The sequence below is a fragment of the Microplitis demolitor genome, chromosome 6 (assembly GCF_026212275.2).
Source record: "Microplitis demolitor isolate Queensland-Clemson2020A chromosome 6, iyMicDemo2.1a, whole genome shotgun sequence".
NCBI lineage: Eukaryota > Metazoa > Arthropoda > Insecta > Hymenoptera > Braconidae > Microplitis > Microplitis demolitor.
In genome coordinates this window covers 8,385,108-8,446,055 of record NC_068550.1, presented here as the reverse complement: position 1 = coordinate 8,446,055, position 60,948 = coordinate 8,385,108, and the positions used below count along the sequence as shown (strand labels likewise).

General features: G+C 26.1%; 7 protein-coding genes across 10 annotated transcripts in view; 4 read left to right on the top strand and 3 right to left on the bottom strand.

The window, feature by feature from the left end:
• Positions 1 to 10,763: 10,763 nt before the first annotated feature.
• Positions 10,764 to 11,962, bottom strand: LOC103570605 (ribosome biogenesis regulatory protein homolog). The gene has a single exon (XM_008548395.3). It carries the CDS (start codon positions 11,859 to 11,861, stop codon positions 10,884 to 10,886), a length of 978 nt encoding a protein of 325 aa, XP_008546617.1. The 5' UTR covers positions 11,862 to 11,962; the 3' UTR covers positions 10,764 to 10,883.
• Positions 11,963 to 13,335: 1,373 nt separating this feature from the next.
• Positions 13,336 to 16,671, top strand: LOC103570606 (uncharacterized). 2 transcript variants are annotated; one of them, XM_008548396.2, is made up of 3 exons: positions 13,336 to 13,638; positions 14,434 to 14,608; positions 16,105 to 16,671. In XM_008548396.2, exons 2-3 carry the CDS (start codon positions 14,524 to 14,526, stop codon positions 16,323 to 16,325), a joined length of 306 nt encoding a protein of 101 aa, XP_008546618.1. In that variant the 5' UTR covers positions 13,336 to 13,638; positions 14,434 to 14,523; the 3' UTR covers positions 16,326 to 16,671. The 2 variants fall into 2 exon arrangements, with proteins under 2 accessions (XP_008546618.1, XP_053595899.1); XM_053739924.1 differs by lacking the exon at positions 13,336 to 13,638 and adding an exon at positions 14,302 to 14,374.
• Positions 16,672 to 19,856: 3,185 nt separating this feature from the next.
• LOC103570602 (uncharacterized) lies at positions 19,857 to 30,921 on the top strand. Of its 2 annotated transcripts, XM_008548393.3 has the most exons (9): positions 19,857 to 20,137; positions 20,367 to 20,511; positions 20,763 to 20,879; positions 24,799 to 25,001; positions 27,170 to 27,405; positions 28,356 to 28,515; positions 29,827 to 29,964; positions 30,047 to 30,160; positions 30,238 to 30,921. In XM_008548393.3, exons 1-9 carry the CDS (start codon positions 20,064 to 20,066, stop codon positions 30,461 to 30,463), a joined length of 1,413 nt encoding a protein of 470 aa, XP_008546615.1. In that variant the 5' UTR covers positions 19,857 to 20,063; the 3' UTR covers positions 30,464 to 30,921. The 2 variants fall into 2 exon arrangements, with proteins under 2 accessions (XP_008546615.1, XP_008546616.1); XM_008548394.3 differs by lacking the exon at positions 20,763 to 20,879 and having other exon boundaries at positions 19,864 to 20,137; positions 30,238 to 30,917.
• Positions 22,357 to 22,899, bottom strand: LOC103570600 (uncharacterized). The gene is made up of 2 exons (XM_008548391.3): positions 22,746 to 22,899; positions 22,357 to 22,688 (listed from the first exon to the last, which is right to left on the bottom strand). Exons 1-2 carry the CDS (start codon positions 22,815 to 22,817, stop codon positions 22,419 to 22,421), a joined length of 342 nt encoding a protein of 113 aa, XP_008546613.1. The 5' UTR covers positions 22,818 to 22,899; the 3' UTR covers positions 22,357 to 22,418.
• Positions 30,922 to 37,151: 6,230 nt separating the features above from the next.
• LOC103570599 (multifunctional methyltransferase subunit TRM112-like protein) lies at positions 37,152 to 39,924 on the bottom strand. The gene is made up of 3 exons (XM_008548390.3): positions 39,745 to 39,924; positions 39,414 to 39,515; positions 37,152 to 37,714 (listed from the first exon to the last, which is right to left on the bottom strand). Exons 1-3 carry the CDS (start codon positions 39,820 to 39,822, stop codon positions 37,520 to 37,522), a joined length of 375 nt encoding a protein of 124 aa, XP_008546612.1. The 5' UTR covers positions 39,823 to 39,924; the 3' UTR covers positions 37,152 to 37,519.
• Positions 39,925 to 41,556: 1,632 nt separating this feature from the next.
• LOC103570652 (ER degradation-enhancing alpha-mannosidase-like protein 3) lies at positions 41,557 to 50,307 on the top strand. Its single transcript, XM_053739980.1, has 9 exons — positions 41,557 to 42,858; positions 43,536 to 43,693; positions 44,181 to 44,630; positions 44,716 to 44,877; positions 45,017 to 45,115; positions 48,000 to 48,311; positions 48,395 to 48,608; positions 48,684 to 48,793; positions 48,870 to 50,307. Exons 1-9 carry the CDS (start codon positions 41,985 to 41,987, stop codon positions 49,986 to 49,988), a joined length of 3,498 nt encoding a protein of 1,165 aa, XP_053595955.1. The 5' UTR covers positions 41,557 to 41,984; the 3' UTR covers positions 49,989 to 50,307.
• Positions 50,308 to 54,874: 4,567 nt separating this feature from the next.
• LOC103570598 (aminopeptidase N) overlaps positions 54,875 to 60,948 on the top strand; it is an 8,181-nt gene continuing 2,107 nt past the window's right edge. The window contains exons 1-8 of one of the 2 annotated variants that reach the window (XM_053739979.1): positions 55,331 to 55,411; positions 55,538 to 56,093; positions 56,219 to 56,671; positions 56,743 to 56,935; positions 57,155 to 57,396; positions 57,468 to 57,826; positions 60,213 to 60,687; positions 60,753 to 60,948. The exon at positions 60,753 to 60,948 is cut by the window's right edge and continues 122 nt beyond it. In XM_053739979.1, the coding sequence (XP_053595954.1) occupies positions 56,352 to 56,671; positions 56,743 to 56,935; positions 57,155 to 57,396; positions 57,468 to 57,826; positions 60,213 to 60,687; positions 60,753 to 60,948 (1,785 nt within the window). In that variant the 5' untranslated portion in view covers positions 55,331 to 55,411; positions 55,538 to 56,093; positions 56,219 to 56,351. Of the gene's footprint in view, positions 55,412 to 55,537; positions 56,094 to 56,218; positions 56,672 to 56,742; positions 56,936 to 57,154; positions 57,397 to 57,467; positions 57,827 to 60,212; positions 60,688 to 60,752 lie in introns of both variants that reach the window. The other variant, XM_008548388.2, reaches the window with a different exon arrangement.

Sequence of the window (60,948 nt, the reverse complement as noted above, 5' to 3'; positions counted from 1 at the left end):
ATAACTTGAAATAATTTTTCTTCTATTTTTTTCCGGAAATTATATTCCAAAACGACAATTTAAAAAAAAAAAACAAAATGTCCTGATTTATTAATAATAAATGCGACTAGTCTCGAAGCATTCAAGAATAGATTGTTTGATTACTTATTTAAACTAGATATCTTAATTATTGTACACTAATAATAAGTAAGAGTCACTATAGGATATTGATAATTAAATTTATTTAGAAATTGTTTGATGTTACTGGAAAACACTTACCGTTAACTGCAAGATAGGACATTTATTATTTAAAATTTTGTAAACAAGTTAATACGTTATTTCCAAGTTATTTTCTTAGTTAAAACAAAACCTGAATTATTGAAATAATGAATTGAAATCGAATCAATTAATATTAATAAATAGTTTAAATTAATAATGTCTATCATTATTTTGTACTGTATATTATTAAGAAAAAATGTAATTTTGTATTTGCCATTCGGCTATTATCGCCTTAGCATAAATAAATAAATATCTATCTATCTGATAAGTCGATTTTTGAAAAAATTATAGCTTATTGAAAAAAAGCCTTTTTATTTCATTTATAACTTTGTTTTGGATGGGTAAGAAAATTTGAAAAAATTCTGAAAAACGTTTTTGGTAGAATAAAAAATGAGAAAAAATTTTCAGCCAAATCGAAGGGGGTTCGGTCCCAAAGTGGTTGATTTGACATGTAACGGCCCATATATATGTATACATAAAATTTTCAACGAATGGTATTTTCGGATCCTACACGACTAATTATGATAGGTCATTACTAAATTCCTTGAAATATCGACCATGAAAACAAATACAATAGCTAGATTTGTAAAACATTTGCCTAAAACAAAGAATTAAGTAATATTTTAAAATAAAAATAAAATAGAAGTATAATGATAAGAAATAAAATAAACGATTGAGGTGTAAATTTTTGGATTTTCGAACTTTTTATATATACATTAGATGGCTTTTGCGCGCGACCATTATTTTTTACCTCTTGAAATGTTTTGATAACTACCTTTCACACTCCCCTTAGAAAAAAGTCGTTATTAACCCTTCATAGGTCACGCTTTTTTGCCCGCCTTCGTTGGTCGCATCGCAGGAAATCACTGTAATTTTAATTTTTTTACAGCATTGACAATATATGACATCCATATTAGTTTTATTTATATCGGTTTTGTATATTTGGCCACGTTGAGAATAAAATTTCACTATTTAGTTCGGTCGCGCTTATGGGGAATCGCCACGATTTCACGTTCATTCCGCATTTATTATTTAATGTATAATTAATATAAATAATTATAACTTTATAAACTCAGTCAATATTTGCTGAAGAAATCGAAGAAGGAATAGCTAAACTGTTGAAAGCTAAAACAAATCAATTTTTTTTATATTACAAAATCGCTCATAGCCCAACCAACGAAGGGTTAAAAATATTAATTATGGATTCCTATTGTCACTGCTCGCCGCTAACATAACCAAACATCTCCATGGCAACGTTCGATACATGGTGAAAGTTTTTTGGTATTTATACTAAAATTTTAAAAGTAAGTTTTATAAATAATTGAAATAATTAACACATATAGAAAATAAAAGATAAAGGGCTGGAATTAGGGACATGAGACTGACTACTGGATGTTGACGGCTGGCTACTGGTCCAAAATAACACTTGTTAAAAAAAGTTTTTTTTTTAATAGAAAAATACTTTTTATCTCTTTTTCCACAATTAATATTAAAATTAGAAGTATAAAACTGTAAATATATGCATAAATTTAATTATCAGAGCCAAAAAAAAAACTTTAAATATGAATTTTACTTAGGGAGCTTGGTATTGGTTATTTACTTTAATATATATAATACCCTTTATAAAAAAAAACAATATAAAATAATTATCTAACGATGAAATATATGTCACACCAGGAAAAACATAAATATACAGAGACACATCCAAACATATATTATGGGGTAGGAGATAGCGTATATATACAAATACATGAGTGATCGGGTATTGGGTCTATTACCTTAACAGGGGTTATCAGATATTTTCAGCTGAGTTTTTAAATATATATATATATATATATATATATTTAATTTATTAATAAATAAAAAATTACTTGCTGTTGATATCAATTGGAAGCTGAACGAAATTTGTAAAATAAATTTCAGTAACATCGTCATGACAAGAAATAAAATATTATTGACAAATAAAATCAAATTTTATTATTACTATTTCTGAACGAAATGAATGTTTTAAATTAAATTTTTCCCGCGAGTCTAATTAAGCGCCCTGCACGCGGCCAAAAAATAGTGCAGACCTGTTGTTTACATTTGTCAAAATAAGAAGTTACTAAATGGCAAATATAATCTTGAAATTTGCTAAAGAAACTACCCTCAACTGGGTATTTGTAATTGCTTTAAGTAATTTTTTTAATATTCTACGTGTCTTTAAAATTACTTGTACGTTGTTCTTTTTTTGATAAATATTCAAACTATTTTTTAATTACTCATATAAACTAAATATGATATTGACAGTTCAAGATCAATGAAAATATTATTTTCCAATCTCAGATTTTAGATTTTGCTTACAATAACTAATGATTTTAAAAAATATTACTAATTTTTTAATTCATTTAAAAGTTCATATTTTTTGCATCTGATTATTGTAAATAATAGTAATTTAATTTTAAAGTTTTTCAGCTCTAGTACTTTTTTGATACGGCTGCCGGTCGCCAGATAATGCCACATTTTTTTAGAAAAAAAGTGGGGGGCACCCTCGGAGAATAACCTTAAATATTAATAATAAAGCTTCTCGATTTTTTCACCATCAATTGGTGTCACTGTGAACGAAAATATAATCCGAGAAATAGAATTAATAAGTTGTTTACATACTTTTTTATTTTTTAATTCAATTTGTAGGTTTTTTCGCTTATTCAAAACTTACCAAATTTTATTTTTTAAGACTGTCCTGTATATTTTTGGTTATGAAAAAGTTATATTTTAGTTAAATGAAAATAATACAATCATAAAAAAATACAACAACTAATTCAAACTATTAGTTATGAATTATCAGTTAATATTCAAAATTCTTGAGCCCCGTTTAAATATTTAAATTTTGGCCTGAAATTTTTAGCATAGTCATCAATTTACAAGTATAAACTATTGCTGCCACGAGAAAGAAAAAATTTAGAAATTAAAAATTCAAATTTCAATCAAATGGATATTTTCAAAATTCGTGAGCGACCTCTTGAAAAATGTTTATCGAGCTGATTTTTAGAGAGACTTCTTAAAATATCGTAAACCAACGAATTTTCATGCGAGATCGAAGAAAAAAAATAGTCGGTTTTTTTGCGCCACCCTTATATATATATACATATATACGATATGCCGCTGTACTCTGATAATACGATAGCATTCACGATTTCACATCGATCTTGATGAAACTCAGTATACTTACTCTATGGGCGATTAACTTGGGTGAGTTTGAAGGTGAGCCAATTCGACCAATGCGTTTAGAAGTTATGGTTATTTAAAATTGTGAAAATTTTTCAAAAAAAATTTGTTGACTGATTTAAATGGATGTAACTTTTCAACAGAAGGAGATAGCTTATTTTAGGTTGTTCTATCTAAAAACTCGCTCAATTGCCTTCAATTTTTACTATACAACTCATTGATTTCAATATTTTTCCTAATAGATAAATGATTTTGAAAATTAATAAAATATTCTAAAAACTAATTTTATGCAGGTTGTCACTTTGAATATAGTCACAATTTTCAACTGATCGCCTTGAAACTTGGTATACGTATTTCATAGCATTTTAAAATTTTCCAAATATAAAAAATTCGAATTTTTACTGATTATTTAATAACTTTTGAATGTGACAACTTATTCAATTTCTACAAAATGCAACTGAAAGCTCTTTAAATATGCTTCAATTTTCATGTTTATATATATACCTAGTCCAAAGATACTACTTTTCTGACCATTCATTAAATAAAATTTTACTATTCCATTCGTTTTAATTGATGTTCAAAAAAATGTTCTTGTGGTTTTCCCAATTTCTCCGATTGTGACTATAAATTTTTCTCATACACACACCCGAGAAAAAATGTTTATATATAATCATACATAATTATATATAACTATATATGATCATATATAATTATATATAATCTTGTATATATATCCATATAGAATTATATATAATTATATATGATGATATGTGATCATATATAATACAATATTTAACCGGAGAGTGTCATATGTAGCTCCATATATAATTATATATGATTATATATAATACTATTCCGAGAAAATTTTCTTATATATAATCATATATAATTATATATAATCTTATACATATACCCATATTAAATTGTATACAATCATTAGGGTGTTTAAAAAAAAAAAAGAATTTTTTATTTCATGGTATTCAAAAATTGAAAGTACCCAGTTTTTCAATCGGTTGAATTTCATATAATTTTGTGAAATTATTTAATGTTTCCCAAAATTTTATATAAGTTTTTTTAAATTTCACATCACAACAGAAAATTAAAAAATTAGTAGAAACTTAATAAAATTTTATATAATTATCATCGAGGTCGACAAATATTGTTTTTATAAAATTTCAAATAAGTTCATAGAGTTTTTTTAAATTTTGTATTTAGCATTTCACTCTAAATACATCAATTAAGCACAAGACTTAAACTCTCGTGATGTGGACCATTGATGAACGTTCAGAACTACCATCATATAAATGTATACATGCATCATGAAATCTACTTCCATTTCGGCTGCCGAATGGTCTTTTTTTTTTTTTAATAATATTCGTTTGTTTAAGAGAAAAACTTTGCCAAAGTTTCCATTTACTGCGCAAGTGCAATAAAGCTAGTACCGTTCGTGAGCTTGAGTGTAATAGAGGAAAAATTGCAACCCCCTCAACCATATTTATTTTAGAAAATATAACTAAAAACATTTTCTTGGAAGATATTCAGTGACAGAAAATTCCATTTTTAAAAATAATGTCACAGACTTTGTAAAGCATTGTAATGCAGGTAAAAATAAAAATCTGGAATGAAAAATTGGCCTTAAATATATAAAATTTTAAATATATATATCTCATGATTTTAAAGTCGATTTTTAGGTTCCCCTGATGGTTTTAAATCAGCCTGGAATCAGCCTGGAAACACCTTGGGAGTGGAAACACGGTGGATTCACGGTGGATCCAGGGTGGTTACAGGGTGGGTTTGTGCCATTTTATCACCGTGTGTACACGGTGGTTACGTGGTGTTTCCACGATGGTAACACGGTGTACCCACCCTGATTCCACAGTGTATCCACGGTGATTACGCGGTGTACGTGGAATCACGGTGGGTACACCGTGTAATCATCGTGGAATCACGGTGAATACACCGTATAATCACCGTGGAATCACGGTGATAAAATGTCAAAAAACCCACCGTGTAACCGCCGTGGATCCACCGTGATTCCATCGTGTTTCCGGGGTGTTTCCAGGGTGAATCAAAACCGCGAGGGTCTGATAATACGAGGTACATTAATTTAAGTTTTAAGAAATTTCCATTCCATGGCTATAAAGATAATGATGCTTACTATATAAAATTTATTTATATTTTTTTTTTTTTAAATGTGTTCATTGTATATTAAGCAAATAATAATCAACAAAATTAAAATTACCAATTAAAAAATATTTACTACCAGTCCATTAAATTGACTTCAGTTAACAATCTAATACTCAACTTACTTATTTGCAGAAATTCAAAATAAACCAGAAGATCAACTTTTTAATTAATTTTCTTCTTTGTATTAGAAACAATTGTCACAATATCCCCAATGAAATGAAACGATTAAAAACAATTTAATTTTATTTCTATATAGATATACATTCAACATTGAGTGAATCGTTTTGTTTAATCAAGGATCAGTTTTCATCATTTGTTTCAGTAATTATGACGAATTAACATCGTTAATATTTCTTTTATTTTATAAAATATTAAATTAATAAGTGATAGAACAAAAAATAGTTGTGATTTACAATTAGTAGAAAACTTTATTGGTAACAAGCGTTATATTTTAAATTAATTAATCAGCTACTGTCTGATTTATCAGCACAATATTTATTACCTTCATTTGCAACATTAGTTGAACTACTAGAAGATTGATCGCTGGATTTTGATGAATTTTGATGATGAAATGCACCGATGGGAATGAACCCAGGTGTTGATGGTCGAGATTCAGCTCCCAAAATTTCAGTATATCCTGATCTGATTTCATTTTCTTGAAGAGAATTTCGGTTAATTACGGTATTCAAAGCCTCATCGTTCACTGAAGATCTGTTAGTAGTAACTGGACTCCATGATTCTCGAACATGATCTTCATGGAATGGTTGATAATCATGATCATTAGTTTGTTGCTCATGATCTTTTGGCTCTTTTTCAATATTTTCTGATTCTTGAGGTGAATTAGATCTGTTGGTAGTAACTGAACTCCATGATTCTCGAACATGATCTTCATGGAATGGTTGATAATCGTGATCATTAGCTTGTTGCTCATGATCTTTTGGCTTTTCTTCAATATTTTCTGACTCTTGAGGTGAATTATTGCCAGCTCTCGATGCCAAAGCGATGGCAATTTGAATAATACCACTCATTATTCAAAAAGTAAATGAAATTTATGTAAAATAATAACTGGTTTTGTAAAACAATATGATAACTGTAGTAAATAAAAACAAAACAATAATTATTAAAAATGCAAATTGCAACTAAAAATGACACGTGTACTTTAGTTGGACTGGAGTTTTTAAATGTTTGTTCCATTAAGGAGTAACTCCTCAATAGCCACTTGCTCCTTAACTCCCCACTTCTTGAGAATTAAACTCATTGTAGGACTCAGGTGCACAAAAGTATACATGCATAAACTCTCCCTACTCGTCGCTCTAATGACAAGTACTTCTAGTCAGGAGCAAGAAAGTTTAGCTCATTACGAGTAATACTCCTACTACGAAATACTTGCTAAGGAGAATTTGTGCTACGACTCCTTTGAGTTTGGCTCATAAAAGTAGAAAACTATCTACTACCTGAATTGGTAAAACTCATCCCACCACTTGTCGAAAAATGTCTATTTGACATAGAGATAGAAATATAGTGATGCCTCTATTCTCCGTGTCCATGATATTCAAAAATCATTTTCAAGCCTATTCTAGCTCATCAATAATTACTAGAAACTAATTTTTTTATTTACTAAACATCCCTGATTAAACAAAACGATTTGTGACGATTAAAAACGATTAAAAATTAAATCATCATTAATCGTCATAATCATCATGGATTTGCAGATTTAATCGTCCCAAATCATCAAAAGACGATTTATTATTTTACGATTAAAAACGATTAATGACGATTAAAATTTAAAATCGTCGTGAATCGTCTTTAATCTTCATTCGAAAAATTTAACCGTTTTTAATCATCAATTGACAATTTATGACGATTCAAAACGATTAAAACAGTTTTAATCGTCACAAATCGTTTCGTTTAATCAGAAATATTCCATAATATCAAAAATACTTAATAAGTTTCGAAAATGTTTTAGTTTTTATCTGAAGGGCATACTTTTGGAGATATAAGGGCTAAAACTTTCGCCCTTAGAAATTTCTAGAACACTCCAGAACATTTGAGAATATTCGAGAGCAATTCACATTCCAGAACAACCCGGAACATTTTGAAATGTATAGGAATAGTCTGGATCGTGCGGGATATCTTAGATCATTGTGGACATTTCAGGACACTCTTCAATGTTACGGAATTTTTTGGAACATTTTGGACTATTCGAAGCCGTTAATGTATGGGTTGGCTACCCATTAGTAGGGCTATATAAAGCAAGATCCGTCGTGGGTTTGAACGTGAGTTTCGTGAGTGAATAAAAACAATCAATGAACAATCTTGAATATATGTAATCTCCCTGCTTAAAAAAATCCGATAGATTCTTATAGCCAAGGTATAAGGCCCTATACTTAACTATAGCACTTCTCATAAAACCTATTCATTCTTATAAAATGTCTATGGGAATTTATAAGAAACTATTGGATTCTATAAGATTTTCTAAACAGGGCTGAATTTTGAATCGAATCTACATAATTATGCTATTTTTTTAAACCAACGTAAAGAAAGCAAAGAAATTTTAAAATAAATATTCTTGGGAGAAAATTAAAAAAAAAATTCTTTATGGAAAAAATTTTGGAACACTGATAATTGAGAAAAAATTATGATGTTGACACAAGTCATAAATGACGGTTAATAATTTATTTTTCTAAATTCATACCCTCATGAATGTATATATTATAATATTTAGGAACATACCAAATCACTGATAGAACTTGAAACTTTAATGTGAATAATTGAGAATTTTTAATTGTTTGGAAAAAAGTTACAGCAAGTCAAAAATACTAATAATGTCATCTCCGCGTGCTCTCCATAGTGTGCTCAATCTATCCGTGTGACTCCACCGTTACTCTTATGATAAAATGTGAAGTTCAAGAGTGACGACTAGATGGAATCATATGAACAGGATGAGTACACTGGACGAGTCCCCACCACGTTACTATCTCCAGAGGAGTTTTTGCTTTTGCTCCTTTAGGAGTCGAGCGGTACAAAGGAGTCGATGAATTGCTCCTGAGTATTTTTAAAAAGAGTAACATGACAAAAAACTTTTACGAATTTACTCTGAGCGCTAGTAGACCCGTCAGAGGTAGTGGAAAGTGGAAACTCACGAGTGAGTATAGTTTCTTCATTTCTCCCATTGCTTGCTCAAAGAGTATATCATGACACGAATAAAACTCAATTCGTTCAAAAATTCACAAAGAAACAAATTCGTACCATTTTTAGATCCATGGAAATTTGAAATGTTCTTTCCTGGACATTTATGATTTTCTATGTTTTTGGAAGACATTTTTTTAATTGAAACTGAATTGACAATTTTTAGTTTTCAGAAAATTTTAAGACATTAAAACAGAATAGTATGATAAAAAGATAATAAAAATTGATCACTTATAACGATAATTCAATAATTACTAATGCTGCTATTTATTAACAGATTTATATAATTTTCAAGAAAAGTTGAATTTTAATTTTATAACTAAACCCTTGAAAAAAATAAATTAATTTTCAATCTTATGAGAATAAAAATGAATAAAATATCGAAAAATTTGTATTTTAATTGTACAACCGTTCGGTTTTTTTTACAACACATCCACACAATTTATGTGCATATCCCAAATACAGAGGATTCATCATTTCTTTGCTTACTTTTTTAAACGAAACAAGTGTCATTGTGGACTAATAATCTCTATGATTACAGTGTTCTAAAATCAAACAAATTAGGGTGGTGATTATAACCAGTCGAGTCATGATAATTATCAATTTATACTCTCTCGTGGTCCGATTTGGAGGTCACAAGTACCGTCTAGTAAAATAATTATTAAACCATTGTGGACTAATAACCTCTATGATTACAGTGTTCTAAAATCAAACAAGTTAGGGTGGTAATTATAACCAGTCGATTGGTGATAATGATTTATTTATACTCTCTCGTGGTCCGAATTGGAGGTCACAAGTACCGTCTAGTAAAATAATTATTAAACCATTGTGGACTAATAACCTCTATGATTACAGTGTTCTAAAATTAAACAAGTTAGGGTGGTGATTACAACCAGTCGATTGGTAATAATGATTTATTTATACTTCCTCGTGGTCCGATTTGAAGGTCACGTGTACCGTCTAGTAAAATAATTATTATACCATTGTGGACTAATAACCTCTATGATTACAGTGTTCAAAATCAAACAAGTTAGGGTGGTGATTATAACCAGTCGAGTCATGATAATGATCTATTTATACTTCCTCGTGGTCCGATTTGAAGGTCACGAGTACCGTCTAGTAAAATAATTATTATACCATTGTGGACGAATAACCTCTATGATTACAGTGTTCAAAATCAAACAAGTTAGGGTGGTAATTATAACCAGTCGATTGGTGATAATGATTTATTTATACTCTCTCGTGGTCCGATTTGGAGGTCACAAGTACCGTCTAGTAAAATAATTATTAAACCATTGTGGACTAATAACCTCTATGATTACAGTGTTCTAAAATTAAACAAGTTAGGGTGGTGATTACAACCAGTCGATTGGTGATAATGATTTATTTATACTTCCTCGTGGTCCGATTTGAAGGTCACGTGTACCGTCTAGTAAAATAATTATTAAACCATTGTGAACTAATAACCTCTATGATTACAGTGTTCAAAATCAAACAAGTTAGGGTGGTAATTATAACCAGTCGATTGGTGATAATGATTTATTTATACTTCCTCGTGGTCCGATTTGAAGGTCAAGTGTACCGTCTAGTAAAATAATTATTATACCATTGTGGACTAATAACCTCTATGATTACAGTGTTCTAAATCAAACAAGTTAGGATGATGATTATAACCAGTTGAGTGGTGATAATTAACAATTTATACTCCCTTGTGGTCCGATTTGGAGGTGACGAGTGCCGTCTGATGAAATAATTATATATTTAATAAAAATAATACTACTTACTTGTTAAATGTTATTTTAAATGCATAATTACCTGTAAAAACTTACCTAAATAATGACTATTATTCTTGCTATTATACTTATAAATTATTACAGTTATTATTTAAAAATGTTTAAATAAAAAATTTTAACCATTAAAAATAAATTTAAATTCAAATATTTTGTTTAAATTTATTCATTAAATTACAAACAATTTGTTGAAAAAAAAAAGAAATCAATATTCAGTCTAATAAAAAAAAAAAATGGCAAGTAAAAAAAAATTTATCTACGTTTTCTACCCCCAGTTTTTTTCTTCATATTGCGTTCTCCTTTTCCAGCTTTTGGTTTTTTGCCACTTTTACTGTTCAAATTTTTATTTTTACCGCGTTTTTTACTCGCTGATTCAGAATTTATTTCTTGCGGTGCAGTTTGTACAGTTAAAATATCCTTGTAAGTTTTTTTATTAATAATATCATTAACCAATGAAGTATTTATTTTTTTCTCATCAACAGCATTATTAGGCAAAGCTTTACGTTTTTTAATTAATCCTGGTACTTGTTTAAGAATTTTATCCTTGGCTTCTTTTTCTTTAGGTAATTTACTCTGGAATTTACCAACTGATGCTGTTGAAACTCGTGCAACTGTATTAGCAACTGCAAGTTGCTGTGCACTGGTGAATTTCTCCTCACTAGGTATCCCAACTTTTGGCAATTTAATATTATTAGCACGTGCAATATTACGTAGTCGCTGTAATTCATTTTTATTAACACGATCTTCTTTCTTTTTCATTGATGCTTGGATTGGATTATCATTGGGTCCATTTATTTCAACCAACCATTCTTTTTGTTCCTGCGCTTTAACTCTTTTGTAACCAAACAGTGGAATCCACTTGCCAAGTTCTTCATCCCACTGTAATTTAGATTTATTATTTTTCTTTTTACGAATACCTTTTTCTTTAGCAAATTTCTCCCATTTTGTAAGTGGTTTTGGTTTTGGAACAACACGAGCACGTGGTAATTTTAATTTTGGTTTAGGTAATTCAGCAACAATTGATTCATCAACACGTTTTACTGGTAATTCCCATACTTTATTGATCAGCAATTGAACATTATTATTTGTCAATGATTTTAAATAATCACTAGTACTTGATTTAAGAAGATCTGAATTTATTTTAGTGTCATCTGATACACAAAGACTTCCTTCATCGATATTTACTTCTTTTTCAGTATTTACTACCGTTTCACTTTCAGCAATAACCATTTTTTATTTTATTATATTTATTAAACTTTTTATTTATTAAATAAAAATATACAGGTTAGATTTTTTTACTAACACGTGGTTACGTTTCACAGACTATGGGATATTGGTCACAGATTGTATAATTAGAAGGTGTCTTGCAATTTTAATATATACAAAATTTATGATGTGCGTACTTATTTTTAGTTTTTGGAATTCCCGCATAGTGGCGGGAAAGTCAAATATTTGAATTAAAATTTAAGTAAATATATTTAAATTTAATAATAATAAAAGGTCACTATTATTGAAATATAAATAATAAAAATAATAGTTATACATTTAACAAAATACTAGCTTACTCAATATAATTTAAATTTAATTTTTTATTAAATTTTTATGATCCTGAAGTTGGCAGACATTTATGAATTCTCGGATTCTTTTTCAACAAATTGACTACAAAAAAAAAAGAAAAACTAAAAATATAGACATGTAGAAAATTTAAAAAGCTATTAGTGCAATTTTTTGAAAAATTTCTTTTTTCATAATTTATTACTTCTAAAAAAATCCAAAAATTATTAGACGTCGGCTAACTTCAGTATCATATATTTTAACCGATTAACTGTCAGATATTTTGGTTATTTTTATCATCATATTGAAGTTTAATATGACAAATCTCGTCATTAATTTTCAAACTTAATGATTTCGGTAATTGTGTAATTATGAGATTCTTAAAAAAAACCTGCACGTGGTCAAACTTTTTTTTTCGAACTTTTAACGTATAGCAAATTTAATTTATTTTTATTATTGTAAACTCTATGTCATGGACTAAATTTTTCTTATTCTATCTTAATAATAATAATATAATAATGGTTATATACTTTCAGAGATATTTAGCAATATTCAGTGTCGAAATAATTGAAAAATTAATTTATTCAAAGAAATTAAATACGATCGTCGTTTTTTCGCGCGTGATTTAAATGTATTACGAATGTTATAGATAAATTAACTTATCTCGATACTTTATAATGAAATAGAGTTGAAACTTTGAAGAAGCAAATTAAAATCACGACCTTTACAACGGTACCAAATTTAATAAGATTAACTAATTCTATCATAGAGATGTGGCTGAAACAAAATTGTCTTTATTATTTAAATAATATAAATAAATAAATAACTACAAATTACAAGTATGTTGCTAATAAATCTATTATTATTTTTTATATTTATAAAATTAGCGAATTAGATATAACTATTTTTATTATCTTACAGATAGCATACATTAATAAACTCTTTTTTTTTAATAATAATTAAATACTGATGTGAAAAAATGATAAAAAATGCATAAAAAAAAATTTATCTAATGACAAACGACTCGGTAATAAAAATATTAAAATGTTATACTTTCAGCATCATATTTTTATTTACTCTTGATAAAAACTACTATTATTATTTACTCATATAACGTAATCACACGAAACAACGTAATAATTATACGTTTATTTTTCGCACGTACTTTCAAAATTCAGCTTTTGCCAAAAGCAAAATTTTAATTTATTAAATTCTTCATCAAATTAATTATATTTATCATCACAAATTTTATGAAATTATAATTTCAACTAACAACGCATTTTGAATAAATCATAAAAATATATATACGTGATCATCTGGTCGTATTCGAACTTTCGTGAGCATTCGCTTTCATATTTCATTTTCATACCAGCAGAGTAGAGCCAGTCGAGTATGCAATATAAGAGGTACAAGAGTAAGAGTACATTAATTACTTGACACTGTGTAACAATTGGTATGTATTAAATATTATATTCACTCACAAATATTTTAATAATTAAATAAATAAAATAAGTGTATTATAATTTTTAAATACATTAGTGTTTTTTTTTTTTTTTTAGTACAGAATAAAAATAAATATAAACTAAATAAATCTACTGACATTGTCCTAGTTCCTACGAAGGTTAAGGTCAAAATATTTTTAACCGAATAATTTTTCTACATAATCACATGATTGTTAAATTAACAATTTATAATTATCATTCATTAACACAATTAATGTATAGAAAAATTAATGTTAAATAAAATATTAGTAATTTATAATTAAATGATTCTTAATATTTTGTTACATAAAGAAATATATATATGCTGTTTCATAATTAGTTATTGTTAATTATTATTTATCACAAGTGTAAATATAATAAACAATTGGCAATTGTTTAATTTAAAAATAAATAAATTTAATGTACGTCAAACAAAAATTAAAAAATGCGTATTTAGATAATTCAAAAATCAGCCCGCGCATTTGTTTAAATTTCATTATTTCAATCAATTAATTTATGTATTTATTTGAAATTTATAAATTGTCTAATATCTGCTACATTCATAATTTACCAATTTTAACTTTTCTAACCTAAGTTTTTTTTTTTTTAAATTTAATATTCCATGACGTAACATATCGTAATATTGAACAATATTTTTTTTTTACTAAACTATCTTAATTATTGATGCTAATTGTTGATAATTATTAGGTATTTAAGTAAATCATGAAAATTTTGATAATTAATAATAAATGAATGATTTTTTGCAGTGTTAGTGTCAGACTAAAAGAAAGAAAACGACGATATTGTTGAAGTCAACAAGAAAACAATTATCTAATCGATAATTAAAATTATTCATAATGCAAGACAACAGAAATTATGATGAGGAGTCGTCGAGTAAGCGAATGTTGAACAGTCTATCTAAAAATCCATTTCTTATGATTGGTAAGTTATTAGTTAATAATAGGGGAAAGTAGGGTAACTACGAACATTTTTAAAGTTATTTAATTTTAAACTGGAAAACAAAATTTATACTTGTCATTATTATTATTATATTTTTTCACATCTGTGGGGTTGTTGCAAACAGTGCATATTTAGATCATTATTAAGAGAATAGGCTAGAGGTACCATTTGTGATCACTTTAGGGCCAGTTTTGGCCGCTTAAAAAATTTTAATAAAATAATACGTAATATAAGCAATGGCATAATTATTTTTTTTAATCTGCTCAAAGACACTTTTGGCTGTATAAGAATAATAACTTTCTTTTATACGTTTTCATTAATTAAAATAAAATTTTAAAGGTCCAAAAATAGAGCACTGGACACAAATGGTACTTCTACCCTATTTAAGAATAAAAAACAAAAAAAAATTAATTTCTACTCAGATTACATAAAAATCAAACAATTAAATATTAAACTTAAATTTGTGAAAATAAGATTATAGAAATAAGGTAACTATAAACGTAAGAGAAAATAGAATAACAGTTGTAATTTTTTTTTGATATTCTATTTTTCAAATTATTAATACTACTATAACTCGGAAACTATCAACTTTAGCGAATTGACTCATAGAACCTTTTTTGAAGGGAATAAAATTTCCTATAAAATTCTCTTTGACATTGTTAGTGTACTTTCATTGATTTACGTTCTGCAAGCCAATGAAGGTCAATTCCATAGGAAAAATGACTTTTGCAACGGACACAAGTGAAACAGCTTGAATAATAAATAATTTACTATGGGAATTTTTGAGGAACATGAAGTTCCCTACAATTTGCGATAAACAGCGCTTTGATATTATAAAATGCAGCTGAGTATTAGAAACTTCAAAAAAAAAAAAGTAATTTAATTTACGTGTATTTTAAATGGGAAATCTTTGGAATCAAATAGAAAGTATTTTGAATTGGAATTAAGAGCTCAAACTTGGCAGGAATTTTTGTTTTAGCATAAAGAATATTTTGCTTGATGAGTAACAAAAAACAAACTTACGCCGAAAACGAAGCACCCTGATATACATATTCAAATCTATGAGTGATCGGGTACTGGGATCTCTTATCTTGAGTTATAAATAAAATATGAACTATACTTATTTTGTCAGAAATAAATCATAGTTATATAATTCATGTGTAATGACAATTATATTAAATTTCTCATGAAAAAAAATTAACTTTCAAAACAGTTAAAATAATAAATAATTCGTTTATTGCCTAATAAATATAACATCTGTTTTATTATATTTTAATTATTTGTCTGATACTAGATACGCACTAATGTATCGATCAGTGTATGAAAAAACAATTTTTATTTTTCAAAGTAATCTAATTACTATGTTCGTAATTGTCCCACTTTTCACTTTTGTATATTTTTTATAATAGATACGATTTGTAGATGATAGATATTATTATTAATGATTCTTTTTCAAATAATTAATTTTTGTTTATCAGGAGTCGCTGGTTTCTTAGTGACAGCAGGAATTGGTGGTTACAGATTTTTTAACAGACCAAAAGGTTCACCGGCATCATTATTCTTAATCCAACTTCGTGTCACAGCACAGTCTGTTGTAATTGGTAGTTTAACTATTGGAATGGTCTATGGGATGATAGACCATTGGATTTTGAACCCAAGAGTAAAGAAAAATGCTATCACCGATGGTGAAAATAAATAATTAACATGCAATAATTAATAAACAGATGAGAGTTGATAGGTTTTTTTTTCTTTTTTTCAATTATACAAAAGTGATGTCATTTAATATTATGCTACCTCATTTAGATATTTTCGTTTCATCAGCCATCAGATACTCATTGTATTATTTTAAAATGTTAATATATTTATTTGTTAATGATGTGAAGAAAGTAAAAAGACAAACTTCTCTGGTCTTTTAAAGAGCTTACGACTAAATCATAAAATGGTATTAGAGTGATATAATGTAGCAATATTTGTTTATTCTATGTCCAGTTGTATAATTAAATTAAACAATACATGTAATAAAATGTATAATTTCGAAATTTGAAGTAATCGTTAATTTTAATTATTTTTCTTTTTTTTTTTTAGCTTCTTCATTTATAAGTAATGTGAATTTATTAAAATAATATTAATGTTTTTTTGATATAATTTTTCTATATTTTGGATTAATATAAATGCAAATATAGTTGATAATTTTTGTTTTAAAATTTTATAGATTGAAATAGTTATCTAAAATTTTTAAAATAGATGTTATTGAATAAGCGATTAGATATTGAAGTTGATAAATTTATATTTGATATTTTAATAAATTAATTTGTTTTCCACAGCTTTATTATTCTAAAGTGAGAACCAGGGCCATTTCCCTAAAGAAATTTGTTTGAAATGTAATATTCATAAAACCACAATTACCAAATTGAATATTTTGTTGGAAAAAAAAATAATTAATAAACTAAAAGTATAGAAGTTGCAATTTGTAGCAGTATAAATTTAAAAAACAAGATACTGAAAAGGAAAAATTTTTAAAACGTAAAGATCTAAATAAAATTCACTGATCAACCCTTTCACACATAAGAGACCCATTTGTCCTCACATAATTTTTCTGATTTACAATAATATACAGGCTAAGTAAAATCTTGTTTAGACTTATAATTTTTAATTTTATAGAACTTTTTAGTTTTCGTGGAACCTTCACATGTAATGGTAAAAGTTAGCAATAGATAAAATACTGTGTGCTAAGCGTCCCCTGGAAAATCGTATAAATAATATATGCTCTCCATGTAATGTTCATTTATGTTATACTTCAGATCGTAATTGTTTTGTAGAATTTCATAATATTTAGTATTATAAATAAGTATAAACATTTAATAAATTGTATTATCTACCGTAGTTTGTCTTTATTTTGCAGTAAAAGCATCAAGTATTTTATCGTAATCTATTGAAAAATATATACCTGAAGGCATATAGGGATATATGTGTCCCCATTCCAAAAACACTAAAATAAATACAATTTCTGTCTTATATGTGTTACTTTTATGTTGAATTAGATCAAAATAGATAGATATAAATGAATATAAACTTTTTTATTATTTTAGAATAGTTATGAACGTGTAAGGGTTAAAATTTTCCTTGTAATTTGAAGAAAATCACTTAAAGTTATCACTAGATTATGCTTTAATTTTTTTTTAATTGTCAACAGCCTATATTCATGTAATATTAATAAATTTTAATTATGACAATTATATATGAAAATCTAAAACTTTTTAAGATTGCTTACGGAAAATATTTAATTACAAAATACATCAGACAATTTTACTATTTTTATACATAAATTACTTGTGAATATAATAAAATATTGAATATACACAAAAATATTTTTGAGTTTTTGACATCAAATTTTTATTATTTTTTTACATGAATATTTGATTTGTTTATTGAAAATAAAAATAATTATTTTAAATGTCTGTTACTTTCAAAATTTTAAAGTATTTCAGAAAATTTTAAATTAATAAAATTTCGCGCCAAATTTTCAGTGTCAGTACACTACCGCCATCTTCATAAAATGTGAAATTTTAGTAATTATAAAATAATACCTCTACATCTAACCTCATCCATTCTATTCGCCAGTAAAAGTTAAAAAGCTCCCTTAAGTTGGCGGGGGGAATTCGATTTTTGGCAAATTTTTTTTAGCAATTCGTTTGTTCGTCGATTGTTCGTCAATGTTCGCTATAAATAATTATTTGTTCGTTCTTTATTTTTTTTTAAATAAATTTTTAAAAATTTATTTGAAGTTAGCGGTGACTATACTCATTTTCTATCTTTTTTAATTTTTTTTCCATTTATCTTGATTTGTTTGTTAATACCCCACCAAAAATAGCGTTTGTTTGTTTGTTTTTATATTTATAATTAATTATTAAAATTTTAATTATGCCCGTTGATCTAATAGTAGTTGTGCGCATGCGCAAGTGTCTGCTCTAGGTTTAAAATTTTTTATTGTTTTCATTATTATTTATGTTTTAATTAAATTAGTAATCTTATCAAGTAATTATCAAATCCTGTTGATCATCTAGCACATCGTAAGAGTATCCAGGTATTTATCGGAGAGAAATGTCAATAAGCCACAATAAAATATGAAACGAAAGAGTCCTCAAAGAATCTTAGAAAACCACTTTTAATATTATTATTATTATCTTTATTTATTTAATATTTAATACACTCGACTAATTATTTTGTTTTATCAATATTAATTATGTATTAAAAATACTGAAAACATTTTAATGTTATTTTCATTTACTCTTTTATAATTTACCGCTCTGTTTTGTAACTTACGTGGTGTGTCACCTATTATCAAGTATTTTAACTTGCCGTTCAACTAGTATTTTTGTGTTACACAGTTGGTCTCATAAATAGTTGGTAAACCAATTACTAAATTACAAGTATCATCGAAGTCAATAATAAATAAATATAATATTGGAGCAGGTTTGTAAAATTAAACTAATAATTAATTATTGTATAAGTCTACTCTAATATTAAATAAATAATTAATTATTAGTTTAATTTTACAAACCTGCTCCAATATTATATTTATTTATTATTGACTTCGATGATACTTGTAATTTAGTAATTGGTTTACCAACTATTTATGAGACCAACTGTGTAACACAAAAATACTAGTTGAACGGCAAGTTAAAATACTTGATAATAGGTGACACACCACGTAAGTTACAAAACAGAGCGGTAAATTATAAAAGAGTAAATGAAAATAACATTAAAATGTTTTCAGTATTTTTAATACATAATTAATATTGATAAAACAAAATAATTAGTCGAGTGTATTAAATATTAAATAAATAAAGATAATAATAATAATATTAAAAGTGGTTTTCTAAGATTCTTTGAGGACTCTTTCGTTTCATATTTTATTGTGGCTTATTGACATTTCTCTCCGATAAATACCTGGATACTCTTACGATGTGCTAGATGATCAACAGGATTTGATAATTACTTGATAAGATTACTAATTTAATTAAAACATAAATAATAATGAAAACAATAAAAAATTTTAAACCTAGAGCAGACACTTGCGCATGCGCACAACTACTATTAGATCAACGGGCATAATTAAAATTTTAATAATTAATTATAAATATAAAAACAAACAAACAAACGCTATTTTTGGTGGGGTATTAACAAACAAATCAAGATAAATGGAAAAAAAATTAAAAAAGATAGAAAATGAGTATAGTCACCGCTAACTTCAAATAAATTTTTAAAAATTTATTTAAAAAAAAATAAAGAACGAACAAATAATTATTTATAGCGAACATTGACGAACAATCGACGAACAAACGAATTGCTAAAAAAAATTTGCCAAAAATCGAATTCCCCCCGCCAACTTAAGGGAGCTAAGTTATAACGTAGTAAAGTAGTAGAAAACAAAAAAATGGCTGATCAAAGTGACAGGAGTCAATTACCACCTGGTTGGGAGTGCAGATATGACATAAGAAGTGGTCGTCCGTAAGTAAATAAACATAAAAAATATTTATGTATATTCTAACAACATTTTGACATTTAAAAAAAAATTTTTTTTATTAAAATATCTTTTATTTATGTTCAATAAAAAACTACACCCACCCCCTACTCGGTAGAATTCAATCAGATATAATAAAATTAACTGTTATCATATTATTCAAATTATTATGTCATCTCAATAATGATATAAATACACATATATATGTATTTACAGATATTTTATAAATCATTTTAACTGTTCGACGTCATGGGAAGATCCGCGTGTAAGATATTGGCAGTATGCACAATACACGCACGAACAAAATTCAACTGCTACAAGTTCATCTAATGGAAATTCACATGAAGCTATACCACTACAAGTAATTGTGTTTAATTAATTATTAATAATAATACTTAAAAACAATAACGCGGGAACTTTTTATTATTCAAATTTTCGCGCGCAAAAATTATCTTATTTAAATTACTCGTATTAATTTATTGGGAATGAGTAATTTGCATGATAATTAAAATAATAATTAATCATTTATTTTTCTGTCTGTCTTTAACGCTGCTTATGGATTTTTTTTTAAATTGATTAATTATAATTTTAATGGTAATTAATATTTAAAAGAGCGGTGGTAATATTGGTGGTGGTTTTGTTTACACTGCAACACATCGTGCACCACAAGTTTATCCGAGTCCATCACCGTATAATAATCCACAGCCTGCTTTTTTGCCATGTTTGCAGGTATGCTTTCTTTTATCACAGGCTCAAATATTTAATGAAAATTAATTTTTTTCATTAACTGTTTTTTAATTATTTATTTCATAAACTTATTAACATTCAAAAATTTCAATAACTATTTCGCGTTATAGGTGCCATAATGGCGCGTAATAATTTTTTTTGCTAATCATCTGAAAGTATAAAAATTAAAGAACATAAATTTTGAAAATTTTGTATGTGCCTTAATGGTCCTAGGGATAGATATTGGGAACCATAAAAACATAGAAAATTTTTTTTGTATCAGATCGATAGATTTTTTATTTATTCAAAAATTTATTCTTTATAAGGGTATTTTTTGTTGAGATACACATTTACGATATTTGTAATGAATTTTGTGATGCACCTGAAGGGTTACGTGCGTCAATATCCCCGGACATAATATCCCTGCGACAAAATATCCCCTGACAAAATATCTCAAGAACAATATATCTCTGTGACGAAATATAAAAAAAAATAGTTTTGTTATTAGATGCGGTCCACTGCGTTTTGGGTCTAAGATGGGAAATTTCAGGTATGGCCTGCAAGGTCTATTGCTTTCTCTTTGCCTATCAAAGCATGGAAATTTTGAACTATTGTGATATTTTGTCGCGGGGATATTAACGCGTGTCACCCATCTGAAGATCGCAACGTTTTTCGCATTACGAAAATATAAAAACAAAATTATGAGTCAAAAATCTATTGGTTTTAAATTTCTGAAATGTTTCGCATAGGAGCTAGTATGTCAACCGACAATTTTAGCGACTCTCAATTACCTTCAAGTCAATTTTAAGCAGTCAAATTGCACGAATTTTTTTATATTTTCGTTGCGCGAAAAACGATCCGATCTTCAGGTACATATTTTAAGACAGTGCATAAAACAAAAATCTATTTCTTCATCACAAAACGATGATGCGTTTTTGCAAAAAATTATTATTAGTTTAATACAAACCACTCACTAAGAGTCCTAAAGACCTCACCATTAATTTCAGAGTAAAATTTGAATGGGACTGCGCTTGAATTAGGAATTTTGTTAATTATTAAATTAACTATAAAAAAAAATCATTTTTAATTTTTAACAAACAAGAAGAAAAATTGATTGATTTTTTTATTACAAATTTTTACCGACACCAATATAGTTTACTGTCTACAAATAGTTAGAGAAAATCAATGAACGAGTGTTAGTTAATTGAATTTATTGGAGTAATTCGTTACGTTTTTAATTCATAATTTTCTCATGATTTTGTAAAATAAAAAATTTTTATTCCTTAGAATCTCTACTAGTTTTGAACAATTAATGTGTTTTTGGTTTTGAGAAGAAATTTAATTTAATTGTTTCAATTGTTTATTTTAATTAAAAAATTCTTCATACAATTAAAAATATTGTCATTTAGCGATTACGCCATTTCAAATTAAAAAATATGCGACTTGATTATGTTTACTAAATTTGAACATAATTAAGTAATTAAATTTTATCATCTTAATTATTTCCACATTTATTGATTCTTTATTTTTTTCTTCATATTATTAATTTAAACACTTAACTTCTAAGCTGTATAATGAAGGATCCATTTCCCCTTGTTTATATTCACTGATATTCAAATGAAAAGTTCTTGCTCCTGATGTACATTTTTCAAAATTTAAATCTATTACTGCTGATTCGCCAGGATTAAATTTTTTATTACACTCTGGAATACGTGAGTCTGTTGAAAGTATCACTTCATGCTGCGATGATCGCGGCTTAAAATTTACTTTAACAGAAGATGGTGAACATTCGTAATTCAAAATGTCACTGACCTACAAATAAAATATTTCAATGTAAACATATCAATAATAATTATATAAATAACCTACCGATTGACCAGCAATTGGAATCGCGGTATAAAAAGCTAAAATTATAGCTATTCCCACAAGTTGGATATTCATAATTTTTTTTTTTGCAATTTTCAATCAAAAAAGAACGTAATTATATATTAAATTGACTTATTGCAGCGTTTAAATATAATGAAACATACGCATTTACGTTTGACTTTATATACATTTTTCAATGTTATATAATCTTTATGAGTAATGAAGATTATAATGTACTTTGACAGTATGATAATGTTTATTTACTGTAGTTATTGATAAAATCAACTAATAGTATTTGAAATCCCAGAAAACTTCTTCCTTATTTACCATTTTATTATAATTATTGTTTTTTTTTTTTAGAGGAAAATTTTTTCAAGGATATTCATTTTGATAATATTTATTTATTATAATTATTCTTGCGAAACTTTATTGACAGTTATGAGAAAAAAAAATAGTGATTGATCTAAGAAGTAGTCATTTTTAAGCTGATAAATCATTTTATTGAAAACTAGCGATAAATTGATCACTTGATAAAATAAATACTTTTAGAAAAATTATCTTAACAAAAATGATACTGATCAACTCAAGTAATTTTGAATAGAATGAAGAAACTCATTAAAAATTTCATGAAGCATTTTTCTTATATAAAAATTTATTTCTTTGAGTTGCGAAACGAATTATTCATTGATTCAAGAAAATTGTTATTTTGGTCTTTTACATTTTTTACCGTATTGACTGGTTACCATATTTTACGGTAAATTCACTGCACAATCATGGATATAAAATACTACACCATAAAATTACCGGAAATTGGATCTATTAGGATCAGCACCTGAGTCGAAATGTTAAACGTAAATTGAACGTTTTCAACGTTTTAATCTGAACGTATTGGACATTAAAAACTCAATTTGGCAGCTTTCAACTTATTCAAAACGTAAATTGGAGTATCATGAATGAAAAAGGTAACTAAAACCTATTTAGACTTACAATAAGAGAACACAAGCATACCAAAAATCTTTTTTCATCGATTTTGTACTCTTGGATTATAATCACGTCAATTCTCTGAAATTTTGTCGTCCGCCTTTCTGGATTTTAAATCAAAAATTCGTATTTTAAAAAAAAATTTTTTTTTAGTTTTATACTTCTATCTTTAACACTATATATTTATATCTACGACCATATATTATGATATCAGGATTATGAAAATTGTGATTACGAATATTAAAATAAATTAATGAAAGTTATCATTAAACTAAAATCATAACTCATGAAATTACCAATTTTTTATGAACCAAAATACAAAAAAATTGTTTAATTTACTTTCAAAACGTTAAAAACATTCAATTTACGTCTAATATCTCGACTTGGGTACCTAAAAAAAATTATAAAATATTATCACTTATGGGCATTCTCAGGCAATGTACCCCCTCCCCCACTTTTTAAAAGTTTTTTATGTTTTTCAACTGTCATCAGCGTATTAAAATTTGATTAAATAGTTAAAAAAAATTAAAGCATTGGTTGAAAAAGTTCAACGTAGTTACAATTTCGCTGGGATATAAATTTAAAAAAAAAAAAAAAGCCTACAGTCCTTATTAATCGGAAGTCATAAAAAATTTGATATTAAATTTGAGTAAAATTTTTGTCAATAAGGTAAGAGATCTAGTGTCCGACCACTCCATGTATTTGTATATCTATATTTACTAAATTTCACTAAATATATCTATTCAAATACATGGAGTGATCGGACACTAGTCCCTTGATCGGGTATTGGGTCTCTTACTTTATTCACATAAAAATTTTATTGAAATTTATTTACCAAATTTCGTAGAACTCCTAATTGATAACAACTGTAAGTAGCTTTTTTATCAAATGTATATCTCAGTGAAATTGTATGTACGTTGTCCTTTTTTCGCTTAATATTTTAACTTTGTTTTTAATTAATTGATAAAATTTTAATACGGTTATGGCAGCTCGAGGTAATTTAATATTTTTAACAAGTGGGAGGTATTGCCTAAGAATGCCCTTAATAAAACAAAATATTGCTTTTTTAATAAAGGATTTAAAGACACCAATGTCAACAACACGTTCAATAAGTGCGACAACAAATAAATTCGGTGATATGACAATAGGTTCACCGACACCATTAAAAAATATGGAAACATCATTTACACAAAGCTCGGATGTTGAATTACAAGTTGCCAAAATAAATGCTATTTTTCCAACAGTATCTGATACCCATATTCGTCTATTGTTAAAAAAGTAAGTTAATCTTAACATAAATAAACAGTAAAAAAAAAGAACTAGATGAAAAATTCTTTCAACTAATAAATACTAAAAACATTAACATTTAATTTAATGAACTAAAAAATATAAATGGTGGTGGTTTAGAGTCTAAGTTGTTGAGCCAATGTATTTCAGATATAATAATAGACCAGCATTGGTTGTAAGTGCGCTACAAATTGAGAAGAATCCACTTTGTGCACCTGGTCCAGGTACACCTGTTGGAGTACATTCTAATTACGCTATACCGAGATGGCGTCTACCAGCTCATGCAATACATGCAGCTATAACATTGAGTCCACCACGTGGTGCAAGGCCAACACCACACTCCCCAAAAATGAAACTTAGGTTTATTCAACTATATATACTTTAAAAAAAATAAAGTGTTTTTTTTTCTTAATTTTTTTTTACAGTATCATCCAAATTATTTTATTACATATCCGGAACATTAGGTGCTAGACTATTTATTTGTTTTATTTTTGTAATAACTTTTATTTTATTATTTAGATAAAAATGCTAGTAAGCATGTAAAATTTATAATTTTATATTTTTTATTTCAGTTTATATTTTTATTTATGAAAACAAGATTATTAAGAAAATTTATTAAAGGTTCAGTTTATTTTTTATTTTTATTTTAATAAATAAACGATTTATTAAGGAGACCGCTATCTTTGGAAAAATTAATAAATTTTTTTTCACTAAAAAATTTTTGATTTAAATCTGCTTCAATTATTTAGAAAAATTAATAACTACGCGATGTGAATTTTAGAATAAAAATTACTAAACATTTTATATAACAGGATACTTAGATATTCTAAATAATCCGAGTTTGTATTTAAATATTCGGGTTATAATTTCAAACACTAATTCTTAAAGTTTATTTTTTTGGTGTACTCCGTCCATGAAAAGAAAAAAAAATTGTAAATTTTAATATACCGTATAGTAAATTCTACTATATTTTGATGTAATGAGTCTTATATTGCCGATACATTATTTTCGAGGAATGTTTGTACTGTTTAAAATAGAAAGACATGGCTGAATGGAGCGAGATCTGCACGTTAATAATTACAGTTTTGAATCGTTGCGATTTTATTGTAGACATGTCAGCGCCATCGCCACTTACTAGGAAATTTTTCACAAATATTTTTTGGTTAACCTGTACATATTCTATTCAGCATGAATAATTTCTCCGTTTTTTTTGTTAGTTAATAATATTATTGATTAATTGTTATTAATTGATTGCTTATTTGATTTTCTTTTATTAAGTTTAAAATTTCAGTAATTTTGTATTTTATACTTAAGAAAATATACTTTTAAATTAATTATGATAAAATAATTTTTTAAATGTTAATATTTTCTTGGCAACGTAGTAATATTTACAATGCGATATTAATATGTGCTTTGCACCATAGCTATAGCCACTGCTTTGAAAATTACATCAAGCAAAAATTTTCATTACTATGCTGTAGTATAATAATTCCTAGGTTGCCACAGTAATATCAGCTCTATTTTTCTCGGCGTATGATAGTATTTACGGTACATTTCTCTTCATGTAGAGAAGGACGGGGTAGGATTAAAATAAATATTATGAGATAAAATTTGCTTACATTACTATGCACATTATAAATTCTGATTAATGTACACAAAAAATTTATACATTATCGGTAATTTTTTCCATAATTTCATAACGCTTCTATTTTGCTATTGAAATTGTAATTTTTCTATACATTTTTTTGACTATAAAGGACCGAAAAGTTTCCTCCGGTCATATAATGAAACAAAGCACTATTGAACTGTTTACAAGAGTAACGTTTAGAATTTCAGAAATTTTTATAAATTAATTAAAAAAATTTAATAATTTTAAAAGGTAGTGGTTTCCTTAATTAGCATGTTAGCATGTTGAGTGTAAAAAAAATTAACTTTAATTAAACTAACAATGCGATTAATTAACAACTTAATAATCTAACTAATAGTAACTTAAAAATTGAAATTTAGCATGGATCCTGCAACAAAATAGAATGTAGCAAACAATAGTGAGAAAAAACTCAATTGTGTCAACAGTATTAATTAATGCACTTTTTCAATTAAAAAAACAAATAATATTAAGCGAAATAATTGATAGTTAATATCGAACTGTACTTATTCAGGTACCTGAAAAATGTGTTTCCAAAAGTCGATGAAACACTGTTGCTTGATATACTGGAGCAAAGTGATAACAATGTTCAAAAAGCGTCGGAAAAGTTGATTGAACAGGGATATGAAAAGAGAAATCCAACTGGACCAAGTAAATCATTGATACGTCCTCAAGAAGATATACATAAAGTTAATAAAGTAACACCAACTCCACCACCGCGTATGAAAAGTGTTGAAGAAAAAAATAAATGTTATTATTTACTTATTTAAATTACTTATGACACGGAGAAAAAAGTATAGTAATTATTATCATAACAACGTAGAAGGTTAAAGTGAAACGATACCCGACCTCTTTTTTACGACCAAAAGAATGATCGGAACTATTATTGTTGCACTTACAGAGTAAATGACAATTTTAAATAATTATTCTCGAAGAATAATTATTTTTTTTTAAAAATACAAAATTTTTAACCTTCTGTTAAGGTTTTAGAAAATGTTGCAAACATTCCATTGGAGGTTTCCTAAGTAAGAATTCTGTTTGAAACTGATGAACTTCGATTAAAGTATCAGATTTTAATCGTAATTTATCGATTTTAATCGGAATCAGTCGGTTTTAATTAGAGGTTCCAATCTTTATCGGTTAATGAATTTATGCCAAAAATCGTTTACAGTTACTCCTTAAATTTATCTAATAATATATAAAAATTATATTAGAAAGAGTACTTAGAAGCATAGTATCATTTTGAATTTTTCCCGGTAATAATTAATATTAGTCTGAAAATTCAAGATTCTAGTACGTTCTACAGTACAGATTAAAAATGAGTTCCTTGTTGTTTGAATAATATTTTTATTTCTGAAGTTATGCTACTATTTTATTTTCTTAATTTGAAGAAATAGAAATGAGATTATGAATTAAAAAATATATTTCCCATACACTATACTCTTTACGCTCACTTTTCTAGTAAAACACATAAATGCAACATTCTATGTGATCGCACTTTTGTAATAATAAAGTTGCCATTCCACTATTCGTTATAAAATTCAAACATAATTGCTATTAGTTTATTTATAGTGACTACACTGCTGTCTATAGGAAATATTTTTTACTGTAGTATGAGATTGATTATTTTATATTTTCTTCTCCGTGTAATTTAAATTATTGATGAATGTATAATTAATTTATGCGTGTTACTATTTCAGTAAAGACAAAATTAATGGAAAAATATAAATCAGTACCAGATAGAGTGATAGCATTAGCGATGGATAGCGTTGATTATGATGAAGAAAAAGCAGTACATATATTAGATATTATGATTGCTGAAGAAGCTGTACAACCATTACGTACATCAAGTAGTCACAGGTATTTTGTTATTTATCACATGATTGACAATATCCTCACCCAAAATCGTAGTATTCTGCTGGTAAAGAACGATTCTTGCTGTAATATATTTTACATTAGTCTCATTGAAATCTTGTGTAAATCTAGTCACCAGTGTTTTAGCTGTCTCCATATTTATATTACCGTAAATTTTGCTACAGACACTGATGAAAAGCTTTTAATTGCAACTCTGGTACAAGACTTTTTTATGTTCTATCTGAAGAATTGTGCAACCTAACACATATCTCGTTGGTAAAATTACCTACATACTTTCTGATCAAAATTTGCACCAGAAATTAACTAGATACTCACGCATGACTTGCGCCAGATTTTCTTAAAGTGATTTATATCAGGGCTACCTGCTTCAAACTTAATTCCGAGGCTATTTAATTTTTGAAAATATCTCAATAATTTGAAATAATTTATCAATTTTTTTGAACTATCAAAAATATTTATATAACAGTATTGTAAAAAAAGTAAATTTCTTAGTTAGACAATAGACAATACTTTGATTTAGATTTTCTGTTCATAATAAATCCAACAATATCGCAATTTTTCAAATCTAAATATATATCATATATGTCAATATACGATTAGTACACGTCAGGGATAGTAAAAACAAAAATAACTATTATAATAGAGAAATGATTACGGATCTTCTAAACATAAATTCGTTTAAACAAATTACATAAATAAGTATTTTAACAGTTTTAAAATCACTTTTAATAATTTTATGATCTCCTCTGTCTACATGTATACAAACATATTTTTTTTATCGTGCACTATTATCGGTTTTTAAAATGGCCAATAACATAAATTAAAGAATATTTTGAAACATTATTTGTCGCTGTGTCTATTCTAATATTTTATTTATGAAGTTGAATCATAAAAAGTCATAGTTTTTCATACGACTCTGTGTTAAAACTGTGAATTTAAATCGTTAATGACTTATTCAAATGATTGATAAAATACTCTGAAATTTTCAAGAACGATAATTATTGACTCATTCTTGCCAAAAATAAAAAATTTGAATTTTTATCTAATAGTAAGCCTCACACAAGAACGTCCTTAACACATGACTGCTACAAGATTAACTTTTGTATGCCATTTTTTACATATCTGTATCGTATCAATTAAAAAATTTTAGTGATCAGTGTCTTAACCAGCAATCAGTAATAAAAATTGTTGCATAGGAACCTTATTAATTTTTAATATTTTTCGGATTCTAATCTCATAAAAAAACTTTTCCCTTTTATAAATATAGATTAATAACTTAATTATTTATTTATACAGTAGTAGAAGTGATGATAGAAAAGATAGTCCGCCAATAACAGAAGCAATTAAATTAACAGCGTCACCAGTTAAAAAAATACTTAATAAAGATGATGCTGATAAATCGAAACGTGCAAAAAATAAAATTGAAACACAAAAGTAATTATTTTCAATTTATTTATAGTAATTGATAACTAATTATTATTACCCATACTGAATTCATAAATTATAATTTTATTAGAATATCACGTGGTACAAGTACTGCAGAAGACAGTGAATATAAATCGCCTTATATTACTAAACCAATTGGTGCTAATTCTGATTTAGCTAAAGGTCCTGATAATGACTTATTATTGTAAGTATATTTAAATAACAAATTCATATATTCATCAGGTTATTCAATTATTAATAAATTTAATTAAAAATTTAAAGACCTGATTATGCGCCATGGGCTGGTCCAGATTCATCACTATTAACAAAAGAAACAATTGGTACTAAATCATTAGCTGTTGGACGTGATTTATCATTAATAAGTGGATCACGTAGTATCGCTAAAGGTCCAAGTGCTGATTTAAGAAAAGGACCATTGCGTGGTCTTGCTCAAGGTTCTATTTACTCACAGAGAAACGCAGCTAATACTGAAAGCCGTGGTAAATGAGATATGTGTAATTGTTTTTTCTCCTATTAATCTATATTTTATTTAAATTTGTTTATTTTATGTTGAATTTATTTAAATTTTATCAAACAATATCGTCCAAAATTTTATTAATTTATTCAGGACTGATTGATTTTGCCGGCCAGTAATGTGTAAGATTTTTATTTTATTTACCAAATTTATTTATTTATTTATTTATTTTTTTTTTTTTTTCATTTATCATGGAAAAAATAAGCATAGATTCTTAAATATTTTCACGAACATATCTATAAACATTTTATTTTTTATTAATTGCTCAATTACTTAGTAATTAATACTAGTTTACAAAGTATCGTGCCAAAGTATAATTGTTTAAAAAATAATTTTCGTTGATTACTGGGAAAAACAAAATTTATTTAAATGAAATTAAAATTTTGCAACAAATTAAAAAAATTGTTGCAACAAATTAAAAAAAAAATATGGCACTAAGTAAAAGTGTAAATTGTAAACTAGTGTTTCTTAATTTAAATTATCTTGTTTCATTGTTTTTAAATTATTTAAATTTGATTGATTATTGAAACTATTAATTTTTGTTTGACGAAACATTAATTTATTTATGTTATTCAATTTCGTTGAATTTTATTTTTAAAAAAAATTTAATATTGAAATTGTCAAATAAGTAAATTCAGTATTAATTAAACAATTAATTATTAAGTGTTTGCCAATATCAAAGTATAATTTAAAAAAGTAATAAATAATTTTCTTTCATTTATTAACGATATGAATAACTTTTAAACGTCCGATGCTGTTGCATCAATAATTAATATAACGACCCAATAATCCAATAAAAATTAATCAATAATAAATATTATTGACAGATTTAATAATATAAAAAATTATTAAATTCTGTGATAATAATAAATAACTAATGGTGGTAAAATGATCAGTAGTTTATAAATGTGCCATATTATAAATGTACAGATGTATTTTCATATAGCTTTCATCCAAAAAGATAACATAATCCTGCCTTCTAATCAAGACAAAAATAATTAATTAACTAATTAATTAGTTTATCAATTAATTAATGAGTTGATAAGTAATATAAATTATTACGTATTTAATTTTTTAATCATCACAGACCAATAACTTTACTCAAAATAAAATAAATGAAACCGTATCTTAAAAAAATATTTTAAAGACAAAATCTCTGCCCAAAAATAAATGCAAATGTCTGATGTCTTAAAAGAAAAAAAAAAGTATTTTTAAATAAACCGCGTTGTAAATAATTTTAAAAAGTTTGCAGACATGCTTTTCAAATGTCATACTAGTGAATTATTTAATTTTTTACACGCCATCAATTTTTGGTTAAGTAAGAGCAATTTTAGACAGTACCCATTACTCTCCAAACATGTCCACTGACATTCAACTTTTATAACCGTATTGAAATTTTATTAATTAATTCAAAAAGTGACGTTGAGTTCGAAAAGTTATTATTAGATTGCGCTCCTTTATTCAAGAAAGTATTAAAAACAAAAATAATAAAATAATAATGATAAAAAAAAATGCCAGCTAAATTTTTTCATGAATCGCCAGTTTTAAATTATTATTAATTACAATTAAACTAAATGAATTTGGATAGTGATTTTCAAAAGGATTCATCTATTTAAGAATTCAAGTGTAATAAAAAATAAAATAGATCAATAAGTTGTATATTATTTAAGTTCTTATGTTTACCAACATCTGTACACACTGGCGAACGCCACAAGTTTTTTTTTCAGTCATTATTTTTCAAAAAAGTGATTTAAAATTGTGTTCGTTTTATTCATTACTAAATTATCTTTCAAGTGTTACGGATTTCGTTCTTGTTGAGCATATTTGAATGTATAAATATGATTTTTACGTGAGTGAATCAACCAAGACCGAGTAAGTCTTAGCAGAACAAATCTCATTGCTTCGCAATTGAGGTGTGCAAAACAATTAAAGCATTAGTTAAAAACAAGATTATGTAGTTATAATTTCGCCAAGATATAGATTGAAAAACAAAAGTTATCCACATTTTTTTTTTAATTAAACTTGTCCCAGAGAAAAAAGGAACCTCGGACATCGCTCTCACTACCGATCACTTCCAAACTTCCCGTGCGTAAGAAAAAGCGGGAAAATATTTAGTATACAGACAACCCAGAAGAGTAAAAACCGAAAACACTCCAGCTACACAATTTTGCTGGAACAATTTTATCTATTTAACGAAATTACTAAAATAATTTTTAATTTCTAATTATAATCGTGACATGAAGTTTTTACTGGAATTAATTTAACAATGTTCGCTGAAGATCTAGTGTAAAACAACTTTAAGTAATTGTTTTCAACCCTTAACGGCCACACCTCACCCAGGCCACATAACGGCTACACGGGGTAACTCCTTTTTTTTGAAAATTTTTTGACCAGTTTATTTGGAGGTATAAGACTTAAAGTCCACTTTTTTTAAGCCTGGGGTGACTAGTCTCCCCATGTGGCCATTAAGGGTTAAATTTATATCCTGAAAAGTTTATAAATATATTGTCCTTTTTTTAACTAGTGCTTACTTTGTTTTAATAAACTAATAAAATTTTTATACGGTTATTACAACTCAAGGTCATTTAGTAAATTAAAAAAGTGTGTGAGAGGAGGGGGTTATCCAAGAATACCCGATTAGGACAGTTAAATTATTATATATTTTGGAAAAAATGATGGGCACTATCTTAGAATGTCCTTAATTATATCTCTTGAACTAATATACTTAAATATATTAGGATATTTTTCGAAACTATTGAATAGAGGATAGGAAATTTGAATAAATTGAATAAAGTATAGTTATTGGTTTGTGGTAATGGATTAAATAATATAGATACAGTAATTAAAATAAGTAATAAAAAGATGGGCTGTGGTTGAGACGTTAGTTAGGAGCTATTTTTATAGCTTTTTGATCAATTGATATTGTGTATTAAAAAAGATATATAATAAACTTTTCATCGGTCGACAGTTAAATTATAAAATAATAGGCAATGATAATAATAATAATTGATATTATTATCATAACTACTATTATTATTATTACTATTATAGAAAATAGAAACAATAACAATAATATATATTTTGATTATATTTTCATTATAAAAATTCCATATACATATTAACACAATTAATAATAATTAAATAGCTAGTTTATGTGCTTTTAGCATTTATGCTGTGTATCTTAATGTAACGATATCTTATACATCTTGTGGGATCAAGTATAGATGTATAAAATAGTTTATGTAATAAATGCGTTAAAAAATGCTGTTGAATTGCTGAAGATAGCTGAAGCACTATGCTACCGAAATTTTCATGAAAACGTGTGTACATATAAAAAAAATGGAAGATGATGCATTTTACCAATTACCTAGATTTTGATTAGATGGACATTAAATTACCAGATAATCAATACTCAGATAAAAATTATTATCAAATTTTGAATGAAACATAACACTTTTTACCATACCTACACCAAAAGTTTAAAGTCCTACCCTGTTTAGAGGGAGGACAATCGTTTTTTTTTCTTATGAGACAATGGTAAAAATTAGCACATGTGCCATTCTTCCTACAAACAGATGCAAAAATTTAAACTTTCAAGTATAAATTTTCTAAAAAATAGTATACACACAACGGACCAAGGTAATACATCCCAATTTGTGTGTTTACCACTCTCGCCTTCAACTCGGATAGACAATGACATATGCGGGTTAAAATGTTCTACTTACTTCTTTTGGTGTATAATATATTAATCCCCAAAGAACAAACTCATTAGTTTTTGTCTACTGAAAAAGTTTCTGACTTCATATTTCATTCCTTTCAGAATTGCATTTGTTTATTGTAAACCTCTAAATATTTATGACATTTTAAGGACCAACCAAACAGACAATTGTGTTTGGAAAATTAACAAAATAATATGAGTTCCAACAATAGTATATTATAAAATTAGTGCGATAAGTTGTCGATTGCCCACGAGAGCGAAGTTGAGCGCACGAACGAAGTGAATGCGCTCATTCGCTCGTGTAGGTAATCGACAACACCGCACGAATTGAAAATATTTTTTTTTATCATTAATGCGAGTTGAGTACTATTTTAGTGTTCGCTGTTTTGTTCCCCCAGTAGCTTTTTGCTGATTCAACTGTTGCCGTGACATTTTTGTGGGTAAGATGATAATCTGCATACGACTAAATTTGCGAAGTAAACTTGTCGCACTCAAATTTATTTGTTGCATGCAGACAATCGTTTAACGCGCACAAATGTCGTAGAAACAGTTGAATGAGCAAACAGCTATTTGGCGAATAAAAGAGCGTGCGCTAAGATAGCACTTATTTTGCATGAATAATAAAAAATACGATCTGAGATGTTGGGTGCGATGTCAGCCTTCGCCTTCGGTTCAGGCAGTCAACTTCACCCACACCTGGAATCGTCTTGTTCATTCCTTGTCATGTAAAATACTATTATAAAGTACATATAATTATATTATAAAGTACATATAATTTGCCTATTGTCATAATTATTAAATATAACGCAAGCCCTGAATTTAATCCTATTGAAAAAAGTTAATGTCATTAAAAAAGTAGACAAAAGTTTCCATTCTCAGTCTGATTTTAAAATTAAAAATGCAAGTACACATACACTCCACTAATTTAATTCAGACATATAAAATTATATGGCTTCAGCTATTGAACGGCATAATTTTTTGTACGAGAATTCCATAAAATAAATTTTTATTTGTAATTTGTAAAATAAATAAAAATTAAAACGAAATTAATATAAATTAATAATTAAAAGTAGTATTAATAGTAATAATGAAACAAAAGTAATAATTTGAGACAATCTTTGATAAATTAATAAAATAAATTGCTCATAAAATAATTAAAATTTTTTCAAATAATTTTAATAAATATAAATAAAAATTTATTATTATTTTGAATTTAAGATACACAGTTAGTATAAAATATAAAATCAGCTTTACAAATAAAAAATAATAGAAAAAAAAAAAAAAAAAAAAACTAATCGTCCCATCACATATTTCTTCCAGTTAATATAGATTACACTTGCCAAAAAAATGAATGAAGCAAATAATAGTTAATTTGTATAAAAAAAAATAATAATAATGAAATAAAAATACGATAATATAAAAATAATTAATAAATATATAACTAGTTTGCCAAATTGCAAATAGGAAGCTTTTTCTTGACAAGTAAAATATATAGTTAAAGTAATTGAAAATAAAAAAATAAATAAAGGAACATCAGTTAGCTAATTAATTAGTTGAATAATTAATTAATTAATTAGCTTGATAGATAGATAAATTAATAATTGATAGTATAGTTAATGGAAAAATAAATTTTAGGTGTTTGTTTCATTTATCAGTATTAATTTATTTGTTTTTCATAATTTTAACTAATTTTTTTTTTTTCTAAAAAAATATACGATCACTATCTATAAATATATATTTTAAATAAAACACCAATGATTCTCATTATTATATAACACATCAACTTAATTGATGAATGTTATTATCACTGAATACTCAAAAATATTCTGTAGTCTATATAATTTTTAGTTGATAATGATTCAAAAATGTCTCATTAATGTTTGCTTTTATAAAGTTAAGATAAAAAGATATGAAATTATTAATGAGAAATTTGTATAATTATCAAGATTCAAACTCAATTACTTTTGTCATACTTGAATTTTTACAAGCATACACATTTTAAAATTATTATTTTTTTAAAAATAGAGCAAAAAATTATTTATGCCTACTGTATACTTTAATCAGTGCTTCTAAATTTTTAGAGCACGAAAAGTAATCTGGAGTTTTTCTTTATGTTATTTTCAAAGAGAAAACAGAAAATAAGTTCGTTTCTAATTGGAATTTAACCTAGTTATTATTTTGCACTTTGATTATCAATTCCGATAGAAAACAATATAATTTCCGATTTGATGAATTCATTGTAATGAATTTCAATCGGAAATTTTATTTTTTAATCAGAACAATTATTTCTAACTTAAAAATTTTAGGAACTTTGTTTTTGTCACTTTAGAAAAAAATTTATTAAAATTTTTATTTTATATTTTGCAGATTTTATAAGATTAGTCAATTTAATTTTCAGTCGAATAATGTTTTTAGTAAATTTTATAAAGTGATTGTAATATTTTTCAAACTTACTATGAAGATAAAAACTATTTATCTAATTGTTTATTAATTTTTCTTAATTATCAAGCTTTATTAATTCATTCGTTAATTATATTTACGATTAATTAAAAATTTATAAATGATTTAAAGTGGACACCATAAATTATAAAAATAATTTGTAATTATTATTGGAATTAATAATTGTGTCAAATCCAAATTATCGCCGATACTTATAAAATTAAAAATAAAAATTAAATATTGGATAAATTATAATAATTAATTATTTGAATGATGACAGAATAAACAAATAAATAAAAAAAATTATTTTATAATAATATTCAAAGTAATAAACATATATATATTTAGATAATGCCAAAAATATTCGTAATTAAAAAAAATAGTTGGATGAAAATGTAAAAACTGAATTAATAATCTGAAATTGTCATTAATTTATTTAAACACTTAACTTTATTATTATAATTATACAATAGGGCGTAGGTACAATAATTAGACAAAGAAAAAATTAAAAAAAAAAATTATTATTAAAATTAATTAATGTATTTATATATTGTAACCCCTAATACATATCTGTGCAATAAAATTATCTGTATCCCTCCTAATTATTTTTTTATTATTATCACTTTTTTACTTCTACATTTATATTTATTATTTATAATTTCGTAAAAAAACAAATACACGGTAAATATTTAAGTGAATAAATAATTAATCGACAAATAAATAATTCATATTTCAATCTTTCATAACAATGAATTATTTATTTGTAGAATTGGAGGTAAAATTTATTAATTTGCTAGCTGATTGTTGTCTCATAGTTTTGTTGCGTTGATATAAAACATAATAAAAGATATAGATAAATAATGGGCTTAAAATTAAACTTCGTCTTCATTAAACAACATGTTGGGAATCCCATCGTTGATTGGAAATTTCCGACCAGATTCCGGACAAACCAAGTCACCGTTTATAACCTCAACTTCTAGTAAGACATGATGTACTTTTCGTAGAAAATCTTCGTTATTTTCGAAATCTTGTATTAATGTTTGAGGTAATTCTCCCACGTGTCCTATCTATTTAATAAAATAAACAGATAAATAAATAAAGAAATTATATTAAATGAAAATATGAATGCATATAATTGGCCGTCGGAAATGGAATCTTATTTTCCGTTAGTTTAAAAATCCTATATTTCGATCAATTTGAACCCTTTTTTCTTTAAATAGGATTAAAATTTTATTTTAATAACGGAAACAAAAATAAATTTTAATTTTTTACTTAAAAAGTCTCTTTTGCTACCACCCGTGTAAAAAAAAATTTTATTCATGATGAATTTTGATTTGAATTTCATAACGAAACCCAGATCGTGACACAAATATGACTTTTATCATGAATTTAATTCAACTTTTCGCCTAGTATATCCGTATGAATTCTGAGTAATTTATTGTCTATGAATTAGACTCGGGATGATTTCGATAGAAACTTGACTGAATTTTTACCTTTTGTCAAATTCATCGATTCAGAAATCGCCAATAAATTTTTCCTATCAAGTACTTGATTTAAATAAATCATTTTCGATTGTTAAATTAATTTAGTGAATAAACTTCGGATCACTTGGATGAAAATCGGGCTGATAATTTTATCGTGATTAAAGTTTTTGGTACAAATTCATAATGAGTCATGTTTGTGACACGATCTGAGTTCCGGGATGAAATTCAGATCTTAATTAATTATTGATAAAAATTTTTATCCTTACCCCCCTCTCTTCTATTCTATCTTGATAATTATACTATCTAAAATAGCTTTTATTAAGTAAGTGCCTAATATATCGTAATATTTAAATCAACAGTTCAATTTTTTTGTAATCTATCTAATCATTAATTTTATTTTTCTGAACTTGTTATTTATTTTTAATTATGTTATTATTAAATATCTAAATATGTAGTTTTTATAGAATCCCGGGAATCCCTTTAATAACGTTACCACTGAGATCGTTCAGAGCCCTCAGCCAGACTTCTTTCAGAATCTCAGGAACTCTTCAACAACGTTTACAGTGTGGTTATTCAGGGTCCACTGCCAAACTTCTCTTAAGGACTATACTAGTCTTTAGTAAGTCGTCCGGACAAATCCTTCAATTCTTTCAGATTGAAAGAGATATCCTAGCCTTACCAATAGACTACAGAGTCCCGAGAACCCTTGACAACGTCTGCATTGAGATCATTTAGAGTCCCAGCCAGACTTCTTTTATTTTCTCTTATTGATCACAATATGGTGCAAGACGATTTACATGCACGATTTTTTATTTTCTATTTGGTATTTTCCTGATTCTATTCTACTACATTATTTAATTTATTTTCAATTTCATAAGGATCCTCCCAATCGCATTGAAGTTTCGGAGATTTTCCTTTGACTCTATAGAGGAAATAGAGCCAAACTAATTCATTTTCTCTTTCAATTGACTCATGAAATCAGACAGTATCTCAAATTCCCCCGAATTCTCCAGGTCTATCGAAGAACTTCGAAGAAGATCCAAAAGAATCCTGAGGTCACGTCCCATCATGAACATTGCAGGAGAAAATTCTGTAGTTTCAAGTTTAGAAGAGCGATAAGCTAAGAGGAAAAGTGGTACCCATTTATCCCAATCTTTTTGATTTTTCGAGATGAATTTTGAAAGTCATTAAAGTATTGTCCTATTCAATCTTTCAATCGGACCGTTTGATTGAGGGTTTCACATTCATTACAATATTATATATTAATATATGTAATACTTACACTGTGTGCAGCTTTCCATAACGTATTCCAATCAATTTTAGGAATAACTCTAGCAATAAATTCTGAATTGAAATCAATATCTGCAACTTTAATATCTTTAGCCTGTTAAAAGTAAAAAAAAATAATATTATTATTATTAATTAGCAATTACCTGTAAAAGGCAAATTACATAAATCAATTTCTTAAATTATTAACTAATTATTTATTTAAAAAAAAATAACGATCAATAATGTAACCACCCACGTGTTGACCTACCGTGTACACAAACCATTTTTAACGAATTGAATATTAAATAAAAGCAATGTTATATTTAAATAAATTAATAACTTACAACAATACCAAGAGGATAACCTACAGTTACTCCTTTTAATCCTCTTGATGTTAACATATTATGCGTTAATAATTTCATAATTATTCGTTTTTTATATATATTTATATATACAAGAAAATAAAAGGTAACATAAAGAACGAAGCATGGACGTTAATGTAATGAGAATAAATAATAATAATGATCGAAAACAAAATATGCTATATTTATTACTATACTTTAATGTATACTATTCGTATTTCTCATAAATTATACTAGTATAATCATTATCGACAGTTGATAATAAAATTTCTATTATTAAGTATTTTAAATTTTATTTTTTTTTTACATTTTTTCTTATATAGATTTAAAATATTCCCATAGAGCTTTTCATAGAAATAATTTATTTTTATAAAATTTTTTTAAATACTGAAAGTTAGCACACATACGTAATTTGTTTTTTTGTTTTAATAAACACAATAAATACTGACAAAAAAGTGTTTATCAAAATATGGTCCTGAAGTTAACAGACAATTTAAAATTTTCAAATTTGATTTTTAACAAATCAATCACAAAAAAAAAAAATATGCACACGTAAAAAATTAAACAATCTATAGGTGCAATTTTAAAAAAAAATTTTTTTTTTTAATTCATTATTTTAGAAAATATCTAAAAATTATGAGACATCAGTAAACTTCAGTATTATTTGCAAAATACATATTAGAAATGTTTTAAAACTATTGTGTATATTTTTACAAATTTTGATCTGGCATATATATATATATATATATATATATATATATATATATATATATATATATATATATATCTTAGTAATTAAAAACATTAAATTTGTCAGGTGTGTGCTTCTTTCATAACCATTAAAATATCGGATATCAATATTTGATAATTAAAATTTTTTTTTAGCAAAAGTTAAATTTTGAAAGTTACGTACATGAAAAGCTGATCATTTTTAATATCAAGTATCATAAAACAATTAGTTATAATCACAATCCAGATTGGATTTGAAAGTTTAAATTTCTGCCTCTGTTTTCAGAAAGAATGGCGCTGATGAGTGTGAATGTAGCAGACATCAGATAATTTATAAATTTGAAATAAATAAATCAATTAATTAAAATAATTAAATTTAACAAATCCGCTTACTGATTTTTCATTGATCTAAATACGCATTTTTTTTTATTCTACTTACATTTTATTTATTTATTCAAAAATTTTTAAAATTACTACTTGTCAGTTATATTCCCACTCATGTGAATGTAGCAGATATGAGCCAAATTTTAAATTACAAATAAGCGAATTAAACAATTAAAAATATAAAAAAAATGTATATACTGATTTTTAAATTCCATAAATGCGCATTTTTCAAATTTTATTCAATTTAGATTTAAATCACTTATTTAAAAATTTAAAAAATTGACAATTGTCAGCTACATTCACACACTTATTTCCTCTGAGCTAATTTTTATCATTTGTTTTCCCATAAAAAAGAACGACTTCTTTCCCTCTAAGCAAGGCAGGAATTTAAACTTTCGATGCAGTATAGTATAATATACTAATTTTGTCCCGCTTAATTCACATTCATAATTAATTTTTTCCACATCAAATAATTTGAATTTATTTAAATTATTATTTACTTTTGAATAATCTTTTTTTTAAATTTTATAATCCACCTTTAGGTAAATTGGTATATAAATATATTTATAATAAATAACGCAGTTCATATAAAATCATTCGATTAATCGAAAAATCGAGTTCGATATATTTTCCAAACACTTGCATATACTGTAGGAAAAGAAAGACAATAGTTTAGTATTTTTAAAAAAATGATTGCTTTATTACCTAAAAAAAAAAATTTACCCAAAATTTATATCAATTTACGTATACATATATATCTGCATAAATAAAAGAGGTTAAACATCTAAACTTAAGCGTCCAATCCGCGTTTACGTCCAACAAATTATCAACAAAAGTGATAAAAAATACATAAGTAAACTATCAACTCATCATATCTGTCGTCATTGTGTTAATTAGCAGCCACATCATCTGTCTTTTAAAAATTTTAATAATTATCTATTAGAAAAAAAAATAAAATAATTATAAATTATTTAAAATTAGAATACCAGCTGGGGAAATAATAAAATAAAATAATTAAGTATTAAAATATATAAACAATGTCAATAAAATCTTGACAAAAAGTTAAAAAAAAAATAGATAACAATATAAATAAATATATTTATTATAAAATGGCATCAGCAATATGGTTTGGATTGTTGGTAATAATAATAAATATTATTTTATTAATTGAATATGTTAAAACAGATGACTTTGAATTTATGAAAGCTGATGAACGTGAATCGTTAAAAGAAGAAGCACGTGACATGTTTTACCATGCATACAATGCCTACATGTCAAATGCATATCCAGCTGATGAATTAATGCCTTTAAGTTGTAAGGGACGTTATCGTGGTACTGAATCTGATCGTGGTGACATTGATTCAACGTTAGGTAATTTTTCTCTGACACTTGTTGACACTTTGGACACTTTGGTAGTCTTGGGTGACTTGGAAGAATTTGAAAATGCTGTTAAATTAGTAGTACGTGATGTTAAATTTGATACTGATGTCATAGTTTCGTTGTTTGAGACAAATATACGCGTACTTGGTGGTTTACTCAGTGGTCATATTTTGTCTGAGTACTTACAAGTACGTGCTGATATTATGCCATGGTATCGTGGAGAACTATTGAACATGGCCAAAGATCTGGGGTATCGTTTTCTACCAGCATTTAACACGACGACTGGTATTCCGTATGGAAGAATAAATTTACGAAGTGGAATGAAGAATGTACCGGCTGAAATGTGCCGGGAAACTTGCACCGCTTGTGCTGGTAGCATGATTCTGGAGATGGCTGCGTTGTCCAGATTGACAGGTGAGGGAATTTTCGAAGAGAAAGCACAAAAAGCTATGGACGCGTTGTGGAAAATGCGACACAGAGGAACCGATTTGATGGGATCTGTTCTAAACGTACACTCGGGAGATTGGGTCAGAAGAGATTCGGGTGTTGGTGCTGGAATTGATTCTTACTATGAATATTGTTTGAAAGCATATATTTTATTAGGTAAGTTTTTATTTTGCTTATTTTTAGGTCAAGATTTACATTATATTTATATCAATAAGTATTTTTACCCAATTGAAAAGTTTAACAGAATTAAACACTTCCATAACAACATCTAGGGATGTATTTTTTAAATTTCCACTAAAAAAATTTTAGGAAAAGAAAATAGCCAAATTATTGGCTTGAGTACGATTTTCAAAAATTTAATTTTTCAAATTATTTTATGAGTGTAAATATGGCAGGCATCAGACAAATTTAAAATGATTAATAAATAGAGTAAATAATTTTAAAAAATGCGCTTATAAATTTAAAAATTTAAAAATGCGCATTTTTTAAAAATTTAGTTTCATTAATTATTTACTCTATTTATTATTAATCTTAAATTTGTCTGACGTCTGCTACATTCACACTCAAATTGTTCTAATCTATGGCGCGGTGATAAAAAAAAAATATAGCGTCTAAAATAAATTAGAATATTGATAGTTTTTTTTGCATTTGAAAGACAAACAAAAAACATAATAAAAATAAAAATTTTTTTATTTTAAAATTAAAAAATTTATTTGAGCAAAAATAGAGTGAGCTCTATTTCAAAATAATTATCGAATGCCTTAATCAATTTTAATAAAGTAGCCTTCTACTATCTTTTAATTTTTATAATAATAATATAAATAAATTTTTAGGTGATGAAAAATATTTAGGAAGATTCAATAGGCATTATTCAGCAGTTATGAAGTACGTAAGTCAAGGTCCAATGTTATTAGACGTACATATGCATCGTCCAAATACAAATTCGAAAAATTTTATGGATGCATTGTTGGCATTTTGGCCTGGTCTACAGGTAACATTGTTCACTAACTAGATTAGATAAGCAATAACATGTCAACTCACAAAAAATTGATTTTTGAAATTTTTTTACTCAATGATTCCTTAGTAACTAGAAGATTTTTTTTGTCTAGTTAAGCATTAATACAAAAATTTTTTAAAATCATAAAATAAAAAAATTGTTGATACAAATTAATTATGTAGAATAAAATTTTTTGCTAAGTCAAGTTAAGTAAGTTGTGTTTAAATATACTGTAGTATATAGTGTTCTATATTTTTTATTTCGTAATACAAAATTTTAAATTCATTCTTAATGGATTTACTTATTTGAGATCCTCTATTAAATTTTTCGAGATAAATTTTATAAAAAAAATTCTAAAATCTTTAAACACAGTTTCTTCAAGTTAGCGTCTATGCTATTTGACACGTTATTGCTTATCTACATCCAACTAATAATCTACATAATAAAATAAATGAATAATTAGTAAAATATAATTCCGTAGGTACTAAAAGGCGATATTAAACCAGCAGTAGAAACACACGAAATGCTGTACCAAGTATTACAACGTCACAACTTTATTCCTGAAGCATTTACAACAGACTTTCAAGTACACTGGGGACATCATCCATTGCGTCCGGAATTTTTAGAATCAACTTATTACCTCTATCGTGCTACCGGTGATCATTATTATCTAGGAGTAGGCCGGAAAGTATTAAAAAGTCTTCAAACTTACGCACGTGTACCATGTGGTTATGCTGCAGTATCAGACGTCCGTACAAACAAACATGATGACACTATGGAGAGTTTTGTATTGTCTGAAACATTCAAATATTTATATTTATTGTTTGCTGAATCAAGTGATTTAGTACTTGATATAGATGAATTTATTTTTACAACTGAAGGCCATTTGCTGCCATTAACTCTAGCATCTTTACGAGCTAATGTATCTTCTGTAAGTAATCAGTTCATCGTCCAGTCATTTAGCTAAATAGTTTTATACAATAAATAATTATAATCGATAATTGTAAATAATTTAGGATATAGATATCGATACAGTCGAACTTGATGAATTAGATCGTACATGTCCAAATAGTTTGCATTTATTTCCTGCATCTGTACGAAAGCCTTTACGAAATATGGTTGAAGATGTTTGCCCAAGAAGATCAATGAGACGACGTATAAGTGCCGCACAATTTCAGGTAAAACTTGAATTATTATTCTCTTTTGTAATCCAAGTACTTAAAATTATGTTAATTTATTAATAAGAATAACTATATTTAATCATATATTTTTTTTTATACCAGTTAATTATTACGGGACTAATTATCTTAATTATAGGCAAATAATTTGGATCATTTAAAAATATTGAGTAGTATGGGTATCACTGTATTGACGATGGCTGACGGACGTATGCAATTATTACATACATTTTCAAATGTAAGTTTTATTGGTATAATTAATTATTCATTAATTGAGAAGAGCAGTGTTGATATTTATTTTTAGAGATAATTATCTATCAAATTTAATTATTTTACGTAGACATTAATTTTTCACATCCTATTCAGCACAAAAAAAAATTGATGACTTGTTGGTAAATTTAAGTTTACAACCGATTACATGATAAAGAATTGTTGCCTTAAATTTGAAAAAAAGACAATTTTTTTTGTGCCGCTTGAGATGATAGAAAAATTAAGAAAGTAACGTAAAATTAATATATAATTTAATTAATTAATTAACAATGTTTTTTATGTAAATAATCAAGATACTAAATAGGAGTCTAAATTATTCAACTTACGAATTACTCGTATTGAATTCAATATGAATATCAAAGAAATTTTAATTTCTAAATAATTCTAATTATTTGAAAAAATTCAAATTATTCATAAGTCTTCGAAATTTCCGTAAATTTTCAAATAATTCGAAAAATCTGAAGCAGTTGTATAAAAATTCATTAAACTAAAAATTTTATATTCAAAGTTCGAAATTAATATTATAATTTGAATCGAATGATTCAAGAACTTTCGAATATTTCAAAAGCTTACGAATTAAAAATTTTTTGAATTATTTGGAAATTCGAATTTAAAGTCGAATAGTTTTTTTTTTCTTTTTTCATTTAATTTCATTCACACATTATTCGCATACCTCGGAAATTATAAATATTTTTAAAATACATTACTAATTAATTTTTAAAAACTTTAAATATGACGTGTTCTACTGCTTACTCTGACCTAAGTAGTACAGAGACAACTTTAAGCTGTCATAAAGATGTTTTTTAAAAGGACAAGACAAATTTTTGTGTCTCAAAGCCAAGTTTTTTTTATATAAATAAGACATACAGGTGCTAGAAGTCATAGGAAATTCGTGTTTTTTTCGTCTTAAAGGAGTCATTTAAATTAAAAAATAGTTTAGATGATTTATTTGACTATTATTTGTAATTTACTTTTTGTCGTCACTTGCGTCAAGTCTTTTAATCAGATAATTTTTTCGGTGACATAAATTTCTGATTATTTTCTCAACATATTGGTGCCTTATCGATAGGTCAAAAAACAGCTTCAAAACTGCTATCTTATAAATGTCACAAAGCTAAGTGTGCTACTTGAGGGGTTGCTCGAAGCACAGTCCATTAATGTCGAAAGAATTCGATGTTAATTTAAAATTTAAAAATTATCTTACTCTGAAAATTTATCAATGAATAATGTTATATTTCCTTATCTTTTTATAAAGGTCATAAATCTATCATCATTTGTCACACTGATCAAGTTATCTATGGTTTTCTCAATTAATTTATTTAAAAAAATCTTATGTTTGGCTAAACAATTCATGATTTTAATAAATATGTCAATCAGCTTATTTATTTGCATGACACCTGTTTAAATTATATAAATATATAATCTTCGAAAAATGAACAGCTTAAAGCAGCCCAACACATCACATTAGCAGTTTTTGACAGTTTAAAGTTGATTCAAATCTTGATATAAAATTTTCAGTATTTAAAAATTAACTAAATAACTAAATATAATTATAATTCAATATTTATAGTTTGTTTCTTGATAAAAAAAGAAAATATTTCAAATCTTATTCATATCAAAATTATTTCAAAACTTTGTTTATTATTAACTGTCAATTTACTTAGTTTTTAATCATTATTCAGAATCTTATTTTTTTCCATTAACTCCAATTTTTTTATACCTTCAATATATTTTTTCAATTCCCCATTTATTTATATGTAGGGGAGCGTGGGGTCGCCCCGGTCACCTAACAAATAAACCTTCAAAATTTTTCGAATTATCCTTATTAGATCACAAAACGGACTTTATCTTATTCTATGGAATCTAGAGAACCAAGGACAAATACTTAAAAATGAAAGTATAAAAGTAAATAGAAATATTTGATGAATTAAAAAGATTGTAAGACGACACGTCGGGTCACCCCGGCCATTGTTAATTTTAAATCAAAAATTAAGAATCTAAAGTCGTATTGCTGAAATTTCATCAAATTAAAATTTTATTTGGTCAACTAAAACTTAAGAAGTAAAGAAAAAAATGTAAAATTAATAATTAACAACATTTAACTTTTTTTCCATTTTTCGTCCTCGCTTACGAGGCATCTATAATTTACTTATTTGTTCATTAATATTATAACAAAAATGTTACGATGTTGCAGAAGAAAATGCCCCTGATGAACAAAAAAATTTTTAGATTAAATTTTCAAAAAGCATACTTCAATTAATTAATTGCTAATTAAATAAGATATTGGTTACTATTTTTATTAAACAAACACACGAATTGTCAGTCGAAAAAACAAGTGAATGAATTGACCGTTGTGACCCCATAACTTTGATCGGTACGACTCCAACTAATTTTTGAGAAATTAAACTGAATTTAAAAAAAAAATGATTGAAAGTTATATTTTTATAAAAATTAAAATGGTTTAAGAAATGTCTGTAGATTATATACATATCAATTATAAACTCTTTTCTTCTTGTAAAATATATAAAAAACCTTACGATAATGTCCTTGATTTTTAAATCAAAAGTCGATCTATTTTTTATTTATTATTTATTATTAATAAGTAATTAATTTATAACGTTAGGGCTCATTAATTACCTATAATTCAATAAGAGTATAAAATAAAAATAAATTCAAAATCTATTATATGATAGAATTTTTAAAATTTGAGTGACCGGGGCGACCCGCTCACCGGGACGACTCCACGCTCCCCTACATTAAATGTTTTTGAAATTTCCTCAACTGTCCCGCTACCGGTCTCTTTATCGTACCAAATTAATTTCTTTTTTTTTTTTTTTTTTTTAATTATTAAGGCAAAAACAATGGAAGACGCTGAAGAAGGTTTGATATTTATGCAAGAAATGGTCGAATTAAACCGCAGACAAACTCAAGAATCAGACAAACAAAGACTGACACTAACGATAAAACGTACCGATATTGATAAAGAATCAATATTATTGGGCGGACCTGCACAATTTGGATTACAATTAACGGGATCAGTTAAAGTTACTGGCAAACCTGTTTTAACGGAACCTAAAGAAGCGTGTAGTGAGTTAACGAATGTTGAAATGATTAAAGGAAATATTGCTGTTATATTTCGCGGCAACTGTATGTTTATTGAAAAGGTTTATTATCATTTATTATTTATCATTAATAACTTTTTTATTAACCATTTATTATTATTTTAATAAAAATTTATTTTTTACAGGCAAGAATTATTGAAAAAGCTGGTGCTATTGGCGGTATTGTATTGGATACAGTAATTGGATCAACAATAGCAACATCTGCAATGTTTGCTATGTCAGGCGACGGTCTTACCAAAGATGATATTAAAATTCCATTATCATTTTTATTTAATGTTGAAGCTAATGAACTTGTACGCGCTATTAGTGAAAGTAATGGCGCTATTACTGTCACAATGGGTATGATAAATTAACTACATTTTATCCCATCTTTTTTTATTTATTAATTATCTAATAAAATAATTATAAATCCAGGTAATTATGTAGTGGATAAAGTCGATAAAAATGAACCTGATGATTATTTATCAATGTTTGAACGTCTTAAGTCATCAGTAAAAGAGTTTTTAACCCGACCATCGCAAACTGTAAGTAAAATATATTCATTTATTATAAATTATACTTAAATAATTATAATATAAATATATATTTTATGAATATTAGAGTGATAATACACAAAGTACAATAAGTGCGCCTGCATTAGACAGTAATAAAGAAGAAATGATTATTGATAAAGATCATATACGTGCAATAATTCCACGTGAGTCGGCAAGTAAAAATAAACAATCACGTGATTTAGTTTTATTTGTTAAATTATTAATTAATAAAAATTCTCCATCACTTTCTACGAACTTACCTCCCATTTCTTCTTCTTCTTCTTCATCTTCTTCTTCTTCTTCTTCTTCTTCTTCTTCTTCTACATCTTCGATGCCTTTACCAGAATTATCAGCATTTGAAAAAGGCTGGCGTGTAGTTAAACAGTTTTTAATAAATCAAATTTATTTAAATACTAAATTCCCGCCTTATCAAGTGATTTCTATTGGTCGGATTGAAATTTATTATGATTGGATCCAAAAAGAACGTAGCCCAAAAAATCAAATAAAAAGTGATGAATTGAGTACATTTGAATTAGTTACATGGTTTATTGATGAACTGAGTGATACTTTACCAAATTTTGAAAAAACTGATTCATTTAATTCTATTTCTGGTGCTTCTAAAACATTAATGCAAAGATTAAAAACATCTGAATCTAATGTTAATAAAAATGATGTTATTAATACCGATGAAGATGATAATAATGATAGTGATAGTGATAAAGTCCAGAAAGTTGATAAAAATAATATAGTTAATATTATGGAAACATATAAAATTTATGATAATTTAATGGAAAATATTCAAGATGTTTTGAAAAATTTGAAATCTGAATTTCGTAATAAAAATTTAGATGATAGCAATAGTAATAATAATAATGATAAAAATATAATTAAAGATAATAAATATCAAGATAACTTAATAGTACCAAGTTTTATAAATAAAACAAATCAAAATGAATTAGAAGAGGAAATAAATGATGAAAAATTAGAAACTAATAGTGTTGATAGTAATCAAGTTGATGTTGGTAGTGACGGAGGTGAGAATAATGAATTAATTGCGGCAGATGATGGTGAAGTTGAAAGGAGAGATAACGAAGAGAAAATAATTGATGATAGTAATTTTAGCAATGATGAAGAGAATGTGAATAGTAAAGAGAATGTGACAAAGAAAAAAAATGATGAATTATAACGTTAGTTTTTTTTGTTTTAATAGAACTAAATTGTATATTATAATTGAAAGTTATCAGATTTTTTTTTTATTGTTTATTACTATGGAAAATATTTATTACTTTTAAAAATAGTCGTTATTGTTTCCGAAAATTATTACTAACAAAATATTAATTACTATTAAAAATAGCAATTACTATTTAAAAAATAGTAATTAATTTTTTTTTAATAATAATTACTATTAAAAATATTAATCGCTATAAAAAAAAATGCTATTTCAAATAGCAATTAATATTTAAAATAGTAATTACTATTCAAAAAATTATTGCCACTAAAAAAAAACAATTTCCCTTAAAAATAGTGATTTTTTTTTCAAAACATTATTACTATTAAAAATATCAATTACTAATAAAAATACTAATTGCTATTTTTAATAGTCATTACTATTTCAAATAGTAATTCCTCCTAAAGATAGTAATTGTTATTTTAAATATTGATTACTATTAAAAAATTATTACCACTAAAAAAAACAATTTCCCTTAAAAATAGTAATTATTGTTTCGGAAAATTATTACTATTAAAAATACCAATTACTCCTAAAGTTAGTAATTGTTATTTCAAATAGTAATTACCGCTAAAAAAAAACAATTACCCTTTAAAATAGTAATTATTATTCAAGTAGTTACTATTGTGAAAAATAGTATTTATTTTTTAAAAATAGTTATTACTTTTAAAAAAAATGTAACACCAGTTTGAAACAGTAGTTATTTTTCAAGTAATTATTATTGTTAAGAATAGTTATTATTTCAAGTAGTTATTACTACACAAGAATATAATGTGTATTTGAAGTGGTAATTATTATTCAATCAGTTATAACTATTAAAAATAGTGATAACTTTTTGAAATAGTAATTACAATTTTAAATAGTTGTGACTATCCTTGATAAAAATTACTGTTCAAAACTGCCAGTAGTATTTTTAATAACTATGATTTTAATAGCAGTCTCCACGAAATATAGTGGTCATAATAAAAAATAGTTAATACTACTTAAGTAGTTAAGACTACTAATACTATTATTTGTTTTAATTCAACCTATAGCATTTCAGTTGTTATTAACAGTAGTTATTTCTAAAGAAAAAATTAATCATTCAATAGTTATTACTATTGATAACAAACAACAATATAAACTGTCATGAATAGTTATAATTAACAGTAGCTATCGCTTAGTTATTCACTAATACAGTAATTGTTATTTAATAATTATTGTTTGTTACTACTATAAATAATAATAATAATTAAAAAGTAACTACTATCGATAGAAAATATCTATGTAATTATTTTTATTATTTATTATCATCGCTATTTTTAAAAATAGTAATTATTAATCATACAATGATTCACAGTAATGATTAAAAAATAGTATTTACTTTTTAAATAATTTAAAATTTAAGTAATACTATTAATTATTGTTTACATCTTAAAAATTTTATAACTGTAATTAATTTTTTTTTTATAAATTATTTTTTTATACAATGAGCTACTATTAATAACAATAACTATTCATAATAATAATGACGACCAATATTAAAATTACTTTCCATTTGTAATTATTATTGCTATTAATTGTAGTAATAACTTTTTAATTTTTTAATAAGAAATAATTTACAAATTGTTAATAATTATTATTATTATTATTTGGACGTAAATAAGTTATGATATGTCAACCCACAAAAAAATTGATTTTTCAAATTTTTGTACCAAATGATTCCTTATGGAATACAATTTTTTTCAAAATCGAGTTAAGTAATTTGAGTTTAAATACTAGAATGCAGAGGTCTATTGGTCAACTGGAATAAAAATTATAGAAACTGGTTACGTTATTGCAATAAGTACTAGATAAACTTTTATTATTACAAGTTGAAAATTTATTTGTAATAAACTTTTTACGTTACAATATTTCTGCTGTAATTATTTTAGCAATACAATCTCAAGTTAATTTAGATTTACGTTTTTGAGAATTAAATTGGCTACTTTATATTACATAATACAAAATTAAAGTTTATTTTTAATTTCGAAATAAATTTTACAAAAAAAATTTTGTAATTTTTAAACGCAATTTTATCAAAATAGCATCTATGTTGGCTGACACGTCATTGCTCATTACGCCCTTTCATAACTAATCAATTACAAAGATGTAATTTTTTTTAAGTGTTCTATCATATACAGTTATTATTACCATTAATAGTTTTTTTTTTTACTACAATTATCATTAATATGTGATATACTATTGTATATAGTTATCATTATTATTATTATCAATTTTTGGAAATTTTTTAATGATAAAAAATAAACTTCATTTTTTAAACTAATTATTAGTCATTACAAGTTTGTGTGGCTTGTGTTAAAATGTAAAAAATAATATATATATTTATAAATAGTGTAAATAATGAGCATAAAAATAATTATAAAAAATTTTATAATTTAAATTATTTGTATTTGTAATAAAATAATTTTTTATGCTGATTATAAATACAGAGAAATAGATAATTGATACTGTATAAAATGATAGCGTTTATATTTTTTCATTATGATGTAAATACTATAATAATAATAATTGAAATGAAAGAGAATTAATGAATGATTAAATGGTTACTTGATGATAATAAATTGATATTATTTTAATTTATAACATCTGCCAAATTTATTATCATTATTAATTTATATAAATTATAAATTTATAAATATTAAAATACTGTAATATATATATATATATATATATATATATATATATAAAATATATACACATGTGTCATTCTGTATTAAAACAACTGATGCAATTTTGTGATTGTATAAATAAGATATTTAACTGAATAAAGAGAAAATTTATATATAAAAAATTCAATTTTCAGTAGTTTTTGTAAAAATTATTTTATTATAAAACCTTAGCAGAAATAGCCATATAATTATTCATTTATATATTTATTTACGCCATTCGACAATTATACATTATTGAAACAATAGGTAAGAAATAAACTATAAATACTTATCAAAGAAATAGATAATATCACAGGGATGATAAAGAAGTTATAAGAAAAAACTTTTAAATTTATTCGCCAAGTATTCTTGGTGTTCTCATTTTAATGTTAGGCACTACGAACAAGATCGCCTTTCCCACTGCCTGCCGCATACAAACTTGGAAATGAACTCATCAAAGCAGTCTCTGTCACCAAAGACCTCGGAATTACCATCGACAGCAAGTTATCATTTGCACACCATGTAGACAATATCACTAATAAGGCCTATCGCACTTTCGGTTTTATCATTAGGGAAGGCAGAGTTCAGAAATGTAACTACATTGATTAGTCTTTATTCCTCATTGGTGAGTTTTATTATGGAGTACAACTCGATCATTTGGGCACCCCACATCGAAATACTGGTTACTAGGCTTGAAAAACTTCAACGCAGATTCTGCAAGTTCTTATCGTACTTCTTATAACAGATAGGCCATGAATTGGGCACCGATGCAGTATATGAGTACCTTCACATCAATTACCTAGCGAATTTAAGGCAAGTTAATGACATTTCGTTCTTCTACAAGGTAATCAACGGATACATTGACTCTCTAGAAATACTTGAACTCTTTGAATTTATCTGCCCCAAAATAGGCCTATGACATAGCCGGCTGCTAAATACAACAAAATCCTCCAAAAACTATGTCCGTTTTAGGCCTATAAACAGAATATCTAACTCGGTCAATGCTATCAGCTCGGATGTGAACTTTTTTGGTTGTCCCTATCCATCCTTCCGGATGTCTGTCAAAAAGCTGGTACTGGAATACAACGACTAACCACGACCCCCCCCCCCACATACAATCTTTTTGCCTTAATTATCTTAGTATAGCTATATTATAATCCATCGCTTAAAGCGTTATCTCGCCTGTTACTCTCTTTTCATATTACATTGTTATTGTATATTGCCGATTGGCGTTAAATAAATAAATAAATAAATTATATATGACCAATTTCACGAAATAAGTATATATATATATATGTATATATATATATATATATATATATATATATATATATATATATATATAATTATATCGCGATACTTTTAATATATATAAGGGTGATTTGTTTTAAATGAAAAACTTTTTTTTATTCCCACATCAATATTATTAAAACAGAAATTTCCTGAAATTTTTTAACCCTTAATTTTACTTCTAAGTACTTTAATTCTGATTTTGAAGTTTTTCCATTCAAAACGCATAGGGAATTTTATACTCTTGAAAAATTCCTGCAGTAATTTAACTGTGACTCTGATTGTTTTTTTTTGCACTGCTTCTGAAAATCATTTTTCTAATGATGATTTAGGTTTTTAGTTGGTATTGACGACACAACCAAACCTACGATAACAATGAAAATTACAATTAGTTAATAAATATAATTCTACAAAAATAGATATAAAATTATCTATAAATCATGTGTAATTTCATTATTATTTTAGATCGTTAAAATAATTTTTTTAACGGCATGACACTTGTTAATTTATTTTAATATTTAACAGACTTTTTAATAATAAAACTCAAATTTTTATTGCTAAATATTGAACGTAAATAATCTATTAAAGTTATAAAATTAAAGCAATTAACGAAGAAGGATGTAATTTAAAATAATTTATAGTATATATATATATATATATAATAAAACTTAATAACGATTGATAGCTCTCAGAATAAAAGTTACGGCGCAGTTGTTAACAAAAAAATAATGGATAAAAAAAATAATCGGTTTTTTTAAAAATAGATCATGAAATCACATTTATTAATATAACTTTTATTATTATTATTTTTACTGTAAAATAGGTGGTAAAAGATTACCTCAATCCCATATAAAATAAAGAACATCTTAGTTTTGTTCAATCTTTAATTTTTGTTGACGCTATTATGAGTTTTAATTTTACTTTCATTATATGATTTAAAATTCAAATAAAAATGACTTCACTTATATTTATTAATTGTTTTTTACAAATATATTTATGTTATATTAATGACATATACGCAATGGAAGTTTTTAATTATCGGCTACCTAACAATACAAGGCCACATAAGTACGCAATAGAACTAGAATTCGAAATTTTCGTAAACGATTTACCAGTTACTGGTAAAAGTTTTATTAATTTCGAAGTTTTGGAGCCTACTGATTTTATAATTTTTCACAAATCTTCAAATATTGTTATTGATGAAGAGTATACGGAAGTTATCGGTAATTCTAATGTTACTCATCAATCCTGGAACCCGAATGGAGAATTTTATAAAATTAAACTTAGTAATAATCTTACTATTGGTAACTACAGTTTGAAATTACGATGGAATATTTATAACAATACTCAAGATTCTGGATTATTTCGTAATTTTGATTTTGATGATCAAGGTAATATGAGGTAAATTTTTTAAAATTTTCATTACTTTTAGTAAAATCGAGCCCTAGTATGAAAAACATTTATCCATATGGCCATGCCGACATTTTTTAAAGAGAATTAAATTTTCTACATCAGTATCTTTTTCAGCATCAATATCTTTCTAACGAATAATCCCATTTCAATGTTTGATACAGCTATCAACACGTTTTATCAAGTTCTAGAGCCGATATAATTTGAAAATTGATCGGCTCAGTCGTCCTATAGATATTCGAAAAAAAACCGTTTTTTACCATTTTTTTCTCCAACGATATCTTTCGAATGAATCAACCAATTGAGATGGTTTTTGAGGTAATCGGTGCGTGTTGATAAGTTCGAGCTGATTAGATTACGGAATCGATTCGGCTCGATACCCAATGAATTTCGAAAATTTGAACTTTGGCGATTTGAACTTTGGTAAATTTGAACTTTGAATAATTAAGTATTTCTTTCATCAAAAATAATTTTTTTCATTCATATTTCATTCATAGGTTATTTCATTCAAAAAAGTTCAAATTGTCAAGTTCAATTTTCAAAGTTTATTAGGTCGGTCACCCCGAAACCAATAACTTCCTTTACTTTGAATATTTTCGATTTTCATAATGAGAAGTAAAAAAATCCGATATCTTAAGCAATTCTGCAGCAGCTCTTATCTATTACTTTTATAGTAAGTAATCTTTGATAAAAATTACTGCAGCCTTTTTTCTGCAGAATTTCATAAGTCTTTATAAGGAATCTTAAGTCTTTATTTTCTATGTAGACATTATTTAAACAGAAATATTTTTCTTGTAGATTTTTAGTTGGTACTAGAAATTTAGTACCAACATACGCACGACGAGTTTTTCCATGTTGGGATGAACCAATTTATAAAGCTGAATTTATATTTTCAATAAAACATTTTACAAATGTAACTGTACTATCAAATATGCCGGAAATTAGTAATAAAACAATAAATGCTGATAAAACTTTAACCATTTTCGATAAATCACCAAAATTATCACCACATTCGATTGGTATTGTATGTACGGACTATATTGTCATTAAAAATCAACACAACAATGTAACCTTCTATACACTAATAAGTAATAACACGATAATTGAAAACCTTTTGAATATGACGAATTTAATTTTGTCATTGTTGGAAAAGTATACGAAAATTCCGTATCCTATGCCAAAATTAGACGTGATAATTACACCAGAGATACCAGCCGATGGAATTAAAAATTTGGGTCTCATGATTTTTAAGTATTAAAAATTTTTTTAAACTTTTACATAGTCACCGAGCGATTTATTTATTTATATTGTTATTTATAAAGCTCTGAAGAAATAATTTATCCAGAAATTTCATCAATAATGGCACTTTATCAGAACAAAAAAATAAAATTTGTTGTATTAGTTGAAGCATTAAGCTATCAATGGTTTGGTAACTTGGTGACACCATCTTGGTGGAATGATTTATGGTTATCTTATGGAATCAGTAACTTCATAGCTTCCAAAATCACTGATCAGGTAAAATTATTTAAAAAAATATGGAAAATATGTATAGTGATTATGTTTTCCTAAATATGACATTACGCCTTTTACTTTTAACCAATTTTAAATTTTTATTTGTTTATCCTTTGTTCTCTTTCTTCCCTTCTTATTGTCTATTTTTCTTTTGTTATAAATTAAATTTTATATATCTAGTTAAATACAATACTACTTTTTGAATATTTGAATATTATCCAGGCTTATCCAAATACGAGTAATAGTGCAGAAGACTGGCAATTAATTGAAGCGTATAGATCATATCACCGTTCAATGTTATTGTCACCAATAAGATTTCCATCAATGTTAGACAGTCCAACAAAAATAAAAATGCAATTAGACACATTTTATATCACTAGAGCTGTGCTAATTGTCAGAATGTTAGAGCACACAATAACACCGGATGTTTATCAAATTGGACTACAGAAATATCTCAATAAAAAGTAATTTAATATTGTACTTTCAAGATCTATAAAAAAAAAGCTAAATTTGATATACCAATATTTGTTTTCAGTAAATTTTGTGCAGTTACAACAGAAGATTTATTCGCTGATTTGCAATTTGCATACAACAGTAAATTCAATGGATCATTAAATTTGAAAAAAATAATGGATCCCTGGCTACGGTATCCTGGCTACCCCATCATCAATATCTCCCATAACCGTGAAAAAAAAACGACTCGAATAAGACAGACAAATATTCTAGATAATTATTCGAAATTATTACGGACTATTCCTATAAATTATGCAACTAAATCAAATCCAAACTTTTCAACTGCAGAACCTATTATTTGGATGCAACAAAATGAATCTTCAATTACTTTGCCAAATGTAGAAACTGATGATTGGATTATTTTGAATATTCAACAATTAAGTAAATATATAGTATATAAATATACCCATATGATAAACTTATTAAAATATTACCCAAATCTGGTCACCAGTATTCAAATGTCTACATCATTATATGGCTGTCCTTGGCGGTTCCGAATTACGGTATTCGAATAAATTGCGGTAAAATACGGTATTTTTACCTAAACTGCAGTATTTCGCGGTAAAAATACGGCAATTCCTTGTAAATTTGCGGCAGTCTTGCAGTATACTCTCTAAATCTGAAACAGTGTACATACTCTACTTTTCAGTGGTTTTCACTGTTTTAGATTTAGAGAGTAGTATTTCACTGTATTCAACCGTAAATTACCGCGTTACCGTAAAATTCGGCAAATTCGCAGTACAGTACAGTAATTTACCGTAATTCCAATCCGCTAGGGGTAAGTCTTGCTACAGGTATTGATAAAAATCTTTAAATTGCAAATCTTATGCTAAACACGGCTCATTCACAGAAAAAACAATTAACTTGATTTAAGTAAATTATTTTCTTCAAAATATTATTCTTGTTTCAAAACATCTAAACTATTTAATTCAAGAAAAAATTCAATCTTGAATTAATAAATTATTACTCTTCAATGAAGAATAAAAAGTTTTCTTTCAAAAATTTTACTCTTGAAAGAAGTGTTTTTGTTTTCAAACAAGATGCATATTTATTTCCCCCAAGAATTTTTTTCTCTTGGTTTCAGGCCGACAATATTGTCTCAGGATAATACCGACTTAGTTTGAGTATGGCGCATTTTTTGAATCCGGATGTTCTTTACTCGATCCAGAAATATACAAATATATTTTAAAATCATTAATCAGTTTATTAATACAAAAAATACTCAATATACAATAGATACTCATAATAATTTTTGATTTGGAAGTTTAATGCATATTTTTATTTAAAAAAAAATTTATTTATACTAAAAATTTAAATAATATTTTTGTTTAATGACCACATTTTCAATAGTAGAAAATTTAAGGTTATCCAGTAAATAAGCATTGACAATTCAATACATTAACTGTGAAAATCTTTAAAGTTTGAACACAGTAATTATTTACTACTTTAGGCATTATAATAACGAACTTTGTTCATATTTATATACATTAAACAAAAATAATTTTCAACGGCAAGATTTATGTTTTGATGTTCAAATTATGAACTTACAATTTAAAACTAGTCTTGGGTAGTTCGCGAACGACCTAGGTCGGAAGAGCGCTCCTTTAGGTGAACTATGCGAACTAGTTCATCGATGATCTCGCTCTTAGTTCTTTTTAAATTATTTTTAGCGTCGGTTTTACTAGACACTGGCACTATGTGACCAACCGAGTTATTTACTTTTTCTGTGCGCGCCTTGATATTTCGAGAGACTATTTATATATTAGATCATTACTCAACGAAACTAGCTGTTGACTAATGATTAATATAAATTATTTAATTTTTTCATTTTTACTTAAGTAAAAGATTTGATGTGCTATAAAAAAATGTCAACTTTAATTGTAATAATTAGCATTTTTTAAATATTGTAATATAATTACGCATTATACTAGAAACGAGACTAGCTGTTGACTAATTATTAATATAAATTCTTTTATTTTCTCACTCTTATTTAAATAAAAAATGTTATGTTCCATAAATGAACAGAACCTGCAATAATCATAAATATATTTTTTTCTCTATTTATTGTTTTTATCAAATTATTTAAAAAAAAAGAACTAATGAACTAAAAGAGCGAACTAGTTCGCCATTGGATTATGAACTAAATTGAGCGCTCTCAGTGGTGACTGATTAGGCCCAAGACTATTTAAAACTAACTACAACTAACCGAGAAAAACAAGCAAATACGCTGGACTTATCGAGGCGCTGCCTGGTGTCAAAATTTTTACTTCACCCAAGTAAATCTGTTACTTGATTTGAGAGTTAGAATTATCGTGTGAAAAAAATATACTTTTGAACCAAGTATATGCAAATCTCTATTTAAGAATCCTGAAATCCTTGAGCCAAGAAATAAATTATTAAAACAAAAAAAAAATAAAATTTTTCAAACTAGTATTTTTGGTTCAAGAATATATCACTTGAATCAAGTCAACTTTTTTTTCTGTGTTGATAAAATTACTTATTCATTTCTCGGGCAAAACTTACACCAGATATCTTTAATAAATTTCTGACACAAGTTATGCTTTAGAAATGCGTAAGGAATTTTGTCAACGAGCCATGTGTAAGATATCTGCGGTATTATTTCGTACAATATCATCTGGAAGTCACACAAAATTTTGCATTAATATCTTATAGTATCTATCAAAAGATTTTTTTAATCAGAGTCAGGGATTTTAAAACTCCTTAAATACTAAAAAATTAACTAAACTGTTTTTTAAACTTAAATTAGATCAATATCGAGTTATATATGATGAAGAAAATTGGCTTCGTATAATTGCTTATTTAAATACTGAAAGTTATTCAAAAATCCATCCAATAAATCGTGCTGTTCTTATTACTGAATTGAATAAAAAGTCAATTGACGCTCATAATTTAAAACTTATCATAGATTTTTTGCCATATCTACGTCAAGAAAAAAATTTATTGCCACTTTATAGCGCTTATCATCTGATATTACGTTTAACTGGAAAATTAACCTGGCCACTAGTTGATGGTTTCAGCAAATACATAACTTTCATTTTGGAATCCATAATCAGAAATCTCAAGTTACAAGATTATGGAACTGATAATTACTTTTACAAAGAAGCTAACTCCTTAATATTATTATTTTCACGGATTTATTGTACCCACAGTAATAATAATTACTGTAAGACATTCGCCAATGAAACTGTTGATTATGTTCTAAACAATCCGTCTGAAGAAATGTAAATATTGACAATTAATATTTATTATTATTATGGTTACTTATAATAAATTTATTCTTTACTAGGTATCTGCACGATTATTTTTATTCATGGAGTTTGTGTTTAATACTAAATGATTACAATGCTATACAATGGGATGATTTTTATTCAAATGATTATCCATTATTACGTGATGATATATTTATGAAATATAAATATTTACGTTGTGCTAAATCACCTCAAGTTGTTGAAAAATATTTTCCAAAAATTTTAGAAGATGAT

What these genes read in the sequence shown, in the direction of transcription:
- LOC103570606 (XM_008548396.2), top strand. Translation starts at nt 14,524, where the DNA reads ATGCAAGACAACAGAAATTATGATGAGGAGTCGTCGAGTAAGCGAATG. An exon ending in AAATCCATTTCTTATGATTG is followed by an intron (nt 14,609 to 16,104) that starts GTAAGTTATTAG and finishes TTTGTTTATCAG; the next exon opens with GAGTCGCTGGTTTCTTAGTG.
- LOC103570600 (XM_008548391.3), bottom strand. Translation starts at nt 22,817, where the DNA reads ATGAATATCCAACTTGTGGGAATAGCTATAATTTTAGCTTTTTATACC. An exon ending in TTCCAATTGCTGGTCAATCG is followed by an intron (nt 22,689 to 22,745) that starts GTAGGTTATTTA and finishes TTTTATTTGTAG; the next exon opens with GTCAGTGACATTTTGAATTA.
- LOC103570602 (XM_008548393.3), top strand. Translation starts at nt 20,064, where the DNA reads ATGGCTGATCAAAGTGACAGGAGTCAATTACCACCTGGTTGGGAGTGC. An exon ending in GACATAAGAAGTGGTCGTCC is followed by an intron (nt 20,138 to 20,366) that starts GTAAGTAAATAA and finishes ATGTATTTACAG; the next exon opens with ATATTTTATAAATCATTTTA. An exon ending in AATAAAATTGAAACACAAAA is followed by an intron (nt 29,965 to 30,046) that starts GTAATTATTTTC and finishes TAATTTTATTAG; the next exon opens with AATATCACGTGGTACAAGTA.
- LOC103570599 (XM_008548390.3), bottom strand. Translation starts at nt 39,822, where the DNA reads ATGAAATTATTAACGCATAATATGTTAACATCAAGAGGATTAAAAGGA. An exon ending in GTTATCCTCTTGGTATTGTT is followed by an intron (nt 39,516 to 39,744) that starts GTAAGTTATTAA and finishes TACTTTTAACAG; the next exon opens with GCTAAAGATATTAAAGTTGC. An exon ending in TATGGAAAGCTGCACACAGT is followed by an intron (nt 37,715 to 39,413) that starts GTAAGTATTACA and finishes TTTATTAAATAG; the next exon opens with ATAGGACACGTGGGAGAATT.
- LOC103570652 (XM_053739980.1), top strand. Translation starts at nt 41,985, where the DNA reads ATGGCATCAGCAATATGGTTTGGATTGTTGGTAATAATAATAAATATT. An exon ending in TATTACATACATTTTCAAAT is followed by an intron (nt 45,116 to 47,999) that starts GTAAGTTTTATT and finishes TTAATTATTAAG; the next exon opens with GCAAAAACAATGGAAGACGC. An exon ending in TAACCCGACCATCGCAAACT is followed by an intron (nt 48,794 to 48,869) that starts GTAAGTAAAATA and finishes TATGAATATTAG; the next exon opens with AGTGATAATACACAAAGTAC.
- LOC103570605 (XM_008548395.3), bottom strand. Translation starts at nt 11,861, where the DNA reads ATGGTTATTGCTGAAAGTGAAACGGTAGTAAATACTGAAAAAGAAGTA.